A 62,201-nucleotide genomic window follows, 5' to 3' on the forward strand; every position below is an offset into this window, starting at 1 on the left:
TGTGATTCCGAGCTTGGCCGTCTGGGAACAGATCTATTATATGACAAACTGGGTTTAGAAGGAAAACACGTGGAAATACGAATTCATGAAACACGTCTCCCAAGCACCAGCTCCTCAAACCCTGGCCTGAGGGCTCCACACGCAGCAGGGGGCCACCCCAGAATTCACAAGAGGGGCTGGCCACACAGCTTTCCCTTGAAAACAGCCTCCTTCGCACGCCAAGACGCTCCCGCTCCGCCCGGTCCTGAGGTCACTCTGGTCTGGCAGGACCAGCTCAGGTGACAAGGCTGCCGTCCAGATGCTTCACGACCCACCCAGGGAGGTGACCCATGCTGAAGCTCAGGTCAGGCGGAAGCTCAGGTCAGGCGGAAGCTGCAGACTGAGCCCGGTTCACCCACTTCTCTCCTCGCCCATCCCAGGAAAAGCCCACACAGAAGAACTCACAGCATGAAACAGGGTGTCCCCTCTGTAGGTCCCTCGGGGAACGGCTGTCCTGGGAGGGGCTGGACACCGGGCTGGGCCCCCATCCCTGGCCCCCACGATGACCTGAGGGGGGAGCACTAAAGGTCCTCTGCCCAGTGGGGGGGGGGGTCTGTAAGCGCGCAGACCGTGAACCCAGAGAACCACGGCGATGAGGTCCTGTGGTTTTGTTTGATTTTTTTTAAATCCTCCTGGTATTCCCTCCACTTGGGGTCAATTCAGAATTCTCAAGGGGACAGGGGCTTACAAACTTTGGGGGACCCTGGCAGCACCCCGTAATCCCGCCTGCCGTTCAGGGCAACAATCGCCCCAGGACACCGTGTGCCAAGGGGTCCGTGTGCCGGGGGGGCGCCCTCCTGCCACAGCCGCACCTGGCCCAGTGGCACTGCGGGCGCTAGGGATGTGTTAGCGGGAGACCCACCGGTTTCCCTTGGCCATCACCCCCGACTGACATCCTCACCAGGACGCCAGCGATGGCAGGTTTGTTTTCCCAGACCTCGGCTGTCACACCGACACCCAGGCGTCAGAGAGCGGCTCTAGGTTAAGTTTCATCCCCTCTCCCCTCTCCTGCTTTCATGGATCCAAATTCCACCAACCCTGTCCACCTTTTGCCAAGAGCTGTCACCCCCCAGAGCACCAGAGAAAGTCCAGTCCAGGGAAGAGGCTCCCTCGCAGCTCCCTCCGACATCGGGGTACATTTCAGACAAACACTGTACCAGATGGCCCAGCAGTACAGGCCTGCGTTAATCCATCAGCAAATATTTACTGTACATTCTTAAGTGTGTGTCCTTAATTTTGCCAATTAAGTTCCCAACTGCTACGGTAATGGTCGATGTAAAATCTTAGAGTAATAAAAATCATTAGACTTAGGAGCAACGCAAAACCCCCACGGGCGCCCAAAACCACTGGGGTCAGGAGTCATTCTGACATTTGTTTACTCAAAAGTGCAGTGTGTTCTTAGATCAGTCTCCCAAGGCAAAAGAAATAAAAACAAAAATAAATAAATGGGACTCAACCGAACTTAAAAGCTTTTGCACAGCAGAGGAAACCATCAGTAAAACGGAAAGACATTCTACAGAATGGGAGAAAATATTTGCAAATCATGTGACTGACAAGGGGTTAATTTCCAAAATATACAAATAGCTCACACAGCTCAATATCAAAAAGGCAAACCACCCAATTAAAAAACAGGCAGAAGACCTAAACAGACGTTTCTCCAAAGACATCCAGATGGCCAACAGGGACATGAAAAATTGCTCAATATCATTAATTATCAGAGAAATGCAAATCAAAACCACAATGAAGTATCACCTCACACCAGTCAGAATGGCCATCATCAAAAAGTCTACAAACAATAAATGCCAGAGAGGGTGTGGAGAAAAGGGGGCCCTCCGACACTGCTGGTGGGAGTGCACTGTGGTGGCGCAGCCACTGTGGAGAACAGCATGAAGGGTGCTCAGAAAACTAAAGGTATAACTACTGTATATGTCCAGCAGTCGCACTCCTGGGCACACAACCAGAAAAGACGAAAACTCCAGTTTGAAAAGACACGTGCACCCCAGTGGTCGCAGCAGCAGTACTTACAACAGCCAAGACTCAGAAACAGCCCAAGTGCCCACAATCAGATGCCGTATGCACACGATGGAACACACTCAGCCACAGAAAAAGATGAAAACAATGCCGCTCGCAGCAACATTGATGGAGCTGGGGATCGTCGTACTGAATGAAGTAAGTCAGACAGAGAAAGACAAATATGGTATCACTTACATGCGGAATCTAAAAAAATAATAGAAATCAATCTCTATACAAAACAGAAACAGACTCACAGATCCAGAAAACAAATCTGTGGTCACCAAAGGCGGAAGGCGGAGGGAGGGATAAATCAGGAGTGTGGGATAACAGAGCCACACCACTAAGCAGGAAGCAGACCAGCAGCGAGGACTCACCGCACACACAGGGAGCTCTATTCAGTGTCTTGCAGTAACCGAAAGTGGAAACTAATCTGAAAATATTTATATATACATATATTTAGTTATGTGTGTGTATATATACACACACACACACTAGGTATATATGTGCTGTACACCTAAAACTAACACAACATTATAAATCAACTATAGTTCAGTTTTTTTTTTTAAGTGCAGTTTTTTTTTCCTGTAGGGGTGCGGGGGTGCGGGATGGGCAGGGGGACAGTGAGTGTGAGTGCTGTCCTGTCACTGAAGGAGGTCCAGGCAGGGCCCCTGGGCAGGAGGGCAGTTGGCCCACCCAACTGTTGGCCGCACCAGGCTCGGGCCAGGGCCCTGGAAATGCTTCACTTCTCCCAGTAAGCAGGACTCATAACTTCTGCATTCTGTCCGTCTTTATACTAACACAGTCAGAAAATACAATTTTACTATGTGTTTATGGAGGAAGGGCCCACAGCAGCTAAAGTGCCCAGGACCTGGGGAAGCCCCAATGCAGCCCCTGCAGACACGACAGAGGACCAGCGAGGGCAGGGGAGGGGGGACGAGTGTGCCCCCGACCAAGGCCTCCCTAGGGTGGCGGGAGGCCCAGGGTGAGGGGGCTGGAGAGCCGGCTCCAGGCAGGCGGAGAACAGCCAGAGCAGCCCTGTAAAGGGCCACCGGGGTGGGGGGGCTGGGGGGCCCACTGCCCTCCTGCTGTCTCAACCCTAGGTCGTCACCAGGGCCCTGATACAGCAAGGGCACAGGCCTCTCTCACCAACCACGGCCGCAGCCCCTAGTCAACCCAGAGTGCAGCCAACCCCTCGGAGGGCAGGGTGAGAGCCAGCCCCACCGGGACCAAGCTCTGCCCTCCGGCACGCCGCCCTGGCCCTCCAGCTCGCCCAGGCCGAGGCAGCGGGCTCTGACTGGAGGACACAGCACCGGAGCAGCCCAGCCGGGGCAGACCCCCGCGTCCTCGCCCCTCCCCGACCCCCCTCTCTCAAACACCACATCGGCTTCCCCCAGCCTAGGGAGCAAGCCCTCTGGCCATCCTGACGTTCACGCGCTCAGCTCAGCCCCGGGACCTTCCAGCCTCAGACAGCCCATCCGGTTTTCGTCCTTGGCCGTGAAACTACTGACAGCACCCAAACTCCGGGCGTGCGCTCGAGTCCGCGGGTTCATATGCACCTTGGGTGATGCAGTGGTCACACAGTGGCCTCAAAAGATGTGTCCACATCCTGTCCAGAGCCTGTGACGTCAGCCTTATTTGGAAATAGAGTCTTTGCAGATGTAATTAAATCAAGGATCTCGAGATGAGACCATCCTGATCACCCTGGGGGGCTTAATCCAGTGACAAGTGTCCTTTCAAGGGACAGAAGGAGAGAAGACGCAGGGAAGACGGCCAGGTAAAGACAGAGGCGGAGATGGGGGTGACAGGGCCACAAACCAAGGACACCTGGAGCCACCAGAAGCAGAAGACGAAAGAAAAGATTCCCCCCTCCGCGCCACCCAGAGCTTCTGGAGGGAGCCCAGCCACACCGACACCTCGATTTTGGACTTCCGACCTCAGACTGTGAGAGAATGAACTCCTGGTGTTTTAAGCTGCCCAGGTTGTGGTCATTTGTCACAGCAGCCCCAGGAAACTCACACAGTTGACAAACAGATGTGTGGCCAGCGGGAAAACAAACAGCGGTCCTCACGTTCCTGCCCTGACGGCTCACCTGGGGAAAGAACTACACAAGGGGGGAGAGGATGGAAACTGGTTTCTACTGAGCCCCCTGGGAACTGCTCCCGGTCCTGGAGCAACCCTCCTGCAGGTCGGGGGGAGGGAGGGGCTCTGCCAAAGCAGAGGGGTCCGAAAACCGAGACCATGACCAAGCAGGACCCCAGGGGCCTTCTCGGGACAGAACCTCCACCCCACCCCCACCTCTCCCCACCCTGCGTCCTCCACCTGCCTTTTGTAGAAAGCTTCAGCCTCCTAGGCCTTCTGCAAGTTACAGAGTAAATATAAGCAGAGAAGTGAGAAAATGCAGAAACAAAGGGAAACAGCCAAGCAAGACAAAACAGTAACAGTTCAGCCATAAACAAAGTCAGGGACCTCTGGCTCCTCCCCACGGGCTGCACAGGGCGTCCTGCGCCCTGGCCCAGAGCTGTCTGGCGGAGACTGAGCCCCCCCAGGCAGGAGACGCTGACCGCGTGCCGCCCACCAGCACGCGGAGCCCAGACCAGCTGGGGCCAGAAGGTTGCGGACGCTGACCCCGGCGCCCTCCCCCCCAGCCAGCCAGCAGAGCGTCCACGAGCTGGTCACACCCCGCACCCCCCTCAGCCTGCCTTTAAAAACCTTTCCCTGAAAGCCTTCGGGGAGCTCGGGTCTCTTCAGCACCAGCGGCCCATTCTCCTCGCTGGGCGCCTCCACTGAACACTGCACCTTCCTCCACCACAGCCCGGGGTGAGGAGGTTGGCTTTACTGCACGCGGGACCCAAGTTTGGCTCCGTGACAAGACCCCTGTGGGTAAAATGCCTGGGCCCCTTCTCAGTGCCAACCCTGAATCTCCAAGACCATTTGTTCCGAGTAAGGGTCTCCAGGTCTCCACATCCACAGGGCAGGGCCATGACAGCCAGAGAACTGCAGACAAGCAAGCATTTAAGACATTCCGAAGTCACAAAACGTGCACACCGCCTGGTTTTGTGGACTCTGGTCTGGCAGGGGAGGAGGGGTCAGACCTCCTGCGGCCCAGGGACCATGGGGCCAGCTCTGCACGGGCGACAGCCGGGCAAGCACCTCTGCCTGAACACGCACAGTCTTCCGTGATTCCAACTGGCTTCAGGCTCTATTTATTACCTTTTCCCAGCAACAAATTTCTATTTTTCTTACCTGTGAATGATTTCAGACAACAGCAATGATGAAATAAACATAAGCATTGCCGGGCACGGCATAGCTAGAAAAATTTCCTCGTAGTTAGAGTGTCTGCTTCCAAGTGCTGTATAGCTGGGGTCCGTTTGATTAGGTTGTAACACAAGAGAAACAACATCTGCAGAAAGCAGAAATCTGATCGTCACGTCTAAGCATTGCATCAAGTAACAAAGAAATGAGACATCTGGGCCCCGGACACCCACCTGAAGCCACCACGGTGTCCACAGAGTGAGGAGGCAGCATCTGTACCAAGACCACCACAGAACCAAGCTCCGGCCTCCAAGCCCCGCTGAACACAGCTGTCCTGCCCAGGGGCACCGACGCCCCTGCCCCCCCAGGGACGATTCCAAGAGCCATCCAAGAGGCAAGCATCTCTGGGCTTGTGTGGCCCCTGCTGTCGCAGCACCGCATTCAGCCCCTCGCTCTGCCCCGTCTCCCCTCGCGTCCTCGCATGCACAGCTCCGGGACCCCTAGACAAATGCCCCGCACAGACGTTTCCCTACCGGGGTTCGCTCTACGGCAATCCAACCCAAGCAGTTTAACACCCTCCTGCTCCCATTTCAAGGATTCTGTTTCCTCCTCAGTCTCCTTGAGAATTCTGAACCCTGCCCCGTAGAGCTGTTTGCCGACTGTTATTATTTGTTTCCCTGGGTGTGCGTTCTCCACGCGGGTCATCTCCTGAAAGTTCCTCAGGGCCGTGAGTCTCTTCCTGGGATTTATCATTTTGTTTGCAAAGTGTGCCGTGGACTTTTTCCCTGTTACCTGATTTTGCAGTTGCCTCAGCCTGGCCTGCAGGCTGTGTGGTTGAAAGCTGATCTTACAAGAAGCATTTGGGGCTTGAAAAGCCTTGGTCCCAAGCTCTGTCCCGCCCCGTCCCCGGGAACCCGCCGCTCTGGCCTCAGCTCACCCTTGGGCCTTCGCTCCACCCCGGGCCTGGGCGCCTCCCTCTTCCTACTGAATATGGTTACTTCTGTTTATTTTCTTAACAGCTGACTTATCACGCACTTGAGTCGGGGCAGAGAAGAGAGGACTTTGTCTGGATCCACCCCACCCCCTGCCTGGGCTTGGAAGTTCAGCCCAGCCCTTCAGGAGCTGAATCTGCATCTTAAAAGGTCCTTCTGCATTTTGTGTCTTAAGTCAGCCGCCTCTGAGTTGTATTCCTCAGTCTCGCCTCCACCCTCTGAAGCCACAGAAAAAAGGTTTCATTCTTCTTCTGTGATGTCCTTCCAAGGTGGTCCCCGAGGGTGTTCCCCGAGGGTGGTCCCTGAGGGTGGCCCCCACTCTTTTTCAGGCTGAACATCCCTGCTACTTGAAACACAGTTTTGAAATCTTTCACCAGCCCGAAACTCCTCCCTCAGATGCACTCCGATTTGTCAATTAATATTTAATTCTCTTAATATAATTTCCTTAATATAATTCTCACCATTTCGTTTTTGCCATTGACAAGTCTATTTAGACTCTTAATTCCACTGCCAAAATTCTTCAAGAGCAGAGTTATGCACCCACAGCCCAGCCATCCCTCTGGTCCCCTAACAGACGCCAGCCTGCCCCACTGGACTACCCCGGGGACGGGGCGCTGACTCACCAGCCAGTTCTCGGAGCACCACTGCGCAGACACTGAACGTGCTGGCTTTTCTTTCACTAAACCCAAACCTTCCCCCAAATGAAAGATGAATGTACACGGATGTCTGATGCAACATTCTTGCTAACTGAAAAGTGGGGGTGGGGAGGATGCAGACCAGACCCCATCAGGTAAGGGAGTGACTTAAAACCTGAGGAAGCTTATGCCACAGGAAAGACAGAACTTGTAAATGCTGACGCTGTACGTCTAATGACACAAGTGTGGCAAGGATGCGTGCCGCCACGTGTGCAGAATAGTAAGCACTGCTGGATTTCAATGATGCAAAGATAAACAGAAGAGAGCACACATCTGGATCCAACGCCAGGTGTAAGCACCTGGGGATGAAGACCTGGGCAGTGACCTGCCAGCGCTGGCAGTGGTTTCCAGTCCGGAGGTGCAGGCAAAGCCTGACGCAGGTTTGCAGACTGCTTTACAACTAAACGCCTCTACCTTGTTGGAACTTCAGAGTGAGTACATATTACCTTTATAATTTTTAAAGAAAAAGGGAAACACGTTCTCCAAAAGTATGTGTGGATGAGTAACAGTTCTAACAGCCCACACGTCTGCAGGCCTGCACTAGGAGTGTCACATGCCAGCACTCACTAAGCCTCAAAGCAGCCGCTGTCGCCACCTCCTATGACAGATGAGAAGGCAGCAGCACAGAGAAGTCAAGTAATTTGTGCCAGCCACACAGGAAGAACAGTGCTGGGCCAGAATGTTCTTCCGGGTCCCACCCAGAGCCGGCTCACCCAACCCCTGCCCGAGGGCGTCTGCCGCCTGAACTTGTGCTGATGACTTCTGAGTACAGGGGGCTGTCGAGTGTCCAGAGCAGCGCCCCCAGCATGAGGCCGTCCCCAGCATCCCAGGTGGCACTCGTCCACCCTGGTCCTGCAGACCCTGAGGGCTGGGGTGACTGGGCCTCATTCACCTTTGCTCCTGAAACCGCCACAGTGCCTGACGGTAGGAAACACTCAACATGAACTCACATTCTAGAATGTTCTAAAGTGCATTCCACGTGTACACTAATACACATTACATGGTAAGCCCAGTATTTAGAATTTCTGTTGTTCCTGAATTTCTGGTTTATTAGTTATACGGCTTCGGTCAAGATTCTTAAATTCTTTAAGTGTCAGTTTTCTCATCTTTCAAGTAAGAACAATAACCCACAATGCTGTCCAGAGGATTGAGTGAGAATTAAGCATCTGAGAAGGCGGAGCACAGTGCCGGCCACACGGAAGCACTTAAATGTCCAGCCGGAGGGGTCTCGTATTTCTCGGTTACCCCTGTGCTGCCCGACCGGGCGGCAGGTGCCGGTGCCTCAGGAAGACTCACTGGTGATGTGAAGCCCCCTCCCCCGGGCAGGGCTGAGCACGTCCCCCAGCCGCGCTCTTGGGCCCAGGGATGGTGCCTCAAAGGCTTCCTCCTGTCAGCAAACATCGGCCCTACCTGCTCTGCCAGCCTGATGCAAGGCCAGTGTGCCGGCCTGGAAACCCTGCTTCTGACCACCGGGCGCAGGACGCTCCAGGGCCGGGGCAAGCATGGGGGGCCCTTCGGGACCACCTCCCCACGGAAGTTCCACACTCCCACTCGCAGCAAGACGCCTTCTCAGGTGAACGTGGCCTCTGCACAGAACAGTCCTTTTATAAATGCCGCATCTGGCCTGCAGAGTTAATTAAGAACGAAAATAATGGTAAAAACACACTGAGCTACGCCGCTCACCATGGCAGCAGCAACAGGAAAATAAAGCCCCTCAAAATTCTGAGTAAGACTCGAGCAGGCCTGTTCATCAGCGTCTGATTAAAAACCCAGCTCCTTTGGAAAATAAATTCCCATCATTCTTTCCTCAACGAGACGAATAAACTGTTACTTAACTGTTTTTTTTTTTTTCACTTAAAAGTTCTCCTAATTCCTCTGAGCTCTTGAAGCCAAATGTCTACATTTAGCAGAGACAGAGGTTTTAAATTTTTTCTCCTCATCCTCTCCCCTCTCCCTCTCCCTCTCCCGGCCCCGTCCTCGCCCCTTCCCCTCCCTCCTCTGTCCATGGTGCTGGAGGGGACCAGACGGAAGGGGGCCAAGCTCCTCCACTGACCAGCAGGAGGACCAGAGGCAGCCATGGACTGAGTCCCCGTTGGGAAAAAGGACAAACACTCAAAGACACCTTGCTTCCTGACTGTTCCTGGGGGCACCTGTCCCTCAGACTGAGAAGCCCATGCTTGACGGGGAACAGTGGGGTTCAGGCTCAACTCCCTGTCGGGCGCCCAGTGCCTCTCCTTACCTCTCTGAACCCGCTCCCCGTCTGCAGAAGGGAGTCTGGGTTAGCACTCGGTTTTGCTGGGAAGCTAAGGACATGTAAAGTGCTTGGCTCAGAGCACCCCCCCCCACAAGTCTATGCACCCCAAGATGCGGACACTTGTCTCAGCCAGGAGTGAGGGATAGGCGGCGTCCTGGGTGCAGACTTGAGAAAAATGTATTAACCCATATGTGATGAGGATGCCTTCTTAATTGCCAGCTTTGATGCATGCTTCCAATATACCGAAGGCCCTAATGAAGACATGCACGAGATTAACAGATGCAATTAGAAAAAGAGCCTTTTTGTTTCATTCGATACAGAATCAGCTTTTTATTGTACAATTTATAACACCGTCCCATTTTCAAAGTCAAGGAACGAGAAAGGGGAACTCAGCACGCCAGAGTGTACCACACATAATTATCTTTGGAGGAAAATGAGAACAAAAGCATGAGATAAATTTCATTGCTGAATAGTGAAAACCCACAAGAAACAGAAAAATGTCCGTAAGTTTGTGTTCATCACAAGCGCCTTTCCAAATTGGCTTCATAAACGCTCTGTGACCTTCAAGACTGATAAGTCTCCTGGCCAGCATCTTCAACATGAAACAACAGTATTTAAGGGATCAGTGTTTCTCAGCGTTGGCCGCCAACGTCAGAAAGACAAGAAGCCAGGAGGGCCTCACCCAAGAGCCTCACTGGAGGGCCAGCTGGGGCAGGACCCCCGTGCACACCCAGCCAAGGGTCCGCAGGTACACAGAGCATGGCCCAGAGCTGAGGGCTGTCAGCAGGCCTTGCCCACAACCATGAGGATGCCTCCTGTCCTGGACGTCACCCACTGTGGCCAGAGACGTGGAGAACACTGCTTCCCTGAATGAGGCAATGGACCAGAAAACCACCTGAACCCCAGGCCAAACCAAGGACACTGGGCTTCTGGCCCCCGTGGATGGACAGAGTTCGTATGCCAGACACCACCTCTGAGCCAGCCCGGCGGGCCTGAGCCAGGCAGGGCGGCCGAGACCTGCTACCCAAGCACAGGTCAGCACCCGGGCCTCACAACGGGTGCCCACTAACCAACGCTCAGACCACAGCAGGCACTTAGGGACCCCTGCCACTCAGAGCCCCGGGCATGAGACACGGGACCACACGTGGAAGAGCCACCGAGCTATCAGCCTGACAGCTGCAAGCCCCAGAGCCACCAGACAGGGAAGGGGAGGTGGACAGCAGTGGGTGCAGGGCCGGAGCAGCAGGCGGGGCTCTCCAGGCTGACACAACCCCAGAGCTCGAAGGAGGGAAGCCGCATCCGGCTGCTGACTGCTGCCCGTGCGACTCCTGCAAGGAGAACATTCAAATAATCGGCAGGAACTATTCTGACTTTCAAGCCCCGCAAAAAGGCTGAGGACTTCCTCAGGGGAGGGTCACAGTAAGATTCTTTCAAGGGTTAAGAACCAATTAAGATCTAGGAACAAATGGTCATTCTCGGTCTCAACTGGAAAGCGGTTAATTGTGCAGACTTGGGGAAACCAGGAGGAGGTTCAGTGCTTCCTCTGCGACCACCAAGGACTGGACAAAGTCGCCAGCAAAGCGGGACAATTACAAGAGCTTGGGGGCTCTTGGAGGTCCTGTAGGGACTCCTCCAACACCCGCAGGCATGTCCCTCACCTTCTCCAGCTCACCACCCCTGAAAGTTCCAGTGAGGGACCCTGGGCCAGGCCAGGCCTCACTGCCACCACAAGTGTGGGTCCTCACTGCCAGCTCCCAACCCCATCTTAGCATCCGTCGCTGAAGGTCAGAGCCGGTGCTGGGATGGAGACCAGTGTCCAGAAGGTTTACAGGGATGCTCTGAGCACCAACCCCATGGGGGAAGGGAGGACTGGAGGGGCGTGGGGGCATGGGCTACCACTGGCTCCCACAAAGGCCTCAGTCCATCCTCAGGGAGCTCTGGTACCGGACACCCGTCAGAGGGGCTGGTGGAGCTGATGCCCCAGGAAGGCACCTGACCTCAGCCGGCAGAGGGCCATTCCCAGAGAGGGCTGACCTGAGGGCAGCCTCCCAGTGGCTGAGGGCAGAAGCCTTTGCACACGAAGAGGAGCTGGGGTTCATTCCGGCATCTTGTATCAGGACAGCCCAATAATGTCACCCACACAAGGAGACGCTCTAGAGAATGGCCAGACGGTCCCGCTAATCACTCTGCAGGCAGGCACTGGGCTGGACCAGCTGAGCTGGCACATGCAGGCACCCTAGTCACAGGGACCTCACCCTGGTATCTGGGGACCTAGAGCAAAGACAGTCATCTGATGCAAACACACACTCTCAGGCTTTCCTCATCCCCCGGCTTCCATGCTTGGAAAGATGCTGACGGTACCGCCCCTGTTCACAGGAGAACCAGGGGCTCAGGGCTGAGGGAGGTGCCCCAGCTCCCGGCGCACAGGATGACCCAGGCGCCTGCAGCGAAAGCCCCCACATCCCCCACACGCTGCAGCCTGACCTGAGATCCAGCGCCGGTTTATCACACGTGCTGATGAGTTTCCAGGTTTACTGGGGGCTCAAGGGTCAATGCCAAAGAGAATTCACCATTTCTTATCTTGTCAATAATGGTAAAATACACGGAACATAAAATTTGCCATTTTGTAAGCACACAGTTCAGGATTAAGGACATCTCAGTGCTGGACAACCATCACTACGACCCCCCCATCTCCAGAACTCCCCGTCCTGCAGAACTGAAACTGCCCCCGTTAAACACCAGCTCCTCGACCCCTCCCCCCCGGGCCCCTGGCGCCCACCATCCCACCCACCGCCTACTTCTTGCCTCTGCGACTTTGGCTATTCGAGACGCCTCCTAAACACAGAGTCATCTGGTGTTTGTCCCTGGGTGCCTGGCTGACGTCACCCAGCACAACGCCGCAAGGTCCATCCATTTGTGGCAGGTGTCGGAACTCCCTTCTAATGCCAAGTAACAGTCCACTGCAGGTAGGCATGCAGGTTTTTAAAAACAGAAAGCCGTTCTCAGCCTCCGAGGTTGCCTCAAGGCCAGAAGGGCCCAGTGGGAGAGGCCGGCCTGCGGGCTGGGCAGCAGGCATGGCGGCCGTGACCGCGGGCTGGATTCTCCCCCTCGTGCCTGGTGAGCGGCCCTGTCCTCTGGGGCCCCTCCGCACGTGCCCTGAGAGCAGCTTTCAAAGTAATAAAAGCAAACGGAGACCTAGACTGCTCCTAACGAAGCTACGGGACTTGCGACGCTCACTGGAAGGAGAAGCTAACTCTGAAAGATGGCGCTCGTCCCCACTTATCCTTTCCAGGGGACCCATGTGGCTCTGGGGCCCACGTGCCACGCTGACCGGGGAGGGGAGGGGGCTGGCCCTTCTGCCCGTTGCCAGGGCCCGTCGGAACTCCTCAGGGAACGAGCTGCCGGCTGCAGAGGCTGCAGGACCCCCAGGCAAACAGGACACTTCGCCCAACAGGGGCGACCGCAGCGGACTGGGAGGGGCACAGCCTGGAGGTAGCACGGTGGCAGGGGAGGGCCGCTTATTCCTGGGGCTTCTCATGTTTTAAAAAGCCCCCCAAGCCCTGTGGAGCACTGAATGGGAAACCCCTGAGTAAAACCACCTCTACAGTAAACTGACCCTGACTCACACAGACGGGTAACTCAGGTCCCGGCCCCACACAGATGTCCTCAGTCCTATGTGCATTAGCGGTGCAGAGGCTGAGGGCTCAGGAGGGGGCACAGTGACCTCCCTGCACCAAGCCCTTGGTGTTCCCGCTGCCTCCCTGGTGTGTCCTGTGCAGACGAAGCTTGAAGCTCCAAGGAGGCAGGAGTGTCCTGGGGGCGGGCCCGCTCACCTCTGTCCTCACTCCATCAATCCACGTGGACATGCTGGGACCCATCATCCCATCCCCCATCCTGCACGGTACCCTTCGGCGCAGGCTGTGCTGCTGTGCGTGGGGTGTCCCGTCTCCGCGCAGCTCCACCATCCGCTCCCCAGGAGGCCCTGGACGAGCCACCCTCCTCCCCTGGCCTCAGTCCCCCATGTCACCCTCTCCTCTGAGTGACAGGAGCACCCCCCAGCCCTGTGCACAGATGCTCCCAACGCTTTAGGCCAGCACAGGCCACTGGGCGGTGGGTCTGACCAGAGAGGTGGGCCTCGCCTTCATGGGGTCCCTTCCTCTCCACCAGGGATGGGTTCTGGGGCCACGCCTCCTGTCTGGCCAATGTATAGAGGGCCACTGGGCACAGGAAAAAGGTTTCCCCTAAGAAAGAGTTACAAGGAGACAATGATGATGGCAGTTCATGACCTGGTCCCCAGGGATGCCGTGTGCCCCTCGGGGCCCCCACAGGTCCCAGGCTGTAAGAATCATCAACCCCAGGGACACTGCTCTCTGCGGCCAAGGGCATCCCGCCCAGCAGGCCACCTGCTCAGCACCCCAACAACATGGAGTGGCTCCTCCCCGTGGGCTGCCCACGTCTCACTGCAGAGCCGGGCCCTCCGAGGCTCAGCATACGTGACCTGTGCCCTGCAGCACGATGCCCAGACGTGGCGGGGGGTGGGAAGGAGCCCCCGGGGCCACAGCCCCACCCTACCCCGGAAGAGCCTCGAGAAGGGGTCCAGCTGCTCCCACCTCCCCTCATCGCACCTCGCTCCGTGTCCCTCCTCCTTGGAGTCCCACCACCATCCCAGGGGCCCTCGGGTTCTCTCAGACCCCCGATGGGGAAGGATGCCACTGAGAGAAGCTTCCCCTTCTCCCCTTCCCTGTCCCCTCTCTCATCCACCCCCCCCCACCAAGCCCCTTCCTCCCCCGGCCCAACCCCATCTATAAGTGAAGGAGGACCAGAGCCCAGGAAGTGGGACTGCCCCCCCCCCCCCCCCCGCCACCCCAGGCACAGACGCTCCCGGAGGCAGACACCTGCTGCAGGGGGCAGGGAAACAGGGCGGAAGTGAACACAGGAGTTAATGTCTCAGAACAGCAGGCCCCACTGATATGCAGATACTCTGAAATCTGACATCCCTCTAGGCAGGAGGCAACTCGAACACTATTAGAGCAAAGTGTCACTGATTTCCACCTCCCAGACTCGTAAATCTGGGGCATGTGGACTTTTATAAAGCTCTGAAGTCTCCTTCCTAAGTGAAGTCCAGCCTGGAGAGCAGCGCACTGTACAAAGCAAGCTGCAACAACACAGCCGCCAGGGCTCGGGCGCAGCCAGCAGGACACACTGAACGTGGGACGTGGGGACACGGGGACGTGTGCCTCTGCCTCACCACCTGGGCCACAGCCCAGCGGTCAGAGCTGGGAAGGGCGGCCAGGGCCACCCAGGCCACACGCTCCAGGACCCCACCTGGAGCCCGGTGCTGGGGCAGGGTCACCTCGTTGTCGTCTGGGCTTCCAGAAATTAGCAAGTAAAAGTCAAAGGGCATCTTAGGAGGACGCGGGGCTTTATACGGATGTTTATGCCACAGTCCCGTGGAGCGTGTCCCTGACGGGGACAGAGCACCGGCCCAGCACATCTTGCTTCTACCTCGATCTGCGAGGCGTCGTCCACTTCAAAGCGGTGACAAACCCCACTGATTCCAGGCGACACAGAGGGTTTGGGACAGACAGAGAATGTGGCGACCGGGGACCTCCCACGACTTCAGGGCCCACACTGAGACAGGAAGGGGGCAGGGCACAGCCATTCAAGGAACAACAGTTAACATCAGGACGGCGGAGGAGTCAACCCCCAGCGGGCCTTGAGGCTCAAGATGGTGGGAGATCTGACTTCCTTGAACTTCATTACACGCCCATTGTAATGTATTAACATGGTGAATAACACGCCCACAGGCACCACTCCCAAGGCTAGCCACAAAAGGTCAGAGTGGGAAATGGCCAACTTCCTGGGAATCCCAGCCCCTTCCCCAGGGTCCTTAGACAGGTCCTTCCACTTATTAGCATATGAAGCCACCGAGCCCATAAAAACTGGCAACAGTTGACCCTGTGACCACCGTGACCCAGGCTGGCTGGGGGGAAGGTGAGGGACCCCACAAGGCCAGCCGTGAAGCCAGGCCAGGCAGCCCCCGGCAACCCCATGTACCCCACGTACCCCATGTATGTAAGAGGCCCGGACCCCCCAGCCGGCAGCAGACATAGGAGGGCACAGTCAAGGACCAGAGGCACTGAGGTGCGTGGGGGAGGAGGAGGAGTGGGGGACGGAGCGGGGAGAGGAGGAGGACTCCCAGGGGCTGGTGGGTCCCGGTGTGGGAGGAGGAGGGAGCAGGAGGTGAGACAGAGGCACACGTCCCCGTGTCCCCACATCCCATGTTCAATGTCCCCACACAGAGGTGCGTGGGCTTGTGAATGAAAAATACTGCCTGCCTAACACTGAACAAAAATGCTGTGGCCAGCAGGTCACCAGCCACTGCCCCACCCCAACAGTGAGCGCAGGGGACTCAGGATGGAGACCAGGAGGAAGCCCCCAGCGGTGCCCCCGAGGGGACGCAGGATGGGAAAGCACAGGACACTGGTCCCAGCAGCTCAGGTGCAGATCAGACGAAGGATTCCTGTGAGCCCAGACTTTTGCATCTTCACATACATAGAAAAGCACTGAATTCCTTGAGACGTCTGGCTTTCTCTCTTTAACAGCCATCTTTTGATGTTCCGACTGCCTGGTCTTTGCGGTAAAAACTCCCGTGTATCCTGGCTCCTCCCGGCCTCTCCGGAGCCTTGACTTAAGTCCTCAGAATCGTCTGCCAAGTGAAGCTAACTCTCACTTTTTAGGTTATGCTTGCTTTTTTTTTCCAGGCCACAGGCTCAGGAGAGGCAGGAGGGAGCAGGGGGCTGGCTCACACCAGGCTAGGGGTGCAGCAGTGAAGGAGGAGGGAGGAGGGGAGGGAGAGATACAGAGAGACAGAGGCAGAGATGAGAGAGGCTCCCGGGAAGCACCCCATCCCCCCCGCGGGCTGAGTGCAGGCCGAGTGCGGGCCGAGTGTGGGCGGCGGCGTGAAGTGGGTGACGGGGGCTCTGGGCACAGGGGAAGAGCCACAGGAACAGACGGAGCCCCAGGCAGGCAGCCGGCTTCCAGTCAGGAGCCACATGTGTCACCATCACCAACAGCCCTTGGGCTGAGCCGCAGAAGGTCAAGGGTCAGGAGGCTAAGGGAGAATTGGGGACCACGAGCGATGGGCTAGAAAAGACCCCACTGGCCAGGTGGGGGCGGGGAGGCTGTGGCAGAGAGAAGGGCAGCAGGAGGGGCCCTGCGGTGACCGGGCTGCTCCGTGTCCTGACAGCGGAGGCGGGTGCATGACTTCACACGTGTGGTAAACTGCAGAGAACTAACGCGCGTGTGCCCACACACACGTGCGCTGAGATCTCACGGAGGTTAGGGGGTCGCACGGTCACGTATGCCGGCTGTGATGCTGCACACGCTCCCCCGGGGGAGCCGGGGGAGGGTCCCTGGGGCTTCTCTGCTATGTCTCACAGTCGCATGGGAGCCTACAGTCATCTCCAGAAGTTTTGTCGACGTCCCACCGGCCGGCACGCGGAGAGGGGGCCCGACCCGGCTAGGGGTCAGCAGACAGGATCAGTGGGTGCATGGCGCGGGGGGGGCAGCGTGGAGAAGCAAGCATGGGGTGGCTGCCCCGGCTATCGAAGGGACGGGAGAGGGAACCCGCTTCCCCTGGGGGGCCCAGCATCACCCCAGGCTCTGGGCTGAGTTTCCCCCAAGACAGCAGAGGCTGAGATGGAAGTGAACTAAACTTAAAACTCTGACTGGTTATTTGAGTTTGGGAACAAGGCTAGTTTGCCAAAACGATTCTTCCCTCCTTAATTAAAATCCTTTATTAACTGCCAAGCTAGTATCTGCCCCCAAGACAGACAAGATAATGAGCCTCTATCCTTCAGCCCAGGCGGATGGCGGTCCAGGTACGCGGGGCGGGCACGCGGGGCGGGCCCAGGAGAGGGGCCGGGCCCCCACAGACATGCCTCGCTCGGGCTGACGGCACAGTCCAGTCCTGGGCTAGGAGCCCCATCTGGGGACAAAATCACAGATCTGACCACAGAGCTCGGCGGGGAGCAGAGGGCCCGCGGGTGCCGCCCAGCACCGTGCTAAACCACACGGCCCTCCACGCACAGGGCAAGGCAGTGCGCGGGCTCAGCGGGGGCCTCCGGGAGGCCAGGGCCCCGGTCCAGCGGGTCCCAGACCCGCCCTCAGCCTGTGTGAGCTGAGCAGGGCACTGAGTAGGGCAGGTTCTGGATGCCAAGGGCTGCCGGGTCTGCCCCAGGAGCCCTGGACGTGACCACAGACGGGGGCAGGGGCAGGGAGCGGGGCAGCCCAGCCACCGCCGCCGCGGGGGCACCGCAGGGACGGCGACCGTCCAGGCCCTGGGTCACCATCACCTCGTCTTCTGGAAGCCTCACGTGAAACATGCCAAACACGAGAACAGGGACCCACAGAACAGAGGCTGTGCACAGCCACCTGCCTCACCGCACCTGGAGCCACACTCCCTCCTCCCCTGGGAGCGTGAAGTCCGTGCCGGGGTCCGTGCTGACGTAGTAAGGGCTGGGAAAACACACTTCGGCAGGGAAGAGGCAGGTCTCCCCCGCCCTCCATGCGGGAAGGCCCCAGGCGGTTTACTGCTCGCCCTCCCTGACGACGCCCCTCCGGGTGGGCCCGCGGAGCGACCTCCTCCCCGAGGAGAGAGTGTGAAGGGGGGGGGGGGCTGACAGATACGTCCTCCCCCGGCCAGGTGATCGCGCTCCGCACCTGCAGCAACACGCCGCCGCCGGCGCCAGCCCGGAGGGTGTGGCACAGGACGCCGTCCTCTCCGGTCGTCTCCCCAGGACACCGCGGCCCCGCCTCATCACCACAAAACCCTCAGACAGACTCCAGCAGAGACACGTCTTACAAAACGCCTGACCAGCACTTCATCTAAAAGGCTACGTAAGTGACAGGTGTCACCTGCACAGGTGCGCGGGCGCCCTCCGGCCCGCCCGGGACCATCCCCCCCACCGCCCCGCGCGCGCTCGGGGACCCGCGGGCCGGCTCCTGCGCGCTCCGCGGTCCTCGCGCTCCCCCTGGCGCCCAGCGGCCGCCCATGCAGGCGGCGCGGGCCGTTCCCGAGCGCGGTGAGCAGCGCCCTCTCGTGGACGCGCGCCGTCTCCGCCCGCCGGGGAGGTCCGCGGCCCGCGTAGAGGCCATCCCTGGGGCCGGCCGCGCGCCAAGCTGGCGGGGACCTCTACGAGAGCGAGAGCAGCGGCCTGGGCCGTCCTGCATTCCTCAGAACTGACACTTGAGAGGGCCGAGAGGATCTGTTTCCGCTTAAGACAGTGCGCGCCCCAGCCTGGTCCCTCCGAAGCCACCCGGGCCTCGCCAGGCCGCGGGGGTTGGAAAGCTCAGCGTCTCGCGGGGCCCTGGGCGTCGCCTGCCGTCACCTGTCTCTAGAGCTGGAGGCGGAGGGGCGCCCCTGTAGACCCCACGACTGTGGCACGCAGTGGGCAGGGGCCCGAGCCAGGCAGGGCTCGCGAGCCCCACATCTGCTCCAGGGCTGGTCTGACACGCGTCCTCCCCAGCACGGCGCCCCGGGCCAGGCCCACGCGCTGCGCGTCTGCCGGAGTGAGAAGACGCGCCCAGGCCGGGCCCACCAGAAAGGGGGTGCACTGGGGCCCTCCCCTTCAGAAGGGGGCGCACCCAGACTTACCTCTCCAGAAGGGGAAGGGCCCGGAGCCGACCTTTCCAGAAAGGGGGTGCACTGGGCCCACCCCTCCACAAAGCTGGCACTCAGGCACCGAGCCCTCCGGGAGGGGCGCGCTGGGCGCCTGCGCAGTCCGGCCCGCGCGTTCTCAGCACGTGCCCCGCGCGGCCTCCCCCCGCCCCGCCCGAGGGCGCGCGCCTGCCCCAGGGGCGGCCGCAGCCCCGGCCCGCGTGTCCGGGTTGGGGCACCCGCCCCGTGCACCCAGGCCCTGGAGGAGGGGGAGAGAAACACGGCTGGGGGGAGAAACAAGACGGGGAGAGAGGGGTAGGGGCGGGCGGGGCGGTCTGTCCTGACCCAGAACAGCACTCCAAGGCCTGACTCAAACGTAGTCCTCCAGGTCATTAGCAGGGTCTATTTGTCATGATAAGGGGACAGCACACATTGTAACGTTTTGTTCGCTTGATTTAGAACTTCAGTGTTTGCCGGGAGGATTGGAGGCGTGCTCCCCGAGCGCCAGCCGCTCCCCAGGCTACCCCAGGGCAGCAGCGCCCACCCAGGACCCACGAGGCGGGAAGGGGCTCGTCCCTGAGCAGAGGGGCTGCCCTGCAGACCGCACCCGCTTAGCGAACCGAGTGCATCCTGGCCCGCACCCCAGCCTGAACACAGCGCTGGCTAAGAATGACCATTTGCTGCGTCCAGGAGGGGCAGGGATCGCGAGCCTGGTTTGAACCCTGGCTCAACACCCCCTTAGCTGAAATGACTGGCAAATTTCTGAATCTGTTCCCCCGAGAGAAATAGCACCCATGACACCCACTGTGGTGGGTCCTTAGCAGTTTCTAAGTAACAGGCGCTGTGCTTCCAGCAGCAGCAGGCCTTCAGCAGAGGGCGGCTCTCCGAAGTCGTGGGTTTTCTCCCCTGATGGAAGCAGAGGGAGCCGGCCCCCACCCCACCTCCTGCACCAGCCCTCTGCCCCATTAGGGCCAGCTGGGGCCCATCTGCAGGCCAGCCCTCTGCCCTGTGGTCTCCCAGGCGTGGAGGAAGGAGCTGATTCAGTGACTCTACTATGTATAAAATGAGCTCTGGAGCCTGGTGACCCAGGGCCAAGTCCCAACTCCACCTGGCACTGTGTGACCTGGAGCAGGTTGCTTAACCTGTGCCTCAGTTTCCCTGTCTGTAAAATGGGGATGACAATGCCCCCACCTCACAAGGTATTGTGAGAATTAAGTGATTGACTGTGTCAAGCGTATAGGACAGTACCTGACACATAGTAAGGACCAGGTCAATGTTAGCTGTCCTTACGCCACATCACTAACACAGGAAAGCACCCAGAGCAGGGACTCACAGGACACGGTGACTGTTGAGGGCGATATGCACGTTTCCCTAGTGAACAGTTCTGATCAAGTTCAAACGGAAGATTCATTAGCAGGACAGCAGTTACACTCAGGGGTTCTTTCAGAACCTCTAGGAAAGAACACAGGGGTCAGGGCTTAACCTCCCCCTGCACCATCCCCCCTACACACACACACACACACACACACACACACACACACACACACACACACACACACACACTCTCCACCCCTGGCTTCGTGGGCCTGTGCAGTCCCACAGGTAGGACCCTCACTCAGAAAGGCCCCAGGCTGTTTTATGCGCCGCCATCACCCTGAGATTCTTCATCATTGTATATTTGAACTTGGGTTTGGTAAGTGAAGCGTGCATTTGGACAGGAGATGCCCACAATGTGCGCGGCTACCTGCGTCCCTACCACCCCGTTCCCACGCAGGGCGAGCACAGGTGAGCGTGTAACACCTCCGACCCAGCAGCCCCGAGAGGCCACGCTTTCCATTCATACGTAGGAAGAAGGCCACAGCCGTGTAAGAGCCACAGTGGCCAGGACCCGTCTGTCCCTCTGCCGGGTCCCCCTTGCACTGGCCAAACGCTGCACTGACAGGAGGCACAGACAGCACCCCCCCTCCCCCGCCCTTCCTCGCGCTCTGGCAGAAGGCAGTGCTGCGATGATGTGAGCATATCAAGAAGGAAAATAGTTTAATTTTGTGCAGCGTTTCCAGCGTCCTGGTAGCAAGATACACATGCACGACAAGCTTTGAAAACCACATCATTTCAGGCCCTCCATGTACAGTGTTAAATCCTTGATTCAAAGAAAAATGGACTCATGCTAATAATTTAAATTTTTTATTTTTTTCTCTACTTAGAATATTAAATAGCAAAATTTTAAGACCATGACACAGAAAGCGTGGAAGAAAAAAGCTTCATGCTTTAGCACCTCTGCGGGCACTTTTTATCTGCTGTTTGAGCAAGAAGCCAGAGTCTTCATTTTGCACTGGGCCCAGCGGTCAGGCCCCACCTAGGTGAGGCTGCTGCCCAGGGCAGGAAGGGCCCGGGGAAGGTTCTCTTTCTGGACAGGAATGTGCAGAGCACACTCGCTCAAGGAGGGAGGGCAGGGCAGAAGTCTGGCACGGAGGCCGACCCGGAGGGCCCAGCACTGTACAGGCCACTGCTCCTCATGCCCCAGACTCAGCGGTCCTGCTCTGCTGCTCCCCCTCCACCGAGCTGACAGCCAGAGGTGCCCTGCAGGGTGGGACACGCCCTGCCCAGCAGGACCCAATGATTCTTGGGTGAGACCCTCTGGAAACTCGAAGGCCAAGTGCCCTGGATTGCTCCAGTCCCAGCCAGACCTCCACTGCAGGCCCAGAACCGGCCTGGGCTTCCTCCCCACCTGCATCCACAGAGGCCAAATGCCCTGGAATCTTCCTTTAGAGGGAGGAGGGGGGCAGGGGCCCTCCAAGGGCATTCAAGCTCCTGTTTTACGTCATGGCTTTTCTTTAAAATGCAAAACACAGAGCAATAGCATAAAACACTATTTCAGCTCCTACAAAAATATCAAGCTTCTCTTCCTCCTGAAGAGACTTCCACGACCAGGTTCAAGGCCCTGGCTCGAAGGCTGGGCTGCACCTGCGTGGAGCACTGGCTCCTGGAGACAGGCCATGTGGCAGCATCCCCCAGACGACCCCGAAAAAGGTCAGGCTTTCTCTCGAGGGGTTCATATGGGAAATTTACAACTTACTCAAATTGTGTTTAGGAGATGGTTTAAAAAACTAACCATCTACAAATGATAACCATTTAGATAAAGGTGGAGGAGCACAGGAGAGGCGCTTTTAGTCATTAGTGCTGAGTCCTGCCACTTAATTTTTAAAAACCCACAAGGCTTCTGACTCGGATGTAGAAATCCTGTCGTTTTAGAAGCCCAGCCTCTGGTGGCGCTCTGGCTGGAGCTGTCATGGTGCCCAAAGCACAGTATCCAGGGCAGGCGGCAGGTGTCCTTTCTGGTTCAAACCCCAGCTGCCAGCCCAGGAACCTTGCAAAGTGACTTAAATGCACCGGAGCTTCCTCAGTGCACGCTGCGACCTCAGGTGAGCCGGGAAGAGGCGACCACGCGCACACGCCCTCCACGCTGGGTCCCTGACTGCCCCTGAAGCCGACTGGACTCTCACGTCTTCCACATCTGTAAATATCGGACAAAAGCTCTATGAAAAAGCCCCTAGAATCCTGAACCAGAGTGGGGTTCCTACTTATAAAACCTTGTCTTTGAGATCACCCATTTTGGTGAAGGAGGCATCAACTTGTACCCGTTCCTAGAACTCAGCATCTGAAATGTGGTCTAAAAAATGAATTTACCTGCAAAGAACCAAATTACTTTTATTTAGGAAAGAAAATTTGAATTTTGGTAACAAGTGCTATTGTCAAGTTTAAGAGAATGATTTTAATTGAAAATTAAGTCAGAAATCACTTTTCATATTTACTTCTGATTTGGCCGTGGGATAGGCCAGTTATGTAATTCCCTCCAGTGAGGCTGGTAATGATTACCTGTGCCAAGCACTTCAAATACACTACAGCTGTTGCAGAGGTCAACTCAACTTTGCATGCCCAGAATGTAGTTTTAAGAAAAAAAAAAATGAGATTTTCTAATTATAAAAATAGGCTTACTATTTAAAAATAAAATTAGTCTCTATTTCAAACTCATCAGTAGGTTTTTTTGTAAAATTGAAATGGAAAATCATTTTTTTCTTCTTCTTGAGCAAGTTAATGATCAGTCAAGATGGACAGGGCCTGAAGTTCCTGACAAGCCAACCACAGCATGGCCACGCTGCTGGGCTCCACTGTCCACACACGGACGTCACCAGGGGGCAAGGCCACCCCCATCCTGCCATCTTCACAAGGGCCACTCACAGTCTATAGCAGCTTCTACACGCCTACCTACTCGGCCTTCTTCCCGCCGGTCGCGGGGCTGCAGTAGCGGGTCCTGAGCAGGAGCCACTGGCCGGGCAGAGGGGGGCGCAACTGCCCTCCCAAGGCCCAGGAGAGGGACAGACTCCAGCCAGAGCCAGAGCGAGGGTCCTGGCCAGTCACCCCATGTCCCTCCTTTCAGACATAAAGGCAATTTAATTCCACACACCTTGACGGGTGGCCTCAGGTTTGGGAAGTCAGGTAACCCCAGATGGAAAGCCCAGCCCGACTCTGCAGCTGTGGCCTTGAGCAAGTTCCCCACCCGAACCCCTAACTCCTTTCATTGGTTTTATTTTCTCTTCCCACTTCCGGTGACAAAGCAAAATCAGAGTTTAAAAGAGTCCATCCCCACAGGCTGTTTCCCCAAGTGGACACCAATTTCCTAAGATCCCTCCCCTCACGAGGAAGCCAGGGGCAGCCCGCACAACGGGAGGCTCGGGTCCCGAGGGTTAAGAGTCATCCTGGCTGCCGCCCGTGCCCAAGAGGCTGGACAGTGCCACGTGTCCTCAGCCCCCTGCATGGTGACCTGCCACACCCCCCAACCCCAGGGCCCACGACAAGCTCCATGTCACAAATAAATTCAAGCACAAGGAGCTGGAGGCGAGCCCAGGCAGAGCTGGGTGGTGCAGAGGGCCCCCCGCTCCCCGACAGCAGGTCAGCCCTTCTCAGGCCTGCAGCACAACTCAGCACTTCTGTCCACACACGCACCCCTGCTCCCCCAAACATCCCAACTCTCTACAGCCCCCACCACCGCACCTGCCCCCAGCAAAGCTCAGACTCGGGCAACATCCAAGTGATACGCTGCCCTGCTCAGTCTCCGGGGTGCTGGGAACCGCTGTGTCTCTAGGGTTTGTGGACCGGAGAGAGGATCACAATTTTGACAAAACGTTACTTCAAGGGCAAGCCCGACTGTTAAAAAACTTGATCAGGAATTGCCTACGGAATTTGAAGTTCAGTTGGGCCCAAGAATTACCTACCTAACTCCTAAAATATGCCCAATAAAATTAATTAGGAATGGCTGGGTTTGCATGAAGATGTCGGCGTTCCCAGCATCTAGCAGGAAACACCTGTAAAACAGAACTCTCCAATGTCCTTGGAGCCAACAGAGCCAAGACCGAACAGAATATAAGAGAGAAACTCACGTTCAACACAGGGACAGCTCCCCGAAAACTCTGAACGCTCACCCCAACTCAAACCGTAACCCCAAAGCTGCTCCATCACGCACAAGTCCCCCAGGGCAAGGGCTGTCCCACGGCGCAGCCGAACCTTGTTATCAGGGCGACACTCTCAGCCAGGACGGTGGCTCCCAAACTGGAGGTTGGCATTTTTGTGAGAAGTTACGCGTTTTGTTTATCTGAACATGCAAGAGGAGAAAAATCTAGCACAGACACTTGTGGCAGCAAAGGTACTGCTGCCTGGGGTAAGGTGAGGTTCAATGTGACTCAGCAGGAAACGTAACAGGGCAGGCAGCACTTGTGGAGAACAAAACTCAGGAAAGCAGCACACAGATGACGAAAGGCTGGGATAAAGTATTCAAGAAAATTATGGACCAACCCCCCCGCCGTGGTTCATACACATCCCTGAAGGCTATGGCTTAATAAAATTTCAAAATTCCATTCCCATCTGCATTTTAAAGGTTTTGTTTATACAATTATTTTCAGTATTTTAAATGGAAAAAAACAGTTCATGGACTAACGCCCAAAAGAGCCCCATCTAATTACACACAGCGGCAAGAAAACGCCGCTCCGAGCAGGCAGCCAGGCCATGTCCACCTTCACAAGCTCGTGCAGGACGCCCTTGGTAACAGCGATGCATCAGCCCTCCCTCCCCACACTGTCAGAGCAGGGACTCAGCCTGTGGCTCCGGAGGGGAAACACCGCCCGGGGAGGCCTGACCCTCATCAGAAGGCCCGCATTTCCTCGTTTCTCTCACCAACATTGCTGACTCCCCCACCCCTTTCCTTACTACCACCAGACAACTTTCGGAGCCTTAACTGCCCAGATCAACAGGCGGGGAAGATTTAATGAAGATGACCTTGCAGCAGGCAACGCAAAAGTCAAAGAACCGTGGCGGTGAACTCAGCCATCCCGCTTAAGGTCTGCACAACAGAGGCCTGCGGAGCAGCCATCTTTTAAACATGTGAGATTCAGGATCAAAAATGTTGTTTAAGTTTTCATGCAATTCTGGGTGTTCTCAACATTGAAGAGCTAAATCCATACTTTTAATACAAAAATTAAAGTAAGCTGTGGTGCTTAACACACCCTGACACACTCGTCTGCAGGCTCCCCATCCTCCTACAAATCAAGAAGCCCTGCCGTGACACCCCCACTGAGAACCGTGTCCCGGGACTAGCCTCCCGGGGCTTTGGGAGACGGGTCCCCGAATCTGCGGGCGCCCGGCACCGCCGCTGGATCCCGCCAGCGCGTGCTCGGGGATGCTCTCAGAGAAAGGTCTGCGGCTGGGTTTCCCCGAGCTGTAAGGAGATCTTCGGCCAGTGAGGGGAGCCGTTGGCTTGCTCTGTGAGCTGTTCGAAATGCTGCTGTGATCGGTCACCCTTCTCCACTCTCTGAAGACTACTTCTCAACTGCTTCAAAATGCCCACATATGATGAAAAAGATTAAAAGTGGGTTAATTACCGTAACTATATGCCTAGCATCACTGTAAAGACACATTTTTTATACATTTTTAATTGAAGATGTTTATTGTGTTCTATTTTTGGTGGAAAAAAACGTCATACACGTTTATTTAGCACAACCTTGTGAAATAAAGCACAACTGAGTGCTTTCTGCTCCTCGTCCACGTCTGAGGACCACGTCATGAACTGCTCCCTGGTGGTGAGGTCTTCCCGGCAGTCATCGGGCACCAAGTCTAACGTTTATTAATTTTCTGCTTTCAGTACAGACAGCAACTCGCCATTTTCTTTCAGTTCCTAAAAGTAAGAAAGGAAACAGTAACATCATGCATGTGTGTAAGAATTGAAAACATCAAAACAATGAGCGGCTGCATCTGTATCAGAGAACCCAAAGAAACATCTTATTGAATTAAAACTCCAGTCCACCAACACTCAAAGTAAGGATCAGGCCAAAAAACTGAGCACACGGTCCCGTTACAAAATTAAAACTAAAAGGTATTCTAAAACCAACGCTTTTTTCTAGCTTTAGCGTACACAGCAATTGGAGCAAGACAATGAAGCCTCCTAGGTAAACAATAGCAATGCACAGGGAAGAGTCTCTGAGTGAAAAGAGAAGCAACGCGACAGCAAGGTCCACTTGGGCATGGCACACGTGACACCTGCCACCCTCCGCGCAGTGAACAGGCGCCCCTACGTCACCCCGACCTGGAAAAGCCACGGCACTGGCACGGAAGTGTAAAGGCAAAGGCAGAACCACTTAAAAGACAGTCACTCAGAAATGTCTCTGCCTATCCTCCAGATGTAAAGTTTGGAATGCAGCCATCAAGTGTAAAATGTGACAATGAAGATAAGATTTTCTAGTTTAAGATAAACATTTAATTTGATAGAACGTTTCAGGCTGTTACAAAGCTGCATGAACATCAATCAACAAACCACTAAAACCCTCCCGCGCTGCCCCCAGGATTAAGCCCAAACAGGCGTGATTTTGTCACACAAACCCAGACAGGAGGGCTGGGGTCCTCTACTCATTTAACAAGCAGACCCCAGCTGCACCAAAAGGCCAAGCAGGACCCTTCTGAGTGCAGGACTCAGGGGCTGCGGGCCATGCGGCGTAGGGGACGGCCGGCCCCGGGGGAAGAGGACCCAGCGACTGGCTGGCCGTCATAGGCTGACTTCTCAGTCTGTGCTCTCCCGCCGGGAGGTGACACGCAGGGACCGCCACGCAGCCAGAGCGGACTGCCTGGCACAGTGCAGGTCCTTCACACGCGGTTACCAAGAGCCAGCAGGTTAGACGGCATCCTGCTCTAAATACTGTCTCTAAACTGTTTTTGAGTCCAAACATTCTGTGGTGGTGAAGCGCTGCTCACTCTTTAGAGGTAACATTAATTCACTGTGTACGAATCAGTTAGGAGACATTTTTCTCAGGACATTAGACCAACCGAGTCGTTGAGTTACAGAGTAATTCATTTAGTCAATCACCCATTCAACCAAAAAAGCGCTCCTGCGGAGGCCAACCAGAGTCACCCCCGCCGGTCACACAGCTGAGGGTCTGAGAGACCCAGAGATGAAGAAGGCACTCCGCCAGCGACAGACCAAACCAGCACTGCAACAGCTATTCCCAGTCACCTGCTCAAAGAAAAATGTTAACAATATCACAAATTTCCAAATGCATGAGTTCTTGGCAGGTGAACACAGAAAGTCATATAACACCCTGTTATATACCTAAAAGGAAGTTGCCCCCGCAGCTCAGCTCTAGAATTACATGAGATTTATTGATTGTATCTTCCCAAGAGTCACCAATGGCTAAGGTACCGGCTGTAAAATATCCAGACAAGAGCGGGCTCAAGAGTATTTGGGGTTTGAAGACTGTCTTACAAAAATAAAAATACATATAAAATAACAAATGCAGATCTACTTTTGTCGCTTCAGGGCTATTCAAAAGCTACTGTGTGAAAGCTTTTTCTTCCCCCATCAAGGACACCCAGGACCCCAGGAGTGCCAGCTGGCGGCCCGGCGTGGGCGGGGCCGCGGGGTCACGTGACACGCCAGGTCAGCGCCCGCCCCCCCCCCCCCCCCCCCGCCTGGCGCGCGCAGACCTGACGGCCCCGCGCTCTCCTCTCACCGCGGGAAGCGCACCTTAGAAACCGGCACTTTACGAGGTAACCAGAGGCGGTACTACTTGTTTTCCACTTAAGAAGTCGGAGGTCTGACAGAGAAAACTCGCTAACCGCGAGGGCAGAGGGGAAGGGTCTGGGCCCTGGCGCAGCGCGCAGCCGCCTCCCCGCCCGGACCCTCCCCCAGGCCCGGACCCTCCCCCAGGCCGGCCAGGCCTCCCGCCGCCCTCCCGCCGCCCTCCCCGCGACACGGTGCAGCCGGGGGGCGGGGTGGCGGGGGGCACGGCCTGGGTTCCGGTGCAGGGTATGGGTCTGTCGGAGCCCAGCAGCCCCCTGCTGTCCCCCAGCTAGCCAGGCCGGCACGGAGCACACCGGGCTGGGGGGGAAGGGGTGGCCCACAGCTCTGGACTTTCAGTCCTGTAGGAAAAGTCATGTCCATTTAAACTTCAACTAGAATTTACTTAAAGCGAACCAAAGAAGGAAATTAATCATCAAAGACACAGAAGACACGGTGTCGTCCTGAAACATGCCTACAATCTGACAGCTCTCCGGTTTTCTAGTATCTGAGAACCAAAGAGGGACTTGGAGAGGATCTCCTGCAGTTCTGCACGTGTCTTCTAGGAAACCGAGGCCAATGGCCTCAAGCCTCAGGGGCGCAGCCGGCAGCCCTGGCCCCAGCCTGCTGCTCTTCACCCTGCCAGTGAGCGCACCCGAGCAAGGCAAAGTAAGACGACACCAGAAAATGATTTGATAGTGTGAATATAAAAGAACAGAACTTCAAGAGCAGGGCCACAACAAACATTTCTGGCTGGCAAAAAATCTGTAGGTGATTAGGAGGGGGCCTTGAGGGAACAGAAAGCATATTTAAATATGGACTGTGCAAGGAAGCCCAAAGCTGAGGTGGTGTGAGGGAGAGCTGAAACATGGAAAAACTGAGTACAGGGTAAGTAAAATCACATTTGGGGCTTGGCCACACCCAAAGCTTCTCTGAACCCCAAGTTACACTTGGGACCTTAGCCCCTCGAGAGCTGGAGGAGGTTCTCAGGGAACCCAGAGCAGCAGGAAAGGCTGCACAGTAAGGGAGGTGACTTGGCCCACTCAGGTGAGAGGTAAGAACAGCCCGTCCCGGCAACGACAGTGAGAGTAACGAGATGTTGTGGTCATGGAGATGGTGATGCTGGTCTGGAAGTGATCAGATGTGAGACCAAAAAACAAAGGCATCAAGGACAACCCCAATGAAACGATAGTTTCCAACAGGCCCAAGTTTCAGTGCCCCTGGACATAAGAGGAGCTCGGCCTTACCTTAACGATGTCCAGTCCTCCAACAAGCTCCCCTTTCACGTACAGCTGAGGGTACGTGGGCCAGTTGGAGTACGTTTTCAATCCTTGCCGAACCTACAGAAACAACAGAACCCTGAAGCCTCCTAGCAGACCCTAAGGATTAAAGCTAAGGCACAGGACGGAACACAAAACGCAGAACTTACCTCTTCATCCTCCAATATATCAAATGTCTCATAGTCAACACTGCAAATAGGAGAATATGTTTTAATGAGAAATACAGTTTTAAACAAAAATGGTAAAACCTAATTGGTGTTTCAAAAACAGTCAAGAAAAGTAAGACTATTTCGCTGCTAACAAAATTTGCGGTGGAAAATGGAAATGCTTTTACTTTTCAGTCTGTCGGGTGCTGCACGGCACCCCAAGACACAGACTTATCAGGATTCTTCTCTAGACAACATCAGGGTCGGCGAACCTTTTCTGAAGGGTGAGGTGGTAAACATTTCAGCTCCGCTGGCCAGTCTCTGCTCCAGCTGCTCACCTCTGCTGTGAGGCTTGAAGCAGCCAGACAAGGCGGACTGAATGGCCGGTTCCAATGAAACTTTATTCACTGAGTGCAGTTTGACTCATACTCACCAGTTAACACCCTCGCTCCATCCCCAGCCCCCTCGGGACTGCTGCTCACGAACCTCTCGGAAGCTGCCGAGGGCGCAGGACGGAGCAGCCTGCGGGCGCCCCTGGGTGGAAGCTGGGAAGCACTGGCTGGCAGGGGGCTCACCGGCTGGGGCAGCCACACTGCCAGCCACCTCCACCCTAGGGAGATGCACTGTCCAGACAGAAACAGGCTTCCTTCAGAACGCACATGCTATTTACAGTACACATAAAACCAGGAAAGCGCTGTGGCTGGAAGCTGTGTAATGAACACTACTTGTATAAATGAATGAAATTAAGAGGTGATCAAGGAATTAGTATGAATGTATGACTGAAGCCCTGCAGGGAGACCGTGGGTGTATGTGCAGTTCCAAAAACTGGCCAAAGAAAATACCACATACAAAAAAACCAAATCTCGAATTCCATAAAACCAAAATCATCTTCATAGGGAAATCTTGTTTGCTTAGTAAACAAGCTCCCAAGAAAATTGCCCATGGTGCAGGAAACAGTCAAAAACATAACTTGTCAGGATAAATCGGCAGCAAGTACCAGAAAAGGAATGTGTGAAAGAAGAGCAAAAAGATTAAAACCCACACAATGTAGGTCTCCCTTCAGATTGAGCTGAAGAGGCAGATCTCCTAATCCACACATAAGAGCGCCCTATGAAATGGGCTCCGAGAAGTCCTGGGCCCAAGAGTACACAGATGTGTAATCACAGCAGCCAAGACATCTCCTAAAGCTGGCTGGGAAGGGTGCCTTGCACACCTCAACATGTGGTACTCCGCCCCTCAAGGCACGCGTGCTTGGCCAGGGCGGGAAGGAACAGGTGCGGGAAAGGAGGAAAGGAACAAAGCACCAGGAGCTCCCCCCACATTCCAGTGGCTCCAGCGAGACCGTGGTCCCTTCAAGTTAAAGGACCCTGGGAGGTGTTTAGCAAGTCTGGAGCCAGGAGGGCATTCTGTCCCCCAAGAAGGGCCTCTGCTCTGGGGCAAACGGTACCTCCCATCCAATCAGGATTAGATTGGGGGGGGGGGAAGCAAAGTTATGGAGACTTTCCATCAAATACTTGAGCTGTGACGGGCCCAGCGTTGTCCCATCCTGGCCTCAGTACCCGTGGGGACACGCTGGGGCTAGGAAGAGGGGGACTGAGGGTGACCCACTGGGAGCTGTGGCAGAGGAAACAGAGAAAAGGGGCCGGGGAAAATGATGAGCAAAAGCCAGCCAGCCCCTCCTCCCCACCGGGCCACAGGACAAGACCGACTGGCTCTCTGAATCGTCTCGGTCATCTGAAGGTAACTGTGTCTCTTCTCTTGTTCCTAAAGTTGTATCTGAACCTGTGCAACTCAGCCCTGCTCAAGAACGCCTAAACATTTTGAAGATTACGTTCCCTGTAACTTCACAGGGTTGGCTAATTTATTTAAAGCTACAGTTAGCATCTTTATAATATTAAAAAGAAGCAGTTGTGAAATAATAAGGAAGAAATAAACAAAAAACATTTGACAACTCCATAGAACATGTGCTAAATATCTCCAAATAAGTGGCTTTGTTTTTAACCACAAAAATCACTGGTCCTGTTCTGACGTGGCAGCGCCAGAACCTGCGGAGACCTGAAGCAGGAGCACTGCGGTCACCTTCCTGCTGCTCAGACACAGACAAGGGACCTTGATGTGTGCCCTGGCCATTTCATGAACTATTTAGAAACTAGAATATTTGTCTCAAGAAAATTAGAAACCTGTAATACACTTCCCCTAAAATACCTTTACGCATGGTAAGAACTCCGCTATGAACTCTCCTCTGAGGAAGCAGGCAGATAGTCATCTCAGTGGTTGCCAAAATGCCTCCTTCATGTTACTGATAGGTTGACATTGGCCAGAAAATTCTATCATGGTCTAAGTTAAAGCATTCACAGAACATCATAGCAAAAATAAAAAGATAAAAATACATGAACAGATATAGATTTAAACTGAAAAGCATCAGTGGCATAAATGATAAGTTGGAGTTTCTTAAATATGCCTTTGGAAAATAAGATTTACTTACCCAGTACTATTTAGTATTTCCAGAATTTGTTTGCTGAAGCCACACTTAGCTTCCTAAATTTAGAAAAAAATACATTTTTAAGACGTACTGCATCTTCCACACACAAAGCCCACTAGCATGCTCGTATCTAACGCTTTGTCAATGGGGACAGCACCTGCAGAAGGCAGCCACCACCACAACCAGCCAGCCTCCCGGGGCCCCTTCACAACAAGAGCAGTCAGACGAGGAGACCTTGGCCGTCCAGACATCGTCCCAGACGTACAGTCTTACTTCAGTTTGAAACCATGGAGAGGCCGTGTGTCCGTCCAACATTACAATCTTTGTGGTCAAGTGCTCCGGAGTCAAACCCTGATGCTCTGCTGGGACCTCAGCCCCGTCTCCTCTTCTCTCACACAGATGATCACAGCACCACCTTTCTGCGATAGCTGGGATCATTGTTTTCCTATTCCCAGTGGGACTTCCACTCCCACTTTTTAAATTCATCTTTACATTATAAATGCCAAACTTTCTTGAGGTTATGGGGAAATCTTAGTTTTTTCATGCCACAGGATTCCAAATCCCAACAATCCTGTAGCAAAGATTTCGCACCATAAAAACATCTTAACAGTGCCAGTAATTATGTCCCCCAAATGTATCAATACTTCCTGGGCTTCCAAAAAAAAAAATCTTTGAGAATAAAAATTTGCTTTAAGTAATCACCAAGAAGGAAAAAAACAGATGACTGGGAATGATTAACTTCCTCTGTTTTAATAAATACACGGAACCAGTCAAAGAATCTAGGCCCTAATCTAGAGATCCCAACGTGCTGAAATTCACATTACCATCTTCCTAGTTATTATTACTTCCGTTGTAACAGCTGTATTAACTAATCAGTTACATTACAGTAATTTTCACACCACTTATGGCAAGCTTATTCTCGAAGTGATACTGTGAGGGATCACGCTGTCTGGTCACAAAAGGGGAAGCTGAGTGGCCCGCCCGACAGCCCCGTCACCATGTGAGGCAGACAGAATATCCCTGCAGTTTCTTTACTGCATCAGCTTTGCCTCCAGAGCCTTCTGTCCTCATCTCTGGAACAAGCCAGACTCTGTCCATCCTTGCCCACCTTAACAACTGGTTGAGAAAAAAGTAAGGTAACAGGCTGGTTTTTGGAGACCACCATTCTAATCCAAATAAAAAGGATAACTTTGCTCGAACTATTAGTGGGGTGATCTATCAAACTTGATGTTCAGAATGATGCACAATCAACATGATGTTCATCAAAGCTTCAAGAACCATCCCTTTACAAATAAAAACTGCCAAACTGTTTCACTCATTCAATCAAACAGGTTCTGAGCCCCCAGGATGCAGCCCTGGTTTCTTTCTCCATCATCGACTCTTCTAAAGGATAGTCCAGAGCTGCAAACCTAGAACGAGGAGGTTCCCAGAACTCGGGAAGTACAGAACACAAATGCACTCCAGGGGTTGACTGTGTCACACACTAAGGGAGCTAAGGGACCACAGCTCACAGAGCCAGTCCGGTGTTAACAGTGCTGACCGCGTTAGCTGACAGTTTGGCAGCAGAAAGAAATGCACCCCACTGAGATGTTGATGATAAAGTCAAACAAAATGTAGATTACTCTGTTTGATCTCCATAAGCACCAATTAAGGCCTGGATAACTTCCTGATACCACTACAGCTTCATTAGCTGAAGCTGGAAAAAAAGATTTAAGTGTCCCCTTGTTGCAGATGTTAACATCAAAAGAAATTACAAATAAAACCATTTTTGAGTTCTTTACCTGTTTGTTTCCTTTCATAAAGAGCATCACAGAAGCTTTATTTGTCAGTACTTTGAGCCTAAAGAGAGAAAATTGACATAAAATGGCTCAGCTCAATTATTAAACATCACTTCGCTCCGCTTCACGAGTAACACGCAGCTTTGAGGGACAGCGGGATGAGAGTTCACAGCTTTGAGTGTATTAAACAAGCAAACGCACTGATGTCTTCCCTTATCTCACTGGCTCCCCAAGCCACTGTAAAACACAATATGGCTTTTTAAGGCAACGAATGTGTCTTCAAGTTGCAATTCAAGCCCATCAACTCACAGAACTAAAAAAGTAGTAATAACCAACTCAATAAGGAATTGCTCAGTAAGGGACCTACACACTGAGCCCACCCAGATTCTTCGGAACTAGCCATGCGTGTTCCCTTTTCCACCACGAGACCGTGCAGAGCTCTATGCTCTTAATGCCCAAAAGGTCCTACCTGGAGGGGAAGCACTAAATCTTGGAACACCAGCCAATACCAGCTGCTAAAACCAAATGCGCTCATCCTAACTTGATGTTTGGTATTTTGTACCATCTTTCAAACCTCACGATCTAACTCGCTGTCAGGAATGCTAACTGTCTGTATACAGCTTACAGTCCAGGAGCGACTCTCAGGAGGAGTCCACATCAGGGCCACAGGCTGCTGAAGGGCCTCTGGGCCTGAGGGTGGTCACAGCACCTCCTCCCACATGCTCTGGACCACTGACGAATCAACACCTCCTCAGAGAACAAAGGCGTCACAAATGGAACACACAGCTCACGCACAAAGCCGTCACAGGGTGAGACCTGCTAATTCTCAGAAAGCTCCCGCTCACTCACCTGCTGACCTAGCTACCTGCATCCAGGGAACCGAGAGGTACCTTTGCCCACCCACACAGACGCTGGCAAGCCCAGGAATGCGGGCTCCTGACTCTGCTTTCCTGGAGCCCTTTCAATTATTACTCAAAATACATTGAATTTTACTTTCTATATAATTCTAGCCAGTTATCTTCTGATGTCTGAAATCACAGGAGATATAAAGGCAGCATATTCTGAAGAGAGAGAGAAAGTCTGATGAAGACAGGGACATAGACAACGCAAGAGTGTATTCAACACAGAGGAAAATGAACTGAAAGCAAATACAAGCATATTTGTAAAAAGAAATCAGAAAAAGCGCAGCAGTCTTCCGAGGCCACACAAGCCCCCGTGCGCCACCAGGCCCTGCTGAGCAGTGGGACCCGACGAGGGTGCCGAGTGTCCCAGGGCCAGGGCATCCCTTTCTTATCAAAAAGACAGTGAAGTATGCAAACCATTTGAGAGAATGTGGCACTAAGAGGTCAGCTAAACATACATGCAAACTATTTACGAGGATTACTTTATTAATCAAAAACAGATAAATGTGTTTATTATTAAATGCTTTTAGAAAATCTCGAAGTGTTAAATGACAAGAAAATTACAAGAGTACGATTTACCTTACAAACTCAAAGCCCCAACTGTGAATGGCTGATACACTGCTGTATTTCAAAATAAACTGCTTTTTAATCCTCTATATTAATATCTACTACAATTAAAATCCTAACTTTAAGTCTTCCTACAGGCCAAATTCTAAAAGTCCTGTAAGATAAAATCTCTTCGTAAAACAGATTTTACAGCTCCAAAACCTCCTTGAATTTTAAGCAATCACAGTTCTTAGAAAGGCAATGAAAATTCCCCAAAATGTTTACACATGAGTTCCAGGGAAGGCATTTGCTTCCCACATGGCACTTTCCCCAGCGTCCCCACAAGTTGGTGACAGCAAGGGGCAGCAGGGCTCCATGCAGGAAAACACGAGTAAGCCCAGCTTATGCCACGAGCAGGGACAGTGACTAAACCTGGACACCAAGACAGTGGATCCCAGCTCCGTAATGCAGAGATAATAAAATTTCTAAGAAAACAAAGAACATCCTCCACATAATCATTAAACTGATGCAAAACTTTCTCCAGTCCAAATCAGACCCCCCCCCCAAGTTTGCAAACGACACAGTATGACCGTGGCATACAAAAACAAATCTCTGATTTCTATATAGAGAGAGGAATGCAAAAACTGAAAATTTAAAAATATTTTTAAAATAATAAATAGACTGACACTTTTGAAACACTTACCTTTCCTCTAATTTGGGAGCTTTGGGGCAAATCGTATCTAGTTCTTCAGACGCTTCCAGCTCCTAAGACAAATGCACGTGTAAGTTTAAGACAATATTTATTATAACGTAAATCTCCTTGGTCATACCAGAATACAGAATATTAGTGAATGTCATCAGAAATACTTTGTATTTATTTCAGATTCATATTCATAAATATAGATTAAGAAATTCACACTATACATTTATCACAGCACTTAACAAAAAGCACACTTAAAAGGAAAACTCTTTGCAAGGTACAGACTTCTCAGGCCTAACCTTAACTATGTCGAGTCCTCCTATGAGCTCTCCAGAAACGTAGAGCTGGGGGTAGGTGGGCCAACTGGAATAGGTCTTGAGGCCCTGACGGACTTCTTCATCTGAGAAGATATCAAAACTGCTAAACTGAATATTGTGTTTGTTAAGGATTTCCACCATCTGCTTGCTGAAACCTGTGTACAGAAAAAGAAAATAAAGAGCTTACTTCTCTCACATACACACAATTTAAAATTAATTTAGAGTACATATTATCTGCTAAACATAGATGTCTGCCTGTGTTTCACTAGTGACTTAATTAACGTGGCTGAATAGTATGTAAAGAGAAAACAAACTCCAAGAACCCTTCTCTGACCTAGAACCATACCACATGTTCAGGTATGGCTTAACCTTTTAACACACTAAAACAAAAGTGTGTGTGTATTTATTGGAGTTCCTCTTCAGTATCAGGGGCAGTTTTATTGCAGGAGAAACAGTACTGGCCAAAAAGCGGAGACCTGGAGCCTGGGCCCCTGTCCCACCCACCGAGGGGAGGCTCAGGTGAGCCCTGGACAGCCACCTCCGCGCCTGCACTTCCATCCGCCAGGGACTGCTGCTCTGTGTGCCCACGAGAATCCACACCGGGTGAACGAAATAAACTCCATGAGTTATTTTTAACTACTACTTGACCATACTTGGAATCCAATTCTGTTTGGTTTCCACAGCCTTTTATTACTTTCTGAGTATCCATTTCAGTAGTTCTCAATTTTTACCATCCCTCAATAGAATAAATTAAAAATAAAGAAGAAATGTGTTCTCTTTTAGTCTAAAATGGATGTAGCACATTGAATTTCAAAGCTATCTTCTCTGCTGTTGTATATGAACTGTCAACAGACTGACGGTACTCTCTCTCATCTTGTGTCATAACTTGACAGTTTCCTTTTTAAAACTATTTATATTCCCCAAAGTAGTATGTAATGTGATTTTTTTTTACTGCACTGTAGTGACAATCTTATGTTCCATGATTTTATTATACTTTGTGACACATTTTTGTTCTGTACTTTTTTGACATCATTTTCCTATTATGACATTAGTACTGAAGAGTAAGTGTGAATATCAGTCTTTCATAAATCTATTAGTTTTGTTTGAAAAGAGGTTATTTTTCTTTCCATAAGCTAATTCTTCCTGATTGTTTTTCAATAGTATGTACTGTACTCTTTCACATTCCATCATTCTTTTCAAATACAGTCGTAATTCACTGGAGAATAACCTATTCTTCAGGTTCAAAATTCCGTAACACTTAACAGCATCTGCAATTATTTTCAAATAAAATCAAATCATAAAATTCAGTGTAAGATTAACTGTACAAATAGGTTTTACCTGACATCATGCAAAAGCACTTTTACTATTAAAACATGGATCTATTCCTGAGCTCCAGACATTTTTAGATCTGCCGTTCATTGAGATGAAGCACCAGTATTTATTTGTGTAGCGTATGAGCTGCTTTTCCTACAAGTGTTGCGTTCATGTACAGCCTGAAGTAAAACACTGATTCTGAAATTTTTTCATTCATCTGGGAGTTCATTAGTAAACAGCTAACGGCTGATTGCTGATGGTTATTCTGTTGCCAATATATTAACTCATTTCTACTGTAACTGGCTGAGGAAAAGCTTTATTTTAGCTTTAGGCAATTACATGCAGACTAGAAAGATTGATTGGTAGTGTTTCATTTTTAAGGGTTAAAGTGGCAGACTGGAAATGTTATGCTTAAGGATAAAATAGTGAGAAGGCTTTATTCTAATAACAAAATGTTTACACACTTTTTTTTTGAAGAAAAATGCATGCATGTAATAAAAATATTTAAAAGTAAAAAAACCATGTTTAAATTAACTGTCACAGAAACACTTCTATCCACAATCATTTCTACTCATGACAGAAGACATGAATAAGGGGCCTAACCGCCACATTTCATCACTATCTGACAACAGTAAAACCCTTGGAACCTGCAATGCTTTTGTGTCTGATTTAAAAAGTAAAAACTCAGTTAGAGGACTCTCACTGCAGGAGAAATTTCTATACTGTAGTTCAAACACCTTTTGCTTTGCTAAAAGCTTTGTTAATGGAAATAGATACAAGAGTTCCCAAATAACTTAATTAACCTGCATATTCAAGGGTTTGACATTCTGTTTAAAAAGACGGGCATCTCAGTGCTTCTTGGAAATCGTCCTAAAACACAAGAGCCTGCTTTCCTGTCCTCCCGAGGAGCAGAGAATAAGGATAATCTCATTCTTTAACGACTGAGACCCTATCAATATGTCAGGCTCATAACACACTACACAATTCTGTAGGCAGAGCCCAGAAGCAAAGGTTAAGAAGACAGAGTCGTGATGAGCGCAGAGGCTGGGCTGAAGCCAAAGTAGACTCCAGGGCAGACCGTGAAATGGCTCTCAAGGTTTCCCTGATAGGAAATTTAAATGTTATTCATCCATGTTTTTCTGATTAACTGAAAACAAGGTGGGGGCCCACTAACCAAAAATCAAGCATAGCTCTATTCCACAAAGGGAGTCAAAAGGAGATGGCAGTGCTTTCAAAGTGAATTCTGTGCAAAATACAGAAATACCGGCCGCTGGAGTTCATCAGAGCCGATGGCCATCCTTTCAGAAAGGAGGCTCTGCCCACACCTCATCTCTAACGTAACACCAGGAAAGCAAAAACAGTTTTCCCCTAAACAGGAAGAGGGTGAAAGTCACATGTGTTCTCATAAGAGAACAGTCTAAAGATAAGACGTTTGTGTGGCACTGCCCCCCGAGAAGGGCATGCAGAACAGTCAGTGAAGGGAGCGGCAGGGCAGTCACAATAAGACTCTTCCAATTCCTCCTTAAGCAGACGCTTTTTTAAAGAGTAACACTCTAAAACGATCTGTTCACTACACGTGATAGAAGGAGATGCAACAGAAACCGAAGTAGTGGAAAACAGAAAAGCCTGTAAAAATGTAGTTATAAAAATTATAAAAAATAAAATAGGTATTTGTACAGAGTGAAACTTTATCATGTGTATCTAATAATCTTTTTTAAATTTCCTAATTATTATCTAAATGTCTATAATAGTGTTTTTCACGTTGCTCTGAAATGTTTCAAAGCTCTTTTAGTCTACTTGATATTTATACAGTCTTCTAAATGACACTCAGTTAATATAAAAGTGGCTAAAATATGTCATAAATTCAGTCTAATGAAGTAAAAGATAAGCAGAAAAATGATTATTTCTAAGTATAATTCTAATTTATCTGAACAGCCATACAACATCTGAATTGGAAAGGATCTCTGAGATTGGCTCCAACCCCCAAAACCACCAAGGAAGACCTGAAGGCACAAGGAAGGTAACTGACTTGTGCCTCAAGCTACTGAGGCAGGTGGCGTGGGGCAGTCAGGACTGCAGCCCACCTGTCGTGACTCCTAGTCAGCAATGCTTTCCAGTACCTCACCTTCCCTCTGGCGTCTTAGCACACCTTCCCCAAGCTTCAGTTCTCACCGCCTGCCAGTTTCACTAGGTCACCATTCAGAAAAGATTCAGAGAACACCACTGTTGCATCCCAAGAAGATACTATTGCACTGGCTTTACCACAGGTTAACTACATACAACCTGTCCTGCGGGTTCGTGCACATTTCACAGCCAGCTCCACAGCACTGCAGACCTGACTGAAGGTACTGGATAAACCCACTGGGCTGACACTGTTAAGTCCTTGTTATCAGGTCTCCACACAAAGTATCAGGAATGATTTTCATACCTGATGGCAGAAAGTGAACCAGCCTCAGTGTCCATTAAAAACAAGCAACCAAAACACAGACTCTGTTGCCATCTTTGGTTCACTCTCGTGTAGACTGTGAGCCTTCCATACATAAACAGCAGGCATCTGACATGCAAATTCTGGCCAGGAAAATTTTCAAGCAGAACTGAGAGATAAATTTCTTTATTTTTCTAAGATAGAATTTGTGGTGAAACTTTATTTGTTAAACTAGAACTTTTCATAATTTAATATGTAATTTGTTCACTATATAAGGAAGAATTTATAATTAAGTTTATATTGGAGCTTGGCTATTTCTACAACGTCACACTGGACATGCAATAATCGTATCAACAGCACACTCAACTTCACTGCCACCGATCTCATTCCCTCCTGCGCAGCTGAAACAGAGACTCTTAAGAGTCTCAGCAACAGCATCAAAAGGCATTAGACGCTCAGTTACGCAGCATAATAATGTTGCATGAGGCTTAGCAAAAAGAAAACAACATAAACCCAATACCAGAAGGGTCAAGCAACTCTTAAACTTACTTAAAGACGAAATCACATATAGTGGTAAGGCAGTAAGAGTGACTATAAGCCACAGAATTAGGAATCTTTACATCACAAGCAGCTGTAAACTGGAAATGACAGCACTGGGCGAGTAACGCAGCACCAGACGCTGAGACAACAGGGAAGGGAAAGTGCGCAGGGCAGACACAGGAACACTACCGCAACCCGAACAGACGTGTGAGCTGCTGGAGGGGACTATGTGAGGAAAAGGAGGTGCTGTGAGAGAGGATGAGCGTTAGAGCAAAATTAACTGAACAAGTCCAAAGCCCATTAATGGAGGCAGCAGCACGGTGGCTGGAACCTAGTCCCACTGCTACAAGGCTGCCTCTATGTCCCTGGGACTGAAGCACACGGCAAAGATCTTCATTTAGATGATCTCCAAGATGCCTTTCGGTTCCAGCATTCTCTGAGTCTATACTGCAAACTAGTCATCACCTAATTAGAGAACCCACTGGGAATTACAGCCTTTCCGCTCTTCCAAGGGTGCCTGACCCAAGTGCAAAGCGGATGGGCAGCCTGCAAAGGGCTCGCCGGCCTGGGAGGGCGCTCGTCTGTTCACGGCGCCCGGACCAGCAGCAGCTCTTACCGCAGCGTGGCTCCTGAGGGGTCCCCTTCATGAACAACATGCAAGGAGCGGCGTGAATCAGCTTCTTCAGGCGAAGGCTCAGGTCTTCCTTCGGGTGCTCGTTACCGCTGGGTGGGAAGGAGCCACTGGATGCGTGTCGCTGAACTTTTTTGGTCAACTCTGGGGCATGCGCGCCATCTAATCGGTCGATTTTCTGAGAATTCTAAAGTTAAAAAAGGCATTTAGAATACATACGCATTCCTTCATCATCTCTGTATTTTAGGCTCCAAGATCATAACAAGCACAAATCCACAGTTCTAGCCGACTTTTGAAGAGGTCAGCACTATTACTGGAGAAGTTTCTAAAATATCTGATTATAAATTGTCAGCCACGCATCTCAATTTTAGAAATAAATAAATGTTGTCTTTTTTTTCCTTTTTGGGAACGTGGTAGGAACGCATTGCTACATCTCAAACTCAGACCAGAGCAGAGTCTAACCTAAAACAAAAAGGACTTCCCCACCCTTGCAGGGATCAATCTATTATTAAGTATAAATGAGGTATTTGGGAAACTATGGTAACACCCCAGGGTGCCCTGAAGCACAGATTTGCACTCACTTCCTAAAAGAGTCATTAATCAAACCAGAACCAGCCAGATGTTTCATTATGTCCTGGCACATGCCCCAAACAACCAAATTCTAACCCAACTCAGGGGACATTTTGGGTTTATTTTACAGCCATGCATCTGGATTTTTCTCTAATTTTGATCGCTAGACCCCCACAGTCCGGGTCACTTTTCCAGGACCCCCAGGGCAAGCAAACAATGACACTACAAGAAGAAAGGGCAAGGCCAGGAGTAACCAAACGCCTAACGTTCAAGGGTCAGGGGAGCAGGTGAAGGAACCAAGACAGAGAGCCCCGCGGCCCCCTGCAGAGACAGTCTCTTCTGCCATCTTTATCCTTACCTTGAAAAACAGAAAGGTGGGAACAGAACTAATTTCATATTTTTCAGATACTTCAGGAACAGCCTCGGCTTCCAACTTTAAAATAAAAGAATTTAAGCTTGATTATAAAAAGGTCCCTTTTACTACTTCAATATGTAAATCAGTTCCACAGGCATTATCCTTTCAAGTAGCTGACTTTTTTTTAAAGAGTATGGTACAGAAGTTTATGACACATTTACATTTAAATGAGACTCACTGGGCTGGCATGTCATCCACTGAGTCTGTGGTGTCAAAACAGGTTCAGAGGTTTTTATTTTGCTGCACATTTCAAAAGACGCCTGGAGGCTGTGAATAAAATTTTTGGTGCACTAGTGACCTAGTAAATTTTCAATCATATGCAGCTACTACTATATTGAAATCCATAAATCACTGACCCCAGTTATGTCATGATTACAGTGCTTATTTTCTGCCCACAGCAATTCTTGCTGTTTGCTCTATTGACTAATTTCAAGAGGCAGTACATCATGACTGACAGTTGCAGCCTTCTGCAAATTATGAAGCAAAAAGGAGTATTTCTTCAATAAACTATTGATGTCTGATAAATTTTACTTTTAACTCCTGCAAGGCTGCTGGACACTAAGCAGATATCTTGCTAAATTACTTACTTCTGGGTCTACTCACACTTTTAAATGCATTTTAAATAAGATGACCGCATTCTGTTTGATAATTTCCTTGAAGCAGTTCAACAAGACATGATGTGGTATCCAATACATGGATTTAAACGTATTTAGTAACACACTTTCTAAATAATTAGAACACAATTACTGTAAGCTTTTTATGTAGGACTTCATAAACAGTATAATTTGTGGGAAAAACTGACATAATGTATATTTCCTTCACAGGACTGTCCATGTAATATAAACTTTTTAAAACCAATAAAAATCTGTATTCACAATATACCTGTAGGAAATAAAATTTATTGATGTCATATTGTTAAGAATTTTTAAAATATATACACTGTATTTTTCCAAGCATGAAAGATTTCCACTGGGCTTGAGATACTATTTTTATCTAGAGCTTTAACCAATGCAGTGTTTCTACCCAAATGAACGAGGATGATAAAGCGGGAGGCAGTAGTCTGTCTTTGGCCTGCATCCTCCATCGCACATATTCTTGGGTGATCCTCTGCCACTTTAATTCTTTTTTCTTTATTTTGAAACATTATTTTTCATTATTTTCATTTTTAATGTATTTATGTGAAAAACTATATACATTTTAAAATTAATGTCAGCTGTCCAATAAAACTGAAAAAAAGAACAGAGAGAAGGGAAAGCAGCAGAGATAGCTGTTTAGAACAGACGCTAACTTCTCAGGGTGGAGAAACTTTTGTGCTATGTTCTTTCATTCAGTCCCACACTCAGACCTAAGAGGAGCAGAAAGGTGATGACAAAGGCAGTTGGTTACTGTCTGTCTTCCGACTAACATCCAGTTGGTGCCCACCACACACTAGGCGCTGGGCCAGCTCAGTCAAGATCCCCATCCCAGAACTCCTGGATTCTAACAGAAAAGTCACACAAATCAAAAACAACGGGCAACACTAACTAGAAACAAGATAATACAGTCTCAACCAACCAGAACAAAACAGGTAGCATCCTGACTCTTAAAAACAAAATCCTATCTGCTTTTAAAAGCTGAGTTCATATCCCTGCTGCATCCCAGTGGGGTCCCTTACTGTCTGCTCTTCTGGGAGGCAAATGATGCTCTTGAAAATCCTGCTGAAGCCAGGAGGATCAGTACACGTGCGCCCCTCAAATGAGCTCCCAGAAGACAAGATCTTAGTCAGACAAAGGCAGTGGTGACAGACAAATCCTCCTGAGCCCAGACCAGGAGGACCATTAAAGGCAAAGCCGTTGCCCAGCACATCAAGGGCATCTGAAGGCGGGAACTTCCGCAGCACTAAGGCTGTTCGGAAATACTGCTGTTGGATATGAAACAACACAAGTTATAACAGGGAAAGCAAAAAATACGTGTATAAATATTAAAAAATGATGTGCATTTAGATGAGACCAAAGATGGTCAGAAGAGCTATCTTCCACGGAGGCGTTCACTGTGCCGTAAACCACGACGGTCTTTACTTAGGAGCGCCTCGACTTTCCACAGACTGCACCACGCGGGCCGTGCTAGCACCTCGACCGCACGGGGCGAGGTAAAGGGGCCGCCTGTCCAGGCACCGGTGACAAGCAGCAGGGCTGTGAAACAAACCCATGTTCATGTGGCTACAAAGCCTGAGCTTTTTTTCACCATACTATGGTTAACTTTTCTACTCTTAACAACAACAACAACAACAACAACAACAAAAAGATCAAATTTCAAAGATAGGCTTTATACATGACTTCAGGACCAAACAAATATGAAAATTTCCAGAATGGACTCCAAGCCAGAATGCCTCTGGGGGAAACACAGGCTTCCTGTATCGTGCATGCCAACCTCAGACCCTTCCCACGCAGGGAGAGGGGTGAGGAGGGCAGGGAGGTGTTCCTGCAGCAAGATGAATCCAGAGGTGAGGAATTCTCCATCATCTTCAATTACCAGGGGTCACCAGAGGCCACTGTGAGAACAGGGGCTACAGTCATGACGCACTCTAGGCCAGACACCACTCCAACTGCACATCACGTGCTCACTTCATTTAACCTCACACCACGTGCTGTCATCACCGGAAGAAACTGGAACTGAAAGAGGCCAGATAACCTTGGTCAAGATCACAACCCTGCTGCGTGGTGGAGCAAGGCAGTCTGACTCCAGAGCCACGCTCCACTCCACACGCCCTGTTGCCTTTTCACCAAACCCAACGGTCACTGCTTTTTTCCTCACTGTACTGACCTTTCAGTGCCATTCAGTACGCATGACCACACCCACCTCCTCTGATACCCTGCCCTTGGCTTTCTGTGTTTTCTTTCGCCCTAACTCTTCGACTGAGCCTCTGACTTCCTCCGTCACCTCCGGCCAGCCGCCACAGGGCTGCATGTCCCAGGACATGCTTCTGGGTCCACTTCTGTCATCTACGCTCATTTTCCCAGAGTGGTCTCACGCAAGCCCATGGATCTAGGCTATGATATGGCACCGACACCCAAGTTCTATCTAGGCCAGACTCTCCCCTCACCTCCAAGCCACACACTGGACATCTGCACCCAGATCCCTACTAATGTCTCCCACTAAACCTGTTCCCCCCCAGGGCACCTCTATCTCATTTAATCCACCTAGTTGCTCAAATCAGAAAGGAGACAACCTTAATGAATCTAGTTCCTTCACCCTCGACATCCAATCCATCAACAGGTCTTCTGGGTTCCCCCTCCAAAATATAAGCCGACTCAGACCATGATGTCATTTCAGTGTTCTCCCCACGAGTGCCCAGGGCACCTCACGTCTGGCGGAGTGAAACAGCCTCCCAACTGGCATCCCCACTCCTTGTCTGCACTCCTACCTCTTCAAACCATTCTCCACACAGCTGCCAGAGAAATCGACTCAGGACCTGGACTGCGTCACTGTCACTGCACTTAGAATAAGCCAACACAAGGCCGCCTGGCCCTTGCCCACCTCAGCAACCTCATGTCAGAGCCTCCCCTCCCTCACTACCCTCCAGCCCCACAGGCCTGCTGCTCCTCTGAAGTTTGCACTTGCTAACCCTCTGCCTAAAAGCTCTCCCCTGGCTCTTCCACTGACTGTCACCTTTCATTTTTAACTCTGACTTATTAGATACACCCTCGCAGCCCAACCTCAAATAAAGCCCCCACTCACCCGAGTCCCCGTCTTTCCTAGCCTGCCTGTTTATTTCTCTTGCAGAACTTAATACCATCTGAAATTACCTTGGCAATATGTTATCATTTATTATCTATATCCTCACTGTTCCGTATTCCCAGTGACTAGCATCATTTGTAGCATATAATTAAGTGTTCAATAATTTTGACAGAATATTGAGCTAACGGTGGTTATTACCATGCCTAAACCAGAAAAGGGGAATGGCCACTTGCCAGCGGTGGCACTGAGCTTCCAAGGTTAAGGTGAGAATGATTAAACCTAACATTCCAGTGTAATCAGCTACACTTCAACAGGAAAACAAGCAAACAAAACACCTGCCATTCTGGGGCATTCTGTTATACCTCATACAGAGGCTTCTTTCTACTCTGTGACATGATACAAAAGGAAAAATTTTCAAAATCAAATTCTTTATTTGTCAAATATTCAAGTATAAATATCAAAATGGTATTTAAATTAACATTTCTGATAACTTGTTCTAAGACTTGCCAAATTTAACCCAGTAAGTTAATAAACTATGTTAATTGTGGGGCTTTTTTATTACCAAGACAGCATAGATTAAAAGTAGGATATCTTTAAGATTTAACAATTCTACTAGAATTATCTGAGAGACATTTTTAGAGTTTCTACAACAGGAATCCCACATATGCTAAGATGCCAAATAAACTGACAAATATTCTGACACCAACAAGACAGGAACTCAGCTGGTTAGCACCTAGTTTATACAGCTGGCTGGTACCCTTCTGGAGATCGCCCTACACTGTCTGCTTACACATACTAATTGTACAGGTATTTAGAATTAAACAGTGTAAGCTACAGATACTAATCATATAAACCTTCAGAAATTAAACAGTATGAGCTGTATCTTTAAGATGGCCACACATTTAAGAATAAATCAAACTATAAAGATTTCTACTTTTGAAGGAATCAAAAAATACAAATTTAAGTATATAATTCCTTCTGTTCCCTTGACCTTAAATCTGAAGTTAATATGGGCATAAAATCAAGTACAGCAGCTACCATACAAACATGATTAATACTAAATGAAATACAGCGATATAAAATCTCACCAACCAGGTGGCTGGTAAGTCTGACTTGGAGAGTTTTTGTACCAAAGTGCACAACATGGTCAAACGAGCACCACGGCCTCAGAGGACTGAGGCATTAAGCTGGGATGAGGGGTGGAGGAAGTGGGGGAGGCAGGAGCCACTGGCATTAAAGGAAGCAATTTAAAAAAAAAAGAAAACATGCTAAAGTAAAGGCCCCTACCTCTAGTGCACCACCATCTAGTCAAGGAGTCAAACAACGCGAACACAATGGCAGAGCAGATGAAAACACAGGACAGTCCCTGACTAAGAGTCCAACCAACGACACAGACTAAGTTCAGAGCAAAAGGAAAAAAAAAGCTATAGAGAGACACAGGGAAGACTTCACACACAAGAGACGGCTTAAATCAACATGTTGTACACCTTAAATATACCCAACTTTTTATTAAAAAATAAAATTAATAACAAAATCAAATGTAAAATTTTAAAAATAATAAATGCCACTGCTATAGAAAGCAGATTTGACTTGGCCATGAGCACGACTCAGGTACCAAATTTCATCACCCAATGCCGTTCTTCCTCCTCCCCACCTCTCCATCACACTGTGTCTTGAAAGACTCCACCTACCGAACAGTATGATTTAATAATAAACATGTATTTTCATTTTAAAGTGCTAACAAGCTGACTTTATGTAACCTGAAAAGCAAAGGCACTTGACGTTTTAATTAGCTATTTAATTTTATTCTTAATAAATGTAAGGTTTCTGTGAGACTTTACCAACAGAAGTAACCTATGTGTTTCCTCTAAGCCCCTGGAGGTGTGAGAACACGGGGACACAGCCTCAGGACCTGAGCAGACGCGGCAGCCCACGCAGGTGAGCGCAACAGGTGGCACCGGAAGGAGCACGGGTGTACTTATCACATCATCAGGCCAGGAAATGAGGGGATTCAGATGCAGGAAATGCGACAGCCTGCCTTTCAGCAAACCATTCCAATGAGCGCAAACTACTGGGACCAAAAACGTATGCTCGCTTTTCTAGGGTATTTCACCATCTTCTACAAAACAGGGAATTGACGATCACGAAGCTTTACAATCATAATACTAAAAACATAGTGTGTAAGATCACTTATGTTACGATTCTGTAAATCTAAGTCGTAGAATGAACAATTGGTACACTTCATAAGTCAAAAATGCCGATCAATTGCAGTCACTAAAAAAAAAACCAAGAAATCAAATTAAAAAAACAGAGGGTATTAAGGTGGTAGAATCTCAGTTCCATACCCCAGAAGTTTCAAAAAGCTCTAAGAAAGCTGTTTTAAGTGAGCCGCACTCCTCTCTGGCGGGGAAATGCCAGCGGCCTCTCACATACTCTGCCTCTCACTGGCTCACTGTTGCTCAGCGCTGTGGCCTTTGAAGTTACCTACCTAACAAACCCCACACAGCCTGTCTGTCTCCGAAAGAAAAACTATTCACAGAGTGAATTCCAGAAAGGAAAGACACCTGGACAGACTGCGCACCTGGCACAGTGGCCCGCCCCGTGAAGGGCAGGTGCAGTCGGGTTCAGGTGTCCCCAGCAGGTAAGCTTCCCAACCGTTGGCTTGCTGAGACACTTAAGCACTTGAACAACTTAAAATCTCCCTGCCAAGTTTGGTACCAGTGTGAGAAGTAATTCTATAGTCACTTTAAATAAATCATTCAAATGGAAGCTAAGGACAATGTGTCACCCAAACCAGTAACATTATACACACAAAAGCAGACTTACAACAATTACCATCATCTTGATTAATCTTATGATTGAAATGTTTAATCATTCATTTCACTTGTAATCATTATCTTCTATCACTAACCAAACATGCAGTTTTAATGTCCCCTTCTATTATTTATACTGGACATTTTAGGGTTACATTCTAAGGTTACATTACACATTTCACTGGAATTTTAAATAAGTCCTTAAATTTTAAAAAGCTATTACATTCATACTTGCTCTGTCTGCATAAAGAAAACACGGGAAGGATTCATACAGAATTAGTACTAGCAGTTACTTATGGGATGGGACAACCAGGCTGCCGGGGAGGAGCAGGGTGAGCCTTCTCAACGTACACCTTTTTACACTGTTTTGATTTTGAACCATCCAAGTGTAATGCCTATTCAAAGCACCCTTGTCTACACACAGACTATCTGAAAATGTATAGAAATGAATTAATGTCAGAATTCTGTGGTTTTAGTTCACATAAAAAGTGTACACATACAGACACAGTTGATGTCACTTTTACCCTCTTATCCAGGTACACCTGCCAACACCCTCTGAACCCACAGGCTCTGGTTTAAAAAAAAAAAAAAGCCTTTTGGGTTTTTTTGGGTTTTGTTTTTTGGTTTTTTTAATCCTAAGGATTCAGCTTTTGAACACAGGGTGGGTTTCTCTTCATAAAAATTCATTTCTAAGATAATTCAACTCACGTTTTGGCCCAGTTGCCTAAGCTAGTACTAAGTCCTAATTGACAACAATACATGTGCTAAACCCCAGCGAGCTAACCCAGTCACAAGGCTCACTGTCCTAGTACCTACCCACCCAAGATAGACAGATACTAGGAACTCAAGAGTATGGAAAACCAGAGGCAAAACAAAGAAGGCAACATGCAAAACGAAGTAAAACAAAGGCAGCAAGGGAGGACAGGCTCGCCTGTCCTCTGCCCAGCAGGCTAGGAGAACTCTCCGGCTCTCCCGCAGGCTGCGTTCACCCAGTCCCAAACAGCAACCTCTTCCTGCCCCCTGCCTCCTAGCAGCCTTTACACACACTTCCTTTAATCACTTTCCACATGACACCTAGTTTTTCAATGAAATAAGTCTTGTTAATATTTTTACTATATTAAAACCACAACTATCCACAATTAATGATCTCGTCCGCTTTTGCTCACAAACACTCCCCCGCCTCCACCCACCCATCCTTGTCCTCCCGCGCGAGCATGTGTTGGGGAAAGTGTGGTGAGTCTTACACCACTTAGTACTTGAGATGTGCAAAACCACTTTAAGGTTTTTAAGAATAAGCTACTATGAAAATAACAGATCCCAACACCAACTATAAACATGCAGAATTCCACACCACTCCTCCCTTACATTAGTTAACAAAATGTACTCTAACCCGTAAGTCAGAATTAAACTCATAAAAGGTATGACACTGAAAATACAGTACCTTCACAAATGAAACCTGAGGCTGCTCTTTGGCTAACTCTGCCATCACGCCATTCATCTGGGTGCACTGCGGGGCCCATGGTGCCCAAAAATGGACCACAACGAGAGACCTGTAAATCCATAAAGTTACAGATTGAAAAAATTACAGTAGCTTTAGAAACAAGCAAATATTGATATAGATTAGATTCCATTAGCAAAGAAATCTTTAAAAAGAACTGTCTGAATTTTTTTGTACTGCTAGAATTTTGTTGTATTAAACACAGACTGAAATATGATGACTTGCAAGGTCTTGAGAGTCTTTTGGATGAATTTTCAAATTAGTGGTACTCCTTGAGTCAATACTTACCTCATATGCAGTGTTTCTGATTATTTATCCACCTCAACTACTAGCCATGTAAATCAACTATGTTTTCAGACCCTTAGGAAAGACGGAAACTAGATTTCTGCAGTCAAGGCACAATATTAGTGAAAAATGACTGCAGATGTGTTGTTACTATTAATGCTAGTATTTACTTTTTAAATGTGGTACTGTGACGAGGTGACCGCAGGGACAGGAATGAGATGTTGCAGATGAAGGTGTGCAAGCAGGAAAAAAGGGGAAAATGGAAGCACTCTTTACAGACACACTTTTTTATATTATGCTACAAAAGATTTCCTAAAAATGAATAGTATGAACAGACTAGGGGATTAATAAACTGTTGATGAAATGCTTAGGAACCTCGGTGTATATCTATCAACCGTTTTCATATAAAATTATCTTAGCAAGAGATCTTTAAGTCTACCTTCATGCTCAACTGAAAAACCCTTCAGCTTTACAGAATTCTAAGTTCAAATACAATCTCCCTCAACCACAAAAACTCTGAAAACTCAGGAAGAAAACACAGTTTACATGTTACACGGAAAAAGGAAGTAAGGCCAACTACTCTTGGGCCAGGAAAGCAGCACCAAAGTGTAACCCATTACAATCATACAGGTGAGCCAAGAAGGAGCTGACCGCGCAGTCTAGGGACTGGAAGCCAAGGGAGGCAACGCAGACCTCGGAGGCAGGAGGGGCAGGACCTGGTGACACTGGGGCACAGTAGGTTTCGGGCTCAGTGGCTGACAGCTAGTGGTGGACTAGCCGTGAATCACTGTACAGAAGCTGCCAGCTGAGAGGAAAGGACGTCCAGGGGGCCATCAGTGATGGTCTGGAGCTGAGGAAAGAAGTCCATGCTTGACCTACAGGTCTGGGAGTCAAGAAATCAGCAGTGCTGGCACCACTCTCACCCCTGCCAGAGGATAATGCAGTGGCTGAGGGCACAGCCTCTGGGGCTCATCAACCTTCAGTCAGGAGAGACGGTGGAAAAGGAGCCCAGGTGGCAGCCCAGAGGAGGGGCCTAAGAGGGTACAGCAAGGGCGAGGGTCGCACAAAAGTCAAGAAGGAAGGAGACAAGCATCCAATGCAGCAGGAAGGGTGACCGGCAACAGTGAGAGCAGCTGCAGTGGATGCAGGTGAGCAAGTTGGGCTGCAGCACGTGGCCGACAACCAAGGACGAGAAAGCAGAGACTGCTGGACACCTACTCTTGAAGGGATTCGGCTGTGAACAGAGGGGCCAAGGATCGAGGCAGGATCGAGGAATGGGCTTTTTTCAATACAAGAAATGTTCATAGTTTATTCTGTGGGGAGACAGAGCACATGGAGAGGGAGAAGCTGAAGACACGAGAGACAGCTGAGGATTCTGGGCCTTGGAGGTAGCAGGAGAGGGAAATCTAGAGAGAAAAGCTCGCCTGGAGAAGACGGACAGTCTCCTCTGGGTCAGGAGCAAAAGAGTCAAGGATTCATAAACTACAAACAAACAAATGCGTAGGTGCGGAGGCTGGGGCAAGAAGAGGGAAAGCTCAGGAAGATGCTTCTGGAAGTCCCGTTGTCCCAGGTAGGAAGCAAGGTCATTTGCTGAAACCAAGGAAAATGGACAGGGTTACAGGCAGGACTGAGGAAGAAGGGAGAGCTGCCCAGGGGCACAGGAGAGGAAAGCAGGCGGCTCTAAAGGAAGACCCTGGGAGGTGGAGATGGGAAAGGACTCGTGGGAGGGCCCCCACTCTACGGTTCTCATTGTATCCGGAACTCAGAAGCTTCAGTGTGTGCACAGGTGGGCAGAGACCACGGAGTAGTTCACCAATCACTGCTTCCTCTTCCTCTTGAGCACACGGCCAGAATACATTTCTTAGTCTTCCTTGCAGCTGGTTGGGGCCCTGGAACTGAGTCCTGGCCTGGCCTGGCCCCTCAAGACCCCCCAGTGTGAACCTCTTCCTACACAGAGCTTCTGCAGAGGAGGCAGGGGAGGCTCCAAGACCTGAAGGATGGTGCGCAGGAAAACAGGCCCACACAAGGGCTGTGCCAGAGAATGTTCATGGCAGCCTGGGACACAACAGCCAAAAGCTGCAAATAACCCAAATGCCCACAAACTAGAAAACTGCTAAATATTAATACAATGGAACACCGCTCAGCAATAAAAAAGAAACCGACTATAGATACATGCAGCAACACGGATGGGCCCCCAAAACATACTGCGCAGAACAGGCCAGACGTGGAAGACTAGGTGCTTTGTGACTCCATTTACATGAAGTCCAAGAACAGGCAGAACTAACCTACAGCGACAGAAAGCAGATCACTGGTGAGGGGCTGACGACCAGAAAGAGCCTAAGAATTATTCTTGCTTTGAATGATGATTATTTTGTGTTTATACAAATGTTAAAATTCACCATACCTGAGGGTTAAGCTCTGCACATTTTATTACAGTATGTAATACCTCAATTTCTTAAAAGTAGGATGCCACTTTTACCAGACTGAAAAAAAGATTTTTAAAATAATATTCGATGATAAAAAAGGATAAAGTGAGACAGCACTTTCATATCCTGCTGGTAAAAATTAAATTGGAAACCTTCAGAAACTTCTTACACACTTTTAAATGCCTATCCTAAGGAAGAAATTAAAGAGACAAAGATTTATGTTTATGAATACTTTCCCAGTATTTTACATATCAAATAACTGTAAAACATCCACTGTTCAACAATATAGTTTTTAATGGTCATGCAATAAAATATTATGAAGCCATTAGAAGTCATATCAAAGACTGTTTAATGACATGGGAAGATGCTCACAATATGACTACATTTTAAAAAAATTAACATAGATAGGGTGCCAAACCTCTTCACAGTATCAGCCAACGTATGTAAAAAAGAAAAAAGTACACATACACAACTTAAATTCCATTACTACTAATGTGGCTTTGAAGAGTAATTTAACTTAACTTCCACATCTATAAAACAGCAATAACTAACACCATGGGATGCTGGGAATACCAACAAAAACACGTAAGCACTCTGAAAACATGATGATGATATTAATGCTATTATTTTAAATTACGCACAACATTCTAAGAGGTAGATGCTTAAGTCCACTTTCCAATTAAGTACACGATGCCAAGCATCATAAGGACATAAACCTGAAACAAATACAAATGCTGTCACCCACTCTGGGATTACATGTGATAGTGTTCTCTCCACCTTCATGGTGGCCCAATAGGCAGGGTACATAATGTTTAAGGAGAACCTTTAGAGAAACACGAGGTTCAAATCCTAACTAATGTGATTTTAAACAATGGGATGAACCTGGGTTCTTCATCAGTAAAATAATTAGTGTTCAATAAATGGTTGTTTTCTCTATTATTACAGGTGTTGTGCTCCTACAGTTATTCCCCTGCAGATAACACCATTTATTAAAATCATAAAGTAGTAGACTGTTAAGTATTCTACAAATAGGCAAAACCATAATTACTCTGCAAATTGGTATGCATATCCCCACTGTATAAACCAGCTAAGGTTTCAGTAACATAAACAACTGATTAGATGACTTAAGTAAAATAATTTTCAATTCACATGAAGTTTTAAAATTGAGAAATTATTTGTAGACTTTAAATGATTACATTAACAAGTACTATTTAATATTCTTACATGCTTCCATTTTCACAAAAAAGTGGCAGAGATCTGTTCCTTCTCCACATTGCTTCCCATATGCCCATTTAAACTAATCACCAAGGAAAAGGTAAACCGTTTTCTGGCTCATTTCAAGCACAGGCCAGTGGCAAGAACACATCCAAATGGTATTAACATTTAAACTTCTACCCATTGTGATAATTTTAAGGGCTTTTGTATTTAAAAAGTGAAACATAAAAACAAAAACGTGAAACACATAAAAAGCAAAATAGTCTTCCAGGTGACAGTAAGATGAACACTTAGTAAGGGCAGGTCCACACAAGTCCTGCTCTTTACAAGAGGTCACTCTGGAGAACTCCACAAACGGGCTGCTATTAAGATGTGTGAAGTGTAGGATGAATCACCTTTCATCAATGAGTCAACGTCACCCCCCACTTTTTCTTTTTTAACAATTCCCACGCCGACAGAGCTGTTTCGGTTACCACTTTCAACCTCACCACTGTAAGACTGGGCCAACCACTAGTAAGACAGGAACTCACCCTTTCCCATTTTCAAGAGGCAACTCTCCCCCTCACCTGCACCCTGCATCTCCGCCACTCTCCCACAGTAATTACTGCCTGCCTCGAATTCAAATTCGGTACCGAACGGAGATCAATAAGCATTCGTGCCCGTGAACGCCACACAGGCACTCCGTCCCACACTTAAAGGACTGAGGGCTCGGGTCCTGCGAGTGCTCCGGCCGGCAGGGCACCGCGGCACGCTCACGCCGCACCCCCCGGCGGGCGCCGTCCTAACCCATCGCACCGCAAAAAGGCCCGGGTATGAAACCTGCGCAGGGGTTACAGGGCTAGCGGGGGGCTGAGCCGGGGCCCGGCTCCCAGGCTGGAGCTCCACCGTCCCCACCGGTAACGCCCCGGGAGACTGCCCAGCCCCTCGAGGCCATACCGGGGAAGCCCCCCTGCGCGCCCGCCAGCGCCGACTCGCGACAACCCACACTGTTCGGGGCTCCCCCTATCCCCAGAGTCCCCGCATCCCCGCGGCCTCCTTCCGATGCCTTCCCAAGGGCGAGGGGCACGTGCGCCCAACTGAACAGACCGCGGCTGAGCCCATTCATGAAACAGGAAACCCTCGCCTACGGCCGCGCCAGCTGACCAAGGCAGCTCGCCGGCTCCCCACCACCTTTAACGCCCCTCGTAAAGGAGGCAGCACCACCGATCCAGCCAGGCCCGCCCGCCGCCAGGCGGGAAGGGGCCGGGGTCTCCGCGCCCCTCCCGGCCCGGGGCTGAGTCACCGCGTCGCCGCGCCCGGCGGCGGGTGGGGACCTGGGCCTCGGGCGCCCGGCGGGCGGCGGGTCTGCGGCCAGACCCCGCTCCCCTTCCGGGGCGGAGGCCAGGGCTCGGGGGCCGGGGCCGCGCCGGCCGCTCCGCCCAGGCCGGGCCGAGCCGGGCCGCCCGCCTTCGCCCGCGAGGCCGGCCCCCTCGTGTCCCCTCACCGCTGCCGCCCGCCGCCCCGCTTACTTGGCTCTGAGGCGCAGCAACTCCTCAAACTGCCCCGCGGAATCGACTTCCACCACGGCCGCCGCCGCCTCAGCCGCCCCCGCCGCCATGCTGCAGCCGCCAGACAGGAGCAATCGAGCGCGGGCGGCCAGCGGGGGCGGGGCCTCGGGGAGGCTGCGCGCGGAAGCCCCGCCCCCTGGGCCCGCCCGCGCCCTGACGGCGACTCCGGGGGGCGGGGCTTCCGCAGCGGCCGGAGGGAGCGCGCGGCTCCCGACCCCGGCTCCTGAGGGTCGGAAACGTGCGCTGGGGCTCCAGACTCCCGGGGCTCCCGGAGGTCGGAGTGCAGATTCCTGCGGCTTCTGGGCCCCGGCGCTCCGTACAGCACCTGGGAGAAGGGTGTGCGCGCGTGTGTGATGTGAGTTGTGTATTTAACAACCTGAAGTCTTGATCTGAAATGAAAGGTGGGGATGGAACGGGAGGTCAGGGAAAGGGAGATTGCGCCATCTCTGAACCTCAGTACTGACAGGAGCTTCGAACTCGGTCCTGAAGGACCCGAACCCGTGCCACGGCGAGTCCTGGCACACGCGCCCCAGGCGGTGCCACCCCTGGGCGCAGCCAGCGCGCACACCCATCACCATTGTGACCTCCGGGCAGCACCGCCTGGGCAGAGGCGCCGCCTCCCGGCACCACGCTCCCAGCTCCAGGACCTCTTCCTCAGGCCTCCAGGACCCGCGCCCCTCTAACCTCGGGGCCTTCCCTGGCATCCTCCTAATGTGAACACTCCAGGTAGTGCCCTCTCACCACCTTTCCACCTCCCATTCCAATGTTTCCCACGCATTCTCGGGCCTGGGGAATCTTGTCCATGTTCCTAGTATCCTCAGCCCCCAGCCAAGAGCTCTCCCCTGCCTCCAGAGCCAGGCATTCATTTAACCTGGAAAGGGGAGAGGGGGAGAGGGCGTATCTTTTTGTCTTGTCCCCAAACCGCACCCGGCCTTGTCTCCAAAGCTCCCCTCCTGCTGTAGTTCCATCCCAATAGCCATTGCTTTCAACCAGACACTGGAGCTCCTCCTAGGGTCCTCCGGCTCTGGACTGAGCTTGAGTGCACGTTGCATGGAGCCTCCCCAGGGTGTTCAGGGCACCTGTGCGCCCTTTGACCATGTGCACATCTCGCTCGCCAAGTTAGAGCGTTGCTTGTGGTCTCCACCAGCCCCAATTCTCATCAGGGGCAGGAACTGTGTCTCTGTCCCCATGCCAGAGTTAGAGCCAGGCGCATGGTAGGTGCTCGGTTCATGCTCAGTACCTGCAGCTGGTGGAGCGGTGGGCTTGTGGAGTTCAAAGATCAATCACACACAAAAAGTAAACCGTGTGATATATCTCATTAATAATTTTTATATAGATTACATGTTGAAATACTATTTCCGATACACTGGGTTTTGTGAAACATAGTATTACATTTACCTCTTTTTCCCTTTTAAATGTGGTTATTAGAAATTTTTAAATTACATAGATGACTTTCATTTATGACTCACTTTGTATTTTCTCACAGCTCCAATGACTGAAAGTGGCTTTTAGGAGGCCAGTACATGTGTGCCTCCCTCTGAGACGTAGATGTTACTGAAGGTGGTTAAGTTACATTATTTAAAATGCAATAAGAGAGTGATAAGAAACTGTTTTGTGTCCTGGCTGTGGTGATAGATACACAAACCTAAAGGTGATCAAAATTGCACAGAACAAAAGTAAAACTGGGGAAATGGAAGAAGATGAGCCGATGATATGAATGTCAACATCCTAGTCCTGATATTGCACTGCAGTTTGAAGATGCTATCTCGGGGGAAAGCGTACATGGACTATCTCTATTATTTCTTAAGACTGCATGTGACCCTACAATTATTTAAAAATAAAAAGGTTAGTTTTCTTTAAGTAAATAAAGCCTAGAGATTCCTATGAAAACATGCAGCAGGAGAGGAGAAAATAGCATGTTGCAAAGCAGGATGTATACTCTGAAGATCATTAGACAGAATCATATGCAAATAAAACATGTAACTACATGGCTGAAGGTAGCATCAAAAAGGGTCTTTGGAAGCATGCGCCCCAAAGTGTTAGGAGAACTTGCTCCCAGAAGGTGAAAATAGAGGAGTTTTAAAGGGAGTGTTTACCTTATACACTTCCTAGTGTCGTTTGCATTTTTTCAAAGAATATGACTGACTTTGTAATTTAAAAATAACAGAATTGTAATACACTAGGGAAATATGCTATAGTAAAACTTTTTTTAAAAATGCAGTAATTGGAGGGAGGGTGTAGCTCAGTGGTAGAGCACATGCTTAGCATGTACAGGTGCTAGGTTCAATCCCCAGTACCTCCATTAAAAATAAATAAATAAATAACCTAATTACCCACCTGCCCCCACTCAAAATGCAGTAATTATCCCTTAAATGGGACTGTTTTAGAAATCCTGATTTTTCCTTTAAATGGAATTTGCTGAAAGCAGGATACACCAGCTACAGAGCACACTCCCTACGTTAAAAAAGAGATGCTGGGAAAACTCCCAGCTAACATTTCCATTTCTACCTCCTTGCCTTTTTACAGTCATCACTATTGATGTCAACAGGCCTGACGTTCAGCAGGTGAATCTCTGAGCTTTAAGATGCTCTGACTTCGGCAGCAAAGACGACTCCACTCAGCCCTGAGCCCAAGCCACATTTTGGGGGGCTGTCACACCTGAGTTACACGTATGTAAGGGTATACACAGCTATATAGTGCCTTCCAGCCTCCCAAAGCCCCCGCACGCACGTGTCTGTATCTGTCATTCCATGCTCCTTCCAGCTGATGATGCAAAACCATCAGTGCCTGCCCCCACTTGACAGCTAAGGAGACTGCCCGGACCCACAGTGGAGACGGGGCCATGCCAGCACTCCCTCCTGCACCGCCTCACGCGCTCCTCCTGCTGCACCACCACACCCCAACCGGCATGCTGCTGCTACTTCAGAGCCCAGCCCTATGTTTCTCTGAACATGTGCAGGCCCAGAGGGAAAAATTCAGCATTATCATCTTGAACTTAGTGCGTGACGACTGAAAACGGGAAAGCAAGACGTTTGCGGTGATTTTGGCCCTTGTCCCCAGTGTGGATGAATCCCAGACAGTGACATTCTGCCACCCCAATATGTAAGCATCCTTTAGCTGTGTCCTATTCCCTCTTGGAGGTGGGGGATCCATCCCTCTAGGGAACCCAGTGACCCTTGGTGCCCTCTGGGCAGAGGTCTCTCCTGGGCTCCCAGGCCTGCTTGGTCAGGAACCAGGAATAGTCGTCCCAACAGCACAGCCCTGAGAAGGATGGGACAGACAGGTTTTGCAGAGGGTACTACGTGGTACTTCACAGGCTGGGAGCATGGGGACCAGGAAGCTGGGGCTCTGGTTCCTGGAGGCTGATGTTCTGGCCTGGCAGAGCCAAAGCTCCAAATCGGACTGCAGTGGGGGCCTCCTGGGTGACAGGAGCTGCACCCTGTATCCGTGAAGTGACCCCACTTTAAAGAGGGTGTGTGTGCGTGTGTGTGTATGTGATTGGGGTGTAATTATTTTTAACAACAGCTAACATTTTACCTCTCCTGAATAGGTGAGGAAATATTTTAGCCATGCATTTTAATGACGCATCATGCCCTCCTGACCCAAATGTTCCTCCCCGGCAGGGCACAGTGCTGAGTACGAGGGGGCACAGGTAACCCACGTGGAGAAAAACACCTGGTCACTGTAGATGAAGACTTGGGATTGAATTCCCACCTGTCTGGGTCTACCTTCCAGGAGCGGAGAGGCCCACGGGGGGGTTTTAATGGGCAAAGCATGGCGTTAAAAAGTGTTGTTACTCAAGTAAAATGGCCAATTCTTCCTTCCTTTTAAGAGAGACTCCTAAATCCCAATTACTCCGCCCCTAAAGACTAGTTGAAAATAACCCCAACTGGAGGGAATTAATTTCCTCAGGAATTCCACTGTTACAAGATTAATGGAGCCCCCCTGCAGAGAAACAGTAAAACTGTAAGTACAGTAGATTTGCACCTGAAGGATACATATTTTAATTTCTGTTCTCAAGCTGCGATAACATCTTTCGAGCTACTATAAAAGGCATAAATGAACACCCGCTCGTCTGCTGAGAACTTGTGAACGCAGCTGCCAGGGGGGAGTCCACGCCGGGCTGGGGTCGCCCGGAGCCCTGTGCTGCCGGCTTGGGCTCTGTCCATGCAAGTGGTCTGGAGCCGGGGTCGTGGTCACGTGACCATGGCTGGGCACTAAAACAATCGCCCCTTCCTGGGAGCCCCAACGGTTGACCACAAGCCCAGAGCGGAATCCCTGGGCCAGATCCTCCTAAGTCCACCCCCGTGGGGCCCCCCCAGCCCTGCCACCCACCTTGGCACAGCCCTGCTGAGGGACCACCAGCCTGGACCGAGCATGGGGGACCGGAGAGGTGGCCGGTCTGTGTTCTGCCCCTCGAGAGCTCTCCAGGGAACTTTACCCCACTATCCATCAGTTTTGGTGACCCCAAGGATGGGCTTTGGGGGGTTGCCTCACAAATCAGGTTGAGATAAACTGGAGTCTGGATCCGACCAAGCAACCAGCCCTTGTTCTCCTTGGCCCAAGGGCCTCCCTGCAAATGCGCTGCTCCCCTGGCGCCCAGAGAGCAAGATGAGTCCGCGGTAGGGAAGTGGGGACGGGCTGTTAGCTTCCTTGCTCAGCCCTTAGAGGCCCTGCGCTTGCTCTTGGCAACGTGGGCCAATTTTCTGTTCCCTTCCTTACCAGGAACTGCTTTTATTGGAAGAACTCTATGTATATGCTGGCTGTAAAGATTGTTTATGCTGCCATAGCTGGATTTTTATTGGTTGTATTTTTGCTGCACTTGCTTGAAAAATAATAATTTTCAAAGAAAAGAAGAATTGCATATCCTGTAAACTAAATAAGACTCATGTTTATTAGGGACCTCTGACAGCTCCTCAAATGTGAACAAAGATTTCGAAGCCATGAATGGACAATTTATGTGCAAGTTTATTTGTAAAACAGATTTGAAGACATACTTCATCTTGGCCTCACCAATAAAAGTACATTTAATTTCTTTTCAGAAGTGTGTGTCACCTGATGATTTCACAGTAATCCCGTTTCCCCTAAGAAGATAAGACCGCGCGGATGAGCACGTACCCACTGACCTAATCCAGCAGTGCTGAATGTTTGGGGGCTGCTATACGTTAAAAAAAAAAAAAAGATATAACCACATCCCATAAGGTCCTCTCTAGAAGAAATATATTTGTAAGAAATGTATTTCACAAGTTTTGATCCAATTGCTACAATCTTCAAAAACCCTTTAGGCAAAATAATTTTTAAGCACATTTCTAGTTGCTTACAGTTTATCAGAGAACAATTCATCCTGAGAGTTGACTGCCGGTCTTCCATCCCCTGCATCAATTCTCATCTGTCCCAACGAGGACCAGCCAGGGCTGCAGGTGCCGGTTGTAGAGCCAGTTCACAGGCTGTAGGTGGCATTAGCCGCCTCTCCAGGCTGGGGAAGGCGCATCCTTTGTCCAGCGGTTTCTTTATTCGAGCTAGAGACCCCACAGTTCAGAATTAACACAATCTGTGCTGCATCTGCAAAGGCTGTGCTGACCCCCCGAAAACATGCCCCACCCCCGACCTGCCAATTTTTAACACCTTCTCCCACCTCCTTTGTTCAGTCGGGAGTGTGCTGGGGTGCTAAAAATGTACGGAGTCTGCACTGTACGTGTGACAGCCGCGAGCACTGGGGGAGGACGTGCAGACAGAGAGGAGAGCTTGCACACACCCTGCCACATGCACCTTTGTCTACCGAAGCTTCAGTCCCCACGCGATCCCCCAGACGCACTTTCGATGGTGCTTTGTGGATCACAAGCATCATAGTCACTGTGTGTCCGCAGCTGCATGTCGTCTTGAGTCAAACGTTTTGCATATAAACAGGGTTGTGTACGTGTGTGCGCCTGTGTGTCTGTGTATTTATTCTCCAGGTCCATTTGGAGTTAATTTTCTGCTCCTATTTGTAAAACTCTTGTTTCAAATTTGAGATACTAAGGATACAAACAAGTTGGCCTTGGTGTCACAAACAACATCCCTTGTAAAAATATGAGAGAATTCTTAAGAGAGCTAAGAAGTTCTCTCAGGCTGTGTGGCTCCAAGACTTCACGTCTCAGAGGACCCTCCCCCCCACGCTGCCTCCTTGGCGCTCACGGCCCCTCCGTCCCACCGTCCTGCTTCTGCCTGGAGATGTGACCTCCCAGAGTGGACGTCTGAAGTGTCCAGCGGTCACAGTGAGCAGGGCTGGCCCTGCCTGCCTGTGGAATTCAGGGTACAGAGATCTGGGAACGCTGAGAACTCACATCCCTTAACGAATACACCCAGTCCTGGTCAATCTGTGGTTCTCTCACACGAGGCAGAAGTCATCCCAGCTGGGACAGCTGACTGGTTTAACTTTAAATCGACAACCGCGATCGTCTTACGTTCGACAAAATGCCTCAGAAGTCTGCCACACCTACAGTGACTCCCTTACCAGCCTCACTATCTTCCAAAATACCGTGATGACATTTTCCCCTAGAAACACCAGGTTTGGTTTGATTTGGTTTTTTTTTAACCATTTGAAACCTGTATTCTTGAACCTCTTCCAGAACAGTCTGGCCACAGCGTCCCCAGCTGGAGTCCAGTGGGCAG

The 62,201-nt window shown here is 50.4% G+C and overlaps 1 protein-coding gene across 2 annotated transcripts; it reads right to left on the minus strand.

Annotated features, from left to right (window-relative positions):
- Positions 1-25,873: 25,873 nt before the first annotated feature.
- Positions 25,874-55,668, minus strand: GLRX3 (glutaredoxin 3). Of its 2 annotated transcripts, XM_074373366.1 has the most exons (11): positions 55,512-55,668; positions 50,021-50,129; positions 41,993-42,067; positions 41,050-41,251; positions 36,137-36,309; positions 35,841-35,902; positions 33,693-33,750; positions 31,915-31,967; positions 29,433-29,472; positions 29,251-29,343; positions 25,874-26,131 (listed from the first exon to the last, which is right to left on the minus strand). In XM_074373366.1, the coding sequence occupies exons 1-11, from the start codon at positions 55,598-55,600 to the stop codon at positions 26,081-26,083; spliced, it is 1,005 nt and encodes a 334-aa protein (XP_074229467.1). In that variant the 5' UTR covers positions 55,601-55,668; the 3' UTR covers positions 25,874-26,080. The 2 variants fall into 2 exon arrangements, with proteins under 2 accessions (XP_074229467.1, XP_074229468.1); XM_074373367.1 differs by lacking the exon at positions 41,993-42,067.
- Positions 55,669-62,201: the final 6,533 nt, after the last annotated feature.

This window comes from Camelus bactrianus, chromosome 11 (genome assembly GCF_048773025.1).
Source record: "Camelus bactrianus isolate YW-2024 breed Bactrian camel chromosome 11, ASM4877302v1, whole genome shotgun sequence".
Lineage (NCBI taxonomy): Eukaryota > Metazoa > Chordata > Mammalia > Artiodactyla > Camelidae > Camelus > Camelus bactrianus.

Excerpts from the sequence above, each read along its gene's own strand:
- GLRX3 (XM_074373366.1), bottom strand. The coding sequence starts at position 55,600 with ATGGCGGCGGGGGCGGCTGAGGCGGCGGCGGCCGTGGTGGAAGTCGAT. Across the intron at positions 41,252-41,992 it reads CCACCTTTCTGTTTTTCAAG|AATTCTCAGAAAATCGACCG; the intron begins GTAAGGATAAAG and ends TTTTAACTTTAG. Across the intron at positions 35,903-36,136 it reads GAGGACTCGACATAGTTAAG|GAGCTGGAAGCGTCTGAAGA; the intron begins GTTAGGCCTGAG and ends CATTTGTCTTAG.